A 60948-nucleotide genomic window follows, 5' to 3' on the forward strand; every position below is an offset into this window, starting at 1 on the left:
TTGGGGAGGAGTGGCTGGAGAGCTGCCTGGGAGAAAAGGACCTGGGGGTGCTGGTTGATAGCCCGCTGAATATGACCCAGCAGTGTGCCCAGGTGGCCACGAAAGCCAACAGCCTTCTGGCCTGTATCAGAAATAGTGTGGCCAGCAGGAGTAGGGAAGTGGTTGTACCCCTGTACTCGGCACTGGTGAGGCCGCACCTTGAATACTGTGTTCAGTTTTGGGCCCCTCACTACAAGAAGGATGCTGAGGTGCTTGAGTGTGTCCAAAGAAGCGCAACGAAGCTGGTGAAGGTTCTGGAGCACAAGTCTTATGAGGAGCAGCTGAGGGAACTGGGGTTGTTTAGTCTGGAGAAGAGGAGGCTGAGGGGAGACCTTATTACTCTCTACAACTACCTGAAAGGGGGTTGTGGCGACGTGAGTGTTGGTCTCTTCTCCCAGGTAACTACTGATAGGATGAGAGGAAATGGCCTCAAGTTGCGCCAGGGGAGGTTTAGATTGGATATTAGGAAAAATTTCTTCACTGAGAGAGTGGTCAAGCATTGGAACAGGCTGCCCAGGGAAGTGCTGGAGTCACCATCTCTGGAAGTGTTCAAAAAACATGTGGATGTGGCACTTTGGGACATGGTTTAGGGGCCTGGTAGTGTTGGGTTAACAGTTGGACTTGATGATCTCGAAGGTCCCTTCCAACCTTAATGATTCTGTGATTCTGTGAAAAACTATCTAGTGTTACCAGTGCAGCTCATGCTACCTTTTTTACTTTTATACTATTATGACTGCTCCTCCTTGAATTCTCTGCTATCTGTCATATAAAATCAGAAAAAAGCCATCCCAGCCCTGCGGAGTTTAATGTTTAACCATGAGGCAATAAACAGCCTGAGGGAAGAAACAACACATTTTTAGGCAGCCAATGATAACAGCTGTGGTCTCAGTACACCACCAGCTTCATCAGTGTCAAATGTATTAGTTTTAGCTTCCTCCTAAGCATGGAGAAAGCTTCTCTGTGAGGATGACTAGGAACAGGAGGAACTGTGACCAGGCAAGAAGATACAGATGCTATATGATCATGCAGGGTTGGAATTAGAAAAGCCAAAGACCATCTGGAGTTGAATGTGGTGAGAGATGTGAAGGGCAACAAGAAGGGATTCTAGAAGTACATAAATGAAAGAAAGGCTGGGAAAATGTGGGCTCACCACTAAATGGAGCAGGGACCACGGTGCCAAAGGAAAAGGCCAAGGTACTCAATGCCTTCCTTGCCTCAGCCTTTACTGGTAAGACTAGCATTCAGGAATCCCAGAGTCCTGAGACCGGAAGGAAAGTTTGGAGCAGGGAAGACTTACTCTCAGTGGAGGAGGGTCAGGTTAAGAAACAAACTGGACATGCAGAAGTCATTGGGACCCGACAGCTTGCACTCACAAGTGCTGAAGGGAAGCTAAGAGATACCTTTGGGAGGTATCACTCTTATCACTCTTCATTACCCTTGAAAGGCAGCTGGGAGAGGTTCTGTTGAATGGAAGAGGACAAATATCAACCCTATCTTCAAGAACAGCAAGAAGAAAGAGTCAGGGAAGCACAGGCTGGTCCAGATCTCCTCAGTCCCTGGAAAGTGATGGAACAATAAGCCCTGGAAACCATTTCTAAACACAGGAAGGACAAGAAGGTGATCAGGAGTAGTCAGCATGGACTTACAAAGGGGAAGCCATGTTTAACTAATTTGACAGCCTTCTCCAACAAGTTGACTAGCTTGGTGGATGAGGGGAGAGCAGTGTTTACCTTGACTTAGGTTGGCTTTTGACAGTGTCTTCCATAACATCCTAAAAGAAAAACTCACAAAAAAAGCAGGTTATGTAAGTGGGCGCTAAGGTAGATTAAAAACTGGCCAAACAGCTGGCCTAGAGGATTGTAAACAGTGGCACAAAGTCCAGCTGGAGGTTGGCCACCAGTGATGTACCCCCTGAGGTGTGTACTGGAGCCAATACTGTTTAATAACTTCTTTAATGCTTTGGACAATTAGGTAGAGCGTACCTGCAGCAAGTTTGAAGAAGACACAAGAGTGGGAGAAGTAGCTAGTACACCAGACGTCTATGCTGCCATTCAGAGGGACATCGATAGATTGGAGAAATGGGACAACAAGAATCTCATGAAGTCCAACAGAGGGAAATGTGAAGTTCTGCATGTGGGGAAGAGTAACTCTAGACACCTGAGCAGGTCAAGCGAGGTGATTCTTCCCCTCTACTCAGCACTGATGAGGTTACACCTGGATTACTGTGTCCTGTTCAGGGCTCCTCAATACAAGACAGACATGGACATACTGGAAAGATTCCAATAAGGGGCCACTAAGATGATTAAGTGAGTGGGGCATCTGCCATGTGAGGCAAGGCTGAGTGAAATGGAACTGTTCAGCCTGGAGAAGAAAAGGTTTGGGGGTCTTATCTGTGTATAAAAATACCTCATGAGAGGACTGCAGAAGACAGAGCCAGACTTTTTTCAGTGTTGCTAAGTGACAGGACAAGAGGCAATGGACACAAATTAAAATACATTACATTCCATCTGCATACAAGAACAGGCTTTTTTACTGTGAGGGTGGTCAACACTGGGATGAGTTGCCCAAAGAAGTTGTGGAGTCTCAACTCCTGAAGCTTTTAAAAATCTGACTGGACACAGTCCTCGGCAACCTGCTTTAGCTGACACTGCTTGGGCAGAGAGGCTGGACTGGATGACTCAAGTGGTGTCAGCCAGCCTCAACGCTTCTGTGGACAGCTGTAGTCTAAGGAAGTTGCACAGAATCTGCCAGCTTTGACTATAATTTTGTAGAAAGGTGTTCTCCTAGCACATAACACAATTTTCTCAAAGCAAAAACAAGAAGGGATAAAACCTACTGATGATCAGACTATACTGTGGTCAAGTACTTGCCTGTTACTGCAAGGATAAACTGACCTGTGTACAGCACAGTCTAACTCCTTTCGTTCTCAAGGTTTGCAAAGATGTTCTGGCAGCTCTGGGGTACGTTGCTATAAATCACCATCATTTCAATCTTCTGCTACTTATTAGGGATTATAAACTGGGTACAGCTAATTTTGGGGAGTCCTTTCCTTTGCATACACCCTGTTCCTGAGATCTAATCTTCGATCTCTCAGAGATGTTTTATTCCTGTGTAGTGCAACAAACACAGCTGGCACTGGATTCCACAGTTCTCAGGAGACCAAAGAAATGTGTTGCTCACAGGTTGTCTTGGATGGTTGAGAGAGATGTGAAGGAGCTGAATGAGGCTGCCTGCGGAGCTTGTGAGTGCCATGTTACTGCACCCTGTATTTAATGCCCCTGCAAATGCAAGGGCGGGCAGGGGGGCGGAAGATGGAATTCAGGGGAAAGGGACTTTCCGTATGTATTTAATGGCCACCGGGTGTCACTACTACTCCACAAGGCATGATCGCTTGCACAGTAACGAGGGTCGGTAATTTCAGTCTGGAAATTCAGCTGCGCTCCTGTTGCCAGTGACAAAGATAACAGGGACGGGGCAGTTCAGGGACTCCTGCACATGCTCAAAGCAGGTATCTTTTTTAAAAGGGTTGTGACAGCTTGATGAGGAGTGAAGGAGAGTTAGAAAGGAGTATGGACTTCTGAAGAAAGGGATCTCCTTATGAAAGTGGAATGGGCTAGGGGGATTGCCAGCAAGCACTGGAGTTCAAGGTGGGGTAATTGTTAACGTTAGTTTAGAGAGTGGAGGTTTCAAGCAGGTCATCAGCAGAAAAGCTGACTCTCTTCTGTAGAAAGAAGGGCAGTCCTGGAGAAACACAGTTTAGGGGGCTGTAGCCTTGCTGTTAGTATTACAAAGTGTGGTGTATGTGCTTGCATGATCCATGAGAGCACAAAGTTGTGCAGGCTCTCACCCATACAGATTGCAGCCATGCTGTTGTGCCAGTTGGCCTCTTCATCAGTGGGAAGGAGCCTGGGTCTCCCCAGGTCCAGCTCTAGCCACTGTACCAGCCTGGTTAAGCCATGGACCAAATGGTCCAACTTGCTACCCAGGGTCCTGTCATTTCAGTGACTGCTGCTGAAGGCCTCACAAGATGCTTCCTAGCATTCTCACTTCCCCGTTCCTTGCCCATGAGCTGCCACATTCCTTCAACATATTCCTCCTCAATCGCAAAACATCCTCTCCTTACGCCAAGCGTGATACCAGGGGTGCCCAGGACACCGCTATGTTCTTGACAACCACGGTGTTGCAATAGTCTAGAGATGCCCATCGCTCAGACAAGAGAGTGACACTCTGGCAAATTAAGTGTAAAGGAATGCAGGACTGCATTCCTGCAATCAAATTTTTTAGTTGTATGAAAGCACATCTCAAAACAGCATTCAGTTAGAGAGGATGGAATTTACCCAGGTGGTGAAGGAACTCAAGCCTGAGTGCTACTTCTGGACTCTATAATGTGAGAAGCCCAAGGTGGCTGACACTGGCATGTACAGTGGAAGTTCTTTTCCTGACAACATTATAGCTCCACAGCTGTAAAGAATTTTTTTGAGAACAAAGGCTATGGGAGATCTTGGCATCAGAGGTCACTACTGTAGTAAGTAACAAAGCATAAGAAGGCAGAGGAACTCAAAATGTGAGATTGAAATTCTTGATTGAACACATACAACCCAATTATCACTCCACAGGAACCAGCATCACTAGTTTGGTTCAGTTTTACTAGTTTGGGTCAGCTCAACATTTCACTCCAGCACCTCTCGAGTGTTTTTATGCACAGCAGCCTCTGTCAGTATCTGCTTTCTCTGACTGGAGTGGCTAGCTAAAACATAAGGCCTTGCCAAGTATTTCCATTAGGAGAAGAAAGGACATGGGAAGGAAGATAACTCAGTGATCCCATTTCCAAGGGAGGCACAAAGTATACCTGTCCTAGACCACAACAGGAGAAAAGAAATGGGAGTGTTAACCTAAACACCTCAGCCAGCACTTGAACCATAATCTCTCAGCTGCTTCTTGCCTTTCCCCCCAGGCCAGGACTCTGTCCACAACTCTGCCTTTCCCAGAAATTGCTGCCTGGGCTAGGGGTGGGAATAAGTCCCTGTCTGGGGCGGATGCCCCTTTTGTTCCAGCTTGCTAACTGCATCAGAGGATGTGAGGCTATCAGACAACGGTGGTGACCAGAACTGTCCTGAGGGCCATCATAGCCTTTACATGGTTTACTAAGAGCCACGTTCCAAGTAACATCTAGGCAAGGTAGCCCTCTAGGATGATTGGTGGATGAAGGTCTACTGTCCAGACTCTCTCTTTCCTCCACCTCTTCCACAACAGCAGGCAGCCCAGGGAAGGAAGGGGGTCTCCAGTGGGCTGAGCTGTCTGGTTTCTGTACCCGCATCAGCTTGTTGCACTTGTCTTGCTGCACTTGCCCAGACTCAGTGTAACCTGAACCTTCCTGCTCCTCTTGGCTGAAGAAATGAGGTTGGCTATATTCCTCTTTCTTGCTGCAAGCCAAGTGAGCTATGCCCAGGCTCAGTGTGCCCAGGGAGGCTTCCAGCTTGCAGGAACACAGTGACTCTCATTTTTCCTTGGCTGTCATAATGCAAAACACCTCTCTCAGCATCCCACTTGCTGCTCTGCCCCATCCAGAAGTCTCTTTCTCTATGACTTAACAAGCTCGTCTCCAGACATTTCCTGTGGCTCTGTAATCCCCATGTTGTTCAATGCACTCAAAGTTAGCTAACGCTTGGTGGGAAGAGAACCACGTTTCCCAAGCGCAGAACTAAGACACACAGTACCTCCTGGGCTGACCTGTGCTTTGTCTTCTCTCTTGACAGGTTATAGCTGCGATGGGAAGTTCTGAGCGCATAAGGCTCTTCTGTTTTTCTGCTAAGGGAGGATTTCTCTATGATACAAAAAGGACTGGCGCTTTACCTCCAATAGGAGCCCTCCCTCCCAAAATCGGACATAGGACTTTTCCTTTCTGTTTTCTCTACTTTTTGTACTCTGGCAGGTGTCTCCTGGAGGCACACAGAGTAGAAAAGACTCTGTTCCAGGCAGGGCTGAGAGGTGGAGCTCAGAAAGGGCTACAGAGATCACTTAGTTCCTGCAAGGCAAATGCGGAACTAATTACTGCATGTGCTCCACCCTCCCCTTGGCTCTGTGGCACCATGAGCTGTATGCCTCAGCCTGGCTGCACACAGACCAGACCAGCCACCTGCCCCTGATGCACAAGGTCCACCAGTAGAAAAGGCTGCTGTACTGTGAGGCTGCAGAAATGAGGAGTTGGGTTGTGAAAGTCTTGTACTCCTTGCACTTGCCAGACTTGGTGGTTTCTAAGCAGAAATCTCATCCCATGGGGCTGGCAGCAGGGAAAATCAACCAAAACAGCAAAGTTCAATCCTGAATTTAGCCTTTGCAAAAGTGGCTAAGTTGCCTCCTCTCTCTGGTAAGGAAATATTGGAGAAAGGCCTTTCAGTGCACGTAGGAAGACTAGACTGTGGGACAGTGGAACACATACTCACATCCTGCCTGGTCACCTAACACATCAACCTTCATCTGTCTGCAACTGGTATCACAAATACTGCGAATTTTTAAGAAAATCCCAGGTGCAGTTCGGGGAACAACTCTGCTTTCTTTAAAAAAAAAAAAAAAAAAAGACAAGGTTTCTCACAGCTGGCAATGGAGAGTAAGTTTCTGAGGAATCGGAATCAGGTGGGCTGAATGCCTTTTTGGAGTACTCTTCACAGTTTTTTGAAAGCCTGAGGTGGGAGGAACTATGTGTTTGCCAGCTAGGCAGGAAGTCAGTTTTCCCAAAACAAATCCAAAGTTTCAACTTTATCAAAAACAAAAACTGTCTTGAACCCTAGTAACAAACTGAAAGGGACAAAAGCAGATTTACAGTCAGTCAAACTGTCTCATTTTACTGGAATTACACTTTAAAATTATTTTAAACTCCACTTATAGACATTTAAACAATCTTCTTAAGGAAGGGAGCTGAGAAATGTCTGAAAATGCTCTCTGTTCCACTAGTTTACAATGCAGAGGATTGCTGACTGCGTCCCCCATAGGTCTAGCATTTCTCAGGTCAAAACCACAGTGAACTGATGACTCCCCACAACTTTTGGGGTCTTTTGCACTGAACACAGCTGGCTTCTATGCCTCATCTGCCCCCATGGCAGCAATTTGTTCATGTCCCCATGATGGCAATGTGGCCCAAATGAGCTCCACTCCCTCTAAACCACACCCCCCCATCAGAAAACCAGAGCAGCATTCAGGAGCTAGTGCAGTTCCCCCACGCTTGCCAAATTGAAGTCTGTTAGATCCTTTCCCACCACCACACACCCCATTGCCTTGCATGTGTAGAGAAACATTTATGCTGCCATGTGGGCAGTAATGGCTATCCTGCAAGGCTAAAAAAGACTGACACTCGATTCATAGACTTGCACAGTAAAAAACTGTTTTGTGAGAAATAGCACTGTTGTTTCCTCTCTCCTTGTGTTGGGACATTCAAAAGGGATGCAGGCTTCCACAGGTCTACTTCCGTATGGTTATTGTCTTGTATTGATTAGATTAGGAGTGGGTTTATGGTATCAAAAATGTCTAAAACTTCACCAGGCTATCATAGACCAGTTGAGCCAGTTTAATTACAATCAAAGCAGAGTGCATGTGATACTGCCCTATGCTCTGCACACACCTCATGCTTTTATCATGCTAAGGCATGCACAAACTACTTGAGGCTTCTTCTGCAATATTGAACACAACTGCATGCCATCTCTGGCCTAAAAAACACCCCAAGTTTCAGTCACATTTATCACACAAACCTATCATAGCAAACACAGCTGCCTGCTGACTCAGTAAGAGAAATAAACTTCAACAGTAAGAGAAATAAGCTGCAACAAGAGACGAAGAAGGAAGAAAGTATCACTGAAAACAAGACGAAGAAAGATGAAATCATTACTTAACTTTGACAACTTTTTTCTTTTTACAATGTGGGTTTTTTCATTGCAGAATCCAGTCTACAACAGAAAAGTTTAGCATGCCAAGGAGATCATATGTTTAGAAAGAATCCCACTACTCCACTTAAAAAGAGGAATAGGAAAAAATCCAATGAAAATGTAGATACCTAGTTCTCTTAGGACTTCTTGAAAGACTAAAGGTGGTACCCACTGAGTAGGCTGAAACTGTCAGGTGGCAAGATAACTGTCCATCAAAAGGTGAAACCAACTTCGTCTGTTTTTCTCTCAGGTCTATGTGGATAAACACTGGCATCCTGCCTACAAAGGTTAGATTTTCTCTGGTCCTGTTCCAGATAACAAAACATTTCCCCCTGCAACTTCTGGTTTGATTAAACATATAAGAAATATGATGCTTCCCCTGGAAAAGGAGGAAAATAAACACTTTTTGCCCGTGGAGGACCCGTTCAGTTTCTGTGTCTCAGAAAACTATTTATGTGTAAGAAGGGTGTGCTATCTGTGGTTATTCACTGCCATTCACTAGAGGACACTAACAACACGTTACCCCTTGCACAGCAGAAGGTCTCCTCCCCATGCTGTGATGTTATCTCTAGTGAGTTTAATTTGATCTTCCACCTTTGGACTCTTGTAATCACTCGAAGAAACCTGCAAGCTCTAGCTTCAAAGTGCAGGTGCCAAACACCAGAAATGTCTCTGCTAGGTTCAAGTGTGAAAGGTTCAAGTGAACCTCTCCTAGGTTCCAGGACTCACAGTTGTCAGGATAGCTCTAGAGAGATGACCCCAATGTCTACTTCAGAAACACTACCCAGCGTCTACCAGCGCAACAGACCCAATGTCTTTGCACTATTGCCATCACTGTCTAGCCTGTCTGCTTTCAGCAGAGCAAGGTAACCAATGACAGCCTCATTTCCTACTTGAGTAATTAGTTGGAAATTTCATACTGCATGCTACTGCACAATACTGTGAATGGATTTTGGCAAGGAAGGAAATATCCAATACTGGGAACACAGCATGGAAGGCTGGGAAGAAAGGAACAGCAAGATTCACTTGGGTGTTTCTCTTCTTCTCAAAGGCCTCAGCCTTTCAGGGCTTAAAACTGAAACCTGCCTTAAGTATTTCTTGCAACATGCAACATTTGTTGCAAACATGCTTGTTGCTCTACTTCTAAGTGCTGTATGAGGAAGTGTTTCACTGGACTTTCATTCCTAGGAAGGTAGGTAGATTTTCAGGGTACCCTGCTATACTGACTCAGACCTGCAATAGGAAGAAAAGCTATGAGAAATTCTTGACATTTCATATTCATATAGTCATCCCAACCTGAGATGGAAAACATAATTTTGGAATCCAATTTTTTGGTGGTGGTGGTGGTGGTTGGTTGTTTCTATGGATTCTAAGAACTTTCCTGCAACACTGATCTGCTTAGTCTTATTTCTTCAAATGGACCTGGTCAAATAAAACTGATTCACATGGAAGGTGACAGCTTTTAGGCTCACTTTTTATTTAGATTTGGTTTTCTTAAACTAAATGTTGTTGTAACTATAGCAATTTAGTCGATCTCTTTGACTCCTTAAAAATTTTATTTCCCAGAGAGTGTTACTCTGATGGAAATGTTCTATCTCTGCTCACTGGGCTATCATTAGAAGAAAAGGCACCAGCAAAGGTATCTCTCTTCCTGCCTAGTTAACACACAGTGATACTCAGCTGGAAATGGAAGCCACCAAACATGCTGACCGGATTCAGCAACATAACTGATTTCTTAAGGTGGATGTCATTATAGTGGCTTCAGACACAACCTTAACACAAAATGATGAGAAAGCAAAGTTCAACAGAGAGAGTGATAATGGAAGTCTAGAAATGCAGGACACAGTCCTGGTGCAATCACTAACTTTCTGGGTAAATATTTTAATCTCCATATGGCTTTATGGCCCTCCTGTTAATCCTCTTTTTTTTTACTCTTTTGAAGCAAAGCATTTTATGAAAAGACTGGTTATGCATATTTATAGCATCTAGTACAACAATAACAGAGTTCTGTTGCAGGCTTTCAGAAAAATATACTGTAGCACTGGAGATGTTCGTAAGATCTCCTAAATGATTTGCTGGACTTGGCTGGATAGATGCGTTCCTGGAGAATTCTCAGTTTGATTGCTAATCTGGTTTGGTGAAACCGTACAAAATGCACAATTTATTCTGGGGACAGACCTCTTGGATCACTGTTTATTCCTCTTCAAATTCAAAGACTTTCCTGTTTTTCTTACTGCAGTGTCCAATCCAAACATGTTCTTGTAGACCGCATGCAATCACAACCTGCTGTGACAGAAAGGTTGTTTTGTCCCTTGTTAACAATGTCTGGGTTGTTTGTGCAGGATGGGTTTGCCATTACAGGAGGAAAAACTGTTTCCAGACGTCTCCCGTTGCCTGTTGTTTGACTACAGAAAGACAGGGAGACCGGCAGTCTTTCAGTTGGAGTGTGCTGCTTGTCAGGGAAGCCTTTGCTACACTTTTCCCTTCCCAAAGAGAGCTGTCCAAGACAAGGGTCACCAAGCGAAACAGTCCACAAGATCCAGCAGGGACATTCAACTCTGACAGTAAAGATTTTTCCATCCACATTCCAGGTTCTGTGATAACCGGAGTCTTGGTCTTAACCTACGACAGAGATAACTAAAATTTCCCCCTCATTTGGGGGGGGGGGGATATTTTGGAGGGAAACCCACTTATCTTCCTGGGAAAAGCCCTTTTCCACTCCTTCTAGACTGAAACATGAATGGGGTTGTCACTGAAGAATGTAGGAGGAATGAAGGACAAGAGAAAAAGGTCGAAGAGTCTATCTAGTCCTTCTTTGACACCCCCACTAGCCTCTGTCCACCATGCCTAGGCTATGTCTGCAACAACATAGTACCCAGAGCATGGTAACAGTGCAATTATAGGAATGAGGCTCAGCTTAGAGGAGTGGATTCCTATCTCAGCTGACATGAAAATGTACAAGGGAAAGTAGGCACTATTCTCCAATTCCCCTACACACTAACAGCAGGGTTACCTCAGCTTTCTGTTTAGTGAATGCTGGGAATGTGGCAGGGTTTGACTACAGTCATACAGGAATTTCTGCCCTATATAGAAAAAGAAATGCTTTGTGCAGGGTAACTTGATTTGTGGTTTACACAACCAACATCTGAGGCACATTTCCCACTAAGCAGATAACTCAGGCCATTCCAGGAGCCTGATGTGGAGCATCAAATACGCAGTTGGTACTGTTTGAAGACAGAATATTCTATGAAGACAGAAGACATTAATTATACTGGCAAGCATTGTGTTTTTGCCTAAAGTCCCAGCTCCTGAAGTCACATCATCTGACTTGCTCCTTATTAAACAAAAACTAAGGTTCTGTTCTTCACAATTGCAGAGAAAACTGAAAGGGCACCCAAAAGACTCCAAGACCCAAAGATGACAGTAAAAAGACAAATATATTGCTTTATGATTTTAAGTAAGAATTAGTATTTTTTGAATGCAGAGGACTGAAAATACTTTTCAAAGCAAAGAATATAAAATTACGTTGCAAAGTAACTGAAGTTTTCTGTACTTTGGGGGATTAGAGGTGCCATTTTTGCCCAGTTTCTTCTTAGTAGGAACTGAATGTTAATTTCCATACTGGTTTCTAAGCTGAATTTAGTGATACCCTTTGTACAGAACATGAGAATGAAGTACAGTTTAGATATCCCTTTCAGCATGCTTAAAAAGTCTTTCCTATCCTAAATGACAGGCTACAACCCATTCAAAAGCTTTAAGCAATACAGTATTTTGTGGCACATGCTTTCTAGGGTAATTATCAGTAGTGAATGTTCTTGGTGCATCTGATGTGCATACCAATCCTAACACTGAAGAAGCATAAACTACACTGAAACTCCTGAGTTAAGTTATTCCCTGTCCCATCAGAAGGTAAAAAACTCTAAGACAGGCTTCCTACTGGACTTGGAGAAATGAGAACTTGGAGAATGGTAGTAGTGACATAGTGCTTAAGATTACAACAGTATGCTTGCCACTGCAGGAGCATGGAGTACTTTTTGAAGGAATACCAGGGTGCTTGCTGCATCTTTTCACAGATCCAGCAATGACAGTGGAGCTTGTTACAGATCATACATGACCTTTGGCACTATCTCCCTTGCTGTGATCCACCAGCAGAACTTCTACCCCAGGACCACAACCTCATGGCAGCAATCACAAAGTTAACCTGTTTCACGAGTAAAACTTCCCAGCTGTTGATGCAAAAAAGCATGATGGTTCACACATCTGCTTCCGCTCAACAGTTGCTAGATGTGAAAGGGTAACCAGTGTTTAGCCAAGATTTGACTACAGGAGGAGGAAGGAAAGACCCACGGGAAGATCCTGGCCATGTACTACCAAGCCTTTATCATTTTTCCAAACAGTCTCAGCCACTGGAATTTTCTCTGACCTCCCACTGTGTCACTCTGTAGCTTCATCTCCTGGACAGCAAATCCTATAACTGCATAAATTTGGTTTAATTAATCACACATGGTTCGTTTCAATGTTGAGAGGGAGCTTTTTATATGACATCACCCTCCCTGAATTTACAGAGACTAGAATATAGCTCAACAGACCAGATTTGCCACGTCAGGCAGGATTTTAGCAGCTGTTCGCAGAAGGAGCTTCTAAATGTTTTCTTAAGCTCCAACTGAGAAGTGGAGTGGAACAAAACATTCAAATGACATTTTTTTGCTGAGGAAGGAAAATATTTCAGTGAAACAATTCATTTGCTCAAATGCAAACATATCTAGTCAGCAAGAAAGAAATGTTTTGTTTTCTTCCAAGATGTCAGATATTCATGGTTCCAAAAAAACAAAGTTTCCATTTTCAATCTATAACAAGAATTCATTACTTTAGTTCAGCTGAATCTTAAACAAACAAAAATGAGAGATATGTTTTTTCTTTTAACTGAAACTTTTGATCCCTGAACAAAACTCTTAAGGGCTTTCAGTGGTCAGCAAGACAGAAATTTTTATTTGCTTGGTGAGCTTTCAGTCAACGTAAAATGAAAACATTTTTCAGCTTGGCTGGCATATTAAAGTAAAAATCTTTGTTGATTTGTGAGGATGAGTAGTCATTTTGCTATGAAATACTCAGTTTCTAATAATGTTCATGAATCCCAGGTCCACTATGGCTGGTCATATAAAATCTGCAAGCTAAAAATAATTTGCTCAGGAATTAGGACTCCATTCCGCTAACTCCCAGAAATATTATGGGGACCTCAAAGGAGCTGGAGCGACTACAGTGAGGATCCAAGTATGAACTGAAGAATGTCCAAAGAAAAAAATCTCATCAAATGACAAACCAGCCATATAGGAAAAAATGAAATAGATTGAAAGGTAAAATGCATGCCCTGGAGCTTTAATAACATAGCCACAGCCATCTCTGAATATCTCACAAAGGTGCAATCCAGCTAACATGGTACAACAAGCAACATGCAACATTTCTGTCTTTAGTGCCAACCTGGCACATGCCAGCCTGCGTGTTTGCCAGGCACAGCCAGCATACTGCTGCGTATGGCTCTTTGCTCTGCTTAGCATGAGAGAGCAGCTGTCACACTCCTGCAGTCCTACCCCCAACACAGGCACAAGATGTGAGAGGGGACTGCTGCTTGTAGGCAGCTTGTAGGTGTTTTAGATTTTCTTAATTTCTAGAGAGAAAATTCTTCCTCATCTCTGTTCAAGAATGCAAGACTCTCCTGACACTTCTGAAAGATGTACTGAAAGAGACACAGGTTAAAAGACAACCACAGCACATCTTGATTAAGGTACTGATTGACTAACAACAAACATTCAGGTACAGATCAGCTGGGTCTCTGCTGAAAAGGAAAAGTGAGTCATTTTCTATTGATATCTTTGGGGCAAATAAAACTTAAGTCCCTGGAGACTAAGTAATTAAAATATAAATAAAAGGAAGTTTATAGTGTCAATGTCTAGAAGGTGGAAGGGAATGAAATCACTCCTTCTGACCTGTCTTAAAGAAGTAGCATTCATTTCTCTCCAACACAAAGCTAGTGTATCCTGCTTACATGGTCATGATTAATTACCTAGCCAAATTTGGGTTCAGGAGTGAATTATTTTTCAGTTTGAAATGTAAAGAGACTATCAGAACTTGGGGCAGTGGGGATTGACTATGCGATTGATATGGATTGCCTATGTGAAAGAACAGCCACCTATATAGTGGTGGTGCCAAGTACCAAAGTCCTGCCAGCCCTCCTGCAGGTTTGTTAATACTTTCCCTTCCTCCAGCCAGGGATGAAGGCCAGAATGACTGCAGTCCCAGTTTCCTAACAGCCTCAGAGCTCTCTGCTTCAGGACAAAGCTGAGCATCACACTGTCAGCTTCTCAAATACACTGCAGCCCCTATGGATGGGATTATTGAAGCCTTCCAGTACTTAAAGGGGACTTCTAAGAAAGACGAGGACAGATGTTTTAGCAGGGTATGTTGCAACAGGACAAGGGGTCATGGTTTTAAACTAAGAAGGGGCAGATTTTGCCTAGATATAAGGAAGAAATTTTTCACAATGAGGGTGGTAAAACACTGGAACAGGTTGCCCAGGGAGGTGGTAGATTCCTTATCCCTGGAAACATTCAAGGCCAGGTTGGATGGGGCTCTGAGCAACCTGATGTAGTTGAAGATGTCCCTGCTTATTGCAAGGGGGTTGGACTAGATGACCTTTAAAGGTCTCTTCCAACACACAGATTCTATGATTCTATGATTATATGGAGGAAGGTCTTGGTTGAGCTAGATCCCAGTTGGCTAGTTACTAGAGGGAAGGGGATTTCTGAATCTCAATATATTCCAATGCATATTAAAAAATCCCACTGGTGTCTTTCTACATTTATAGTGCCAAATTGCCTCAACTAAAATTCAGCAAGACCTAGCTGTTTAAAATAGCTTTCAAAAGTAGGCTGAGAAGAATTTAGCTAGGCTAAATTATGTGTTTCAGCACTACGTGTTTCAGCACCTCTGACTTTGTTCATCGTGCATAACTTGCTCAAACAAAACTTTTTTCAGTCTGAAATGTTCTAGTCTACTCTCTCAAAGGTGATTTCTTTTCCTTCTTTGTGAAGTATTTCAGTTTGACTATTTTCAGGTAATTGAAATACAAATAATAAAACATTTTCAAAAACTTTTCAGATACCAGAAAGCCCATACATGAGTAATTGCAAAGCATATGAAGCACTAAAACTTTCCAATAGGTTTAGTGTTAGGAATGCTTGAAACTTGTGCACTCTACACATGCTTTCTTATCCTTTCTAGAAGTATGCATGACATTTATGAAGATGGACACCCTGGGCACTGGGAAAAGTCTCTTTTTAAAGTCTTAGAGGGGGATTTACCTCAGGACTCTCTGTGCTTGGGTCTGTACAGAAGTGAATGTCAGAGAAGCTTGGTGAAGCTTGGTAAGCTTTCACTGCAGAATTTGTGAAGAGGTGTCACTTACTTACACTCTACATCTCTGCCTTCTAAACCCTCCCTCTACACTAGGCTGCTGGCCTCACTTAAAGCAGAAAGGAGTCTGCTAGGGTCCTCACTTGCACTAAAAACACAGTGAGGACAGAACATAAACCAGAATGTCCTCCAGAGCATTCCTGTCTCTCGGTGGCATGGATGGATAAGATCTCCCTCAATTCAGCAGTGCATAGCCACAGAGCTGCTCAGCTGCAGAGCTAGGTTTTCTTCAATTCTGCCTTGGGAACTGGTTTCAAAAGATGTTCAGAAGAGGGGAATGAAAGCATTGGGCTGAACTGCTACAATGAGGGGCTGTACTGTCAGTTTCTGACAGACCTGCACATGAAGGACCCAGAAGGAAGCTTCAGACCAGCACCTTTATCAACACGGGTCTGAACGGCAGGAGTGTGCCAAACAAAGCAGTTCTCACAAATACCACAGGAGGGCTTCGGCAGTCTCACAGGCCTGGGCTTTCATTGGGATACCACATCTTGGTCTTGGAGCAAAAGTGATACAAGTGTATGACATTTTGACTCACAGAGCTGCACTGTTGCCAAAGCACTTTGCTGGTACAGCATTGTCGTGGTTTAACACCAGCCAGCAACCAAGCAGCATGAAGCTGCTCACTCACTTCCCCCAGGTGAGATGACGGAAAGAGAATCAGAAGAGTAAAAGTGAGAAAATTCACAGGTTGAGGTGAAGACAGTTTAATAGGTAAAGCAAAAGCTGAGCACAGAAGCAAAGCAAAACAAGGAATTAATTCACTACTTCCCATCAGCGGGCAAGTGTTCAGCCATCTCTGGGAAAGCAGGACTCCATGTAACGGTTACTTGGGAAGACAAACTCTGAATGTCCCCCACTTCCTTCTTCTTTCCCCCAGCTTTATATACTGAGCATGACATTGTATGGTATGGAATATTGCCCTTTGGCCAGATTGGGTCAGCTGTCCTGGCTGTGTCCCCTCCCAGCTTCCTGTGCATCCCCCACCTTCTCACAGGCAGGCCAGCATAAGAAGCTAAACAGTCCTTGACTGCTTAACAACAACAGAAAAATCAGTATGTTATCAACATTATTTTCATCCCAAATCCAAAACATAGCCCCATACTAGCTTCCATGAAGAAAATTAACTCTGTCCCAGCTGAAATCAGAGAAGCATCCTGTAATTTTGGATGAGCAAAGTGATGAAGTAAGTAGGGACCTCACTTGTTCTTGAGGTGAACTCAAAAAAACTAGCCTCATTATGTATGCAAGCTTTGTCTTTTTATTGTAGAAAAGTGTCAGCTACGCAGCTCTTTGCCAAGAACAGAAAGAGCTGCTCTGTCCCTTGTTCATCTGAAACATAAAGTATGAACTCACCTTCAGGGCTGCTCTCACACAGTATGATCAGTGTTGCTCCCCTTGCATTTAATGCAAGAACAGTGACTTGCAAGAAGATGGCTCTGCCTTTCTGTCTTTAGAGGAAAATTTGCTTAATAAATACTCCTCTGAGTTTGGCACTATTATATGTTCCCTTCTGCATGATGCCCACAAATATGTCTGCTCTATCCATTATATACAGGAAAACTTAATCATCTAAGGATTGTTTTCCCACCCCTGGATTTTCAAAAATCTGTTGGAGGTGTAGATCCAGTGAATTTCACTTCCGACAAATTTCAGATCCTCACTTGAACTCTCAAAACAGAATTAGGCCTTTGGGACTGATCCAAGAGTAAAACAATGTCATGAAAGCAAGACTGTCCTGTCAATTATACTTTGCACCAGGAAAAAGCCTGAAAAACAAAGATCTAAATTTCTCCAGAGGAGAATCCAGTACAATGGTACCTGTTCCACTAGCTTTCTGGTTTAGTCTACCTTATAGTCAGAAAAAGGCAGGATGAGTTTAACTTCCTGAGGATAACTTCCTGACGCAGCTCATGAGTGAGCCCACCAGGGGAGGTGCCTTACTGGACCTGCTGTTTACAAACAGCGAAGGACTGGTGAGAGATGTAGTGGTCAGAGGCCGTCTTGGGCTTAGCGACGACGTCATGATAGAATTCTCAGCTGTGAGCAAAGTAAGGACAGGGGTCAGCAAAACTGCTATCATGGACTTCCGGAGGGCAGACTTTGGCCTGTTCAGGTCACTGGTTGAGAGTGTCCCTTGGGAGACAGTCCTGAAGGACAAAGGGGTCCAGGAAGGCTGGACAGTCTTCAAGAAGGAAATCTTAAAGGCGCAGGAGCAGGCGGTCTCCATGTGCCGTAAGAAGAGCTGGTGGGGAAGGTGACCGGCCTGGCTGAACAGGGAGATTTTGCTGGGACTCAGGGAAAAGAGGAGAGTTTATCATCTCTGGAAGAAGGGGCAGGCAACTCACAAAGAGTACAAGGTTCTTGTTAGGTCAAGCAGGGACAAAATTAGAAAGGCAAACACCCAGCTAGAGCTCAGTCTGGCCACAGTCGTAAAGGATAATAAAAATGTTTTTACAAATATATTAACAACAAAAAGAGAGGCAAGGAGAATCTCCATCCCCTACTGGATATGGCGGGGAACATTGTCTCCAAGGACGAGGACAAGGCTGAGGTACTTAAGGCCTTCTTTGCCTCAGTCTTTAATAGCCAGTCCAGGTATCCACAGGGTATTCAGCCCCCTGAGCTGGAAGATGGGGATGGAGAGCACAATGTACTCCTCATAATCCAGGAGGAAGCAGTCAAGGACATGCTAAACCACCTGGACACCCACAAGTCCATGGGGCCTGATGGGATCTACCCGAGAGTACTCAGAGAGATGGTGGAGGAGATTGCCAAGCCACTCTACATCATTTATCATCAGTCCTGGTTAACAGGGGAGGTCCCAGAAGACTGGAGGCTTGCCAATGTGACGCCCGTCTACAAGAAAGGCCGGAAGGAGGATCCTGGGAACTACAGGCCTGTCAGCCTGACCTCTGTACCGGGGAAGATTATGGAGCAGTTGGTCTTGAGAGTGCTCACAGGGCACCTGCAGGACAACCAAGGGATGAGGCCCAGCCAGCATGGGTTCATGAAAGGCAGGTCCTGCTTGACCAACCTGATCTCCTTCTATGACCAGGTGACCTGCCTAGTGGATGAGGGAAAGACTGTGGACATTGTCTACCTGGACTTTAGTAAAGCCTTTGACAGCGTCCCCCCCAGCATTCTCCTGGAGAAACGGGCAGATTGTGGCTTAGACAGGTTTACTCTTCGCTGGGTAAAGAACTGGCTGGATGGCCGAGCCCAGAGAGTTGTGGTGAATGGCGTTAAATCCGGCTGGCGGCTGGTCACCAGCGGTGTTCCCCAGGGCTCGGTTCTGGGACCGGTCTTGTTCAATATCTTTATTGATGATCTGGATGAGGGAATTGAGTGCTCCCTCAGTAAGTTTGCAGATGACACCAAGTTGGGTGGGAGTGTTGATCTGCTGGAGGGTAGGAGGCCTCTGCAGAGGGATCTGGACAGGCTGGATCGATGGGCAGAGGCCAACTGTCTGAGGTTTAATAAGGCCAAGTGCAGGGTCATGCACTTTGGCCACAACAACCCCATGCAACGCTACAGGCTTGGGGAGGAGTGGCTGGAGAGCTGCCCGGCGGAAAGGGACCTGGGGGTGCTGGTTGACAGCCGGCTGAACGTGAGCCGGCAGTGTGCCCAGGTGGCCAAGAAGGCCAACAGCGTCCTGGCCTGTATCAGAAATAGTGTGGCCAGCAGGAGTAGGGAAGTGATTGTGCCCCTGTACTCGGCACTGGTGAGGCCGCACCTTGAATACTGTGTTCAGTTTTGGGCCCCTCACTACAAGAAGGATGTTGAGGTGCTGGAGTGTGTCCAGAGAAGGGCAATGAAGATGGTGAGGGGTCTGGAGCACAAGTCTTATGAGGAGCGGCTGAGGGAACTGGGGTTGTTTAGTCTGAAGAAGAGGAGGCTGAGAGGAGACCTTATCGCTCTCTACAACTACCTGAAAGGGGGTTGTGGCGACGAGAGTGTTGGTCTCTTCTCCCAAGTAACTAGTGATAGGACAAGAGGAAATGGCCTCAAGTTGCACCAGGGGAGGTTTAGATTGGATATTAGGAAAAATTTCTTCACTGAGAGAGTGGTCAGGCATTGGAACAGGCTGCCCAGGGAGGTGGTGGAGTCGCCATCTCTGGAAGTGTTCAAAAAACGTGTGGATGTGGCTCTTCAGGACATGGTTTAGGGGACATGGTGGCGCTGGATTAATGGTTGGACTTGATGATCTCAAAGGTCCCTTCCAACCTAATGATTCTGTGATTCTGTGATTCTGACTTGGCAGGTGATCTAGGATGGAAAGATTGTGTGCTTGTAGGCAACTGTAGTACAACCCTGAAAATTTTATCTCATTAATGAAGGGGTTTTTTTCCTGCTACTCAGCACACCCCAAATCCCAAATGGATGCCAAGCCTAGCCGTCAGCTTAAAGACACCAGTGTCCAACCTTGATTTCAACTCTTTTATCAGCATCTTCTGGCCCAGACCTTCTTTGCAAAAGCACCAAGTCCCAGGCATTTGGCTCAGAGCCACTAAGACTGTAATCTCCATCACTGAAGTATTAAGAAGCAAGGCCCAGATCTATAAAGGTATTTAGGCTCCCAGACATTTTCTACCTTGAGAGGCCACATGTTTCAAATTGTCCCTTGCCACCATAAAAGCTAAACACACACCTGGTCCTACAAGGATCCAAACCACCAAACAATATCATCAAAACCTGACCAAGAAAAAAAAATAAGTTCATGCTTGGAAAAAAGACTGCAGGAATTTCTTCAATATATCATCTGACACATCAAACAAGCCAACACCTCTAAGTCAAATATCTTCTTCCCCTTCAACAGGATCTACATCCTGCCTCTGCCCTTCCACAGATACAACACTGAATTGAACAGGTTTTCTCTGTGCAGAAGTTACTGCCAAGACACACTCAAGGAATAATTCAGGCATTTAAACATAAGGTGTCTGATATCATTTTAGAGACCTTTAAGGATCCTTCATGGCCTTCAGCTGCCAGCAATGAGCTGTAGGATCTTTTGCATGTCTTCAATACTTTACAACATCTATCACAGAATCATAGAATGGCTGAGGTTGGAAGCAATTTCCGTAGGTCATCTGGTCCAACCCCCCGGCTCAAGCAGGGTCACCTAAAGCTGGCTGCCAGGAGACATCTGGGGTGCCCCATTAGTTACTGTCCTCAAACTTCATGCTTCTGATCATTACCTTCTTGGCCTAGCTGTTCAGCCAGTTTTCGATCACTGTCTGCTCATAAAGCCCATATGTCATCAAATTCTCTGAGTATATTATGGGAGACAGTGTCAAAAGCCTTACTGAAGTCAACGTAGGCAACATCTGCTACTCTCCCCTCATCTACCAAGCCAGTCGTTTCATCATAGAAGGTTATCTGCTTTAATAAACAGGACTTCCTGTTTGTAAATCAATGCTGACTAATTTCAATCACCTTCCTTCCAGAAATTAATAGTTTCCAGGATAGTTTCACCACCTTCTTAGAAGTCAAGATGAGGCTGACTGGCCTGTAGTAACCCGGGTGCTCCTTCTTGCCCTCTTTGAAGACAGGAGCGACATTTGCTTTCCTGCAGTCCTCAGGAACCTCTCCCAGTCACCATGACCATTCAAAGATAATAAAGAGTGGCCTCACGATGACATCTGCCAGCTCCCTCAGCACTCATGGGTGCAATCTCATGAGGGCCCATGTCCTTAGGTATGTCACATTTACTTAAGTATTCCCTAACCTGAATCTCTTCCAACAATAAGAGAAGCAAGTCCTCCTTCCTTCAGACTTTCTCCCAGTCTCCCGTGCATTTAAACAAATTCATTGCTACAGTGCTTGATAAGCAAAGAGCCAAACTGAGGCAAAAATGTTCCTTGCAAGCAATGAGGCAGTCATCGTTTACTGACTACAGATCAGGGGGTGAAGCAGCAGGCCAGCTTTCTGACTGTTGGTAGTGCATTAAAGGCATTTTCAGTCACTTGTGTCCAACTCTGGGCTCCTTGGTTTGTTATTTGGGACCAAAGTGAAAGTGTTTTTATTGTTCCCAAGTGGTGGGAACTGCACAAATCCACTGGCATCAATAATTCAGACCTTTCTGTGCATGCACATCGAAGGATTTCGATAGGAAGATTAAGAGAACGAAGAGGCTGTTTAGATAGGAAGATTAAGAGAACGGGGAGGCTGTTTTGTGTCTATGCCTGTGTCATACTCAGTATGACACTTTCCAGATAGGGTTGGGAGGAGGCTCATTGCTGACTGTGGCATGACCACCATTCTTCATAGAAAAGACCCATGTAAATTTGGATCACTATTGCTTTCTGACAGGAACATGTTCGTTCTCTTGTCTATCTGTTATTACCCAAAAAACTATACACCTCGATCCTTAGCTGACGTCTGCTGCTCAGATATTTTCAGCTGTGGAAGAAAACCTCACATTTCCCCTGCTCTGACCAAAGACACGGAGTGAGCAGTTGTCAGGCTCATAACAGAGCAGCTGGGTAAATCTTCCTAGGGCCAATTTCAAGCCTAGACATATGCTGCCACAGGGGTGAGACACTTTCTGAGCAGGCACATCTCTGAGACTTGGGGCAGGAGCACTCGTGCCTCTCACTTTTCTGTCAGGGAAGTCCTGACAGGGAGCTCTGAGACCATCAGCCAGAGCTCTGTCATGCTGAGATACCTGACCATGGTGCTCACTTCATAAACAGCCTGTGAAGAACCACTGTTTATTGGAAAGTGCTGGATGTTGGCCGGTCCCCCTGCTATACCCCATCATAGCAGTGAGGTAGAAGGCAGGTAAAGGTTACCTTCCACAAGTTTGGGTAAGGGCAGTGGTTGCCTGAGGACCACCCTCTAATAGCAGTGTTCGCTTGAAAACAACAAAGTGCTCTTTTCTGCATGCTTTTTCTCACCAAAAATCACATACAAGCTGGCCTAACAGTGACATGGATCTGTTTCCTGAAAAATTAATTAGACCTCATGATTCCTCCATATGGTCATAGGCCTCTGTAGAGAACTTTGAAATCCACGTGGCTTTCCTTAAGGTAATCACTCAACTTCCTCAAAATATTTGTGGCTCTCATTTGCCTTTTCCAGCACCAGAGCAAGTGTCAATCTGAATCACCAAGGTATATGGGGATCTACAGTCTTCCCAGATAAAAACCTATAAGCAAAATATGACCCTTTTTTTAATACAGGATGGGCCCTTCTTGTTTTCTAGGTAAATATCCCATGCCATCTCCAATGTATCTGATTTCCAGCCTGCTACATACATGCTAAATACATATTTAGCTATACAAACCTAGTGTTCCCAGACTCCTCCTTCACAAGAATGTAGCAGGGACTGTACTTCAATGCTGTCTGAACAGTCAGAAGAAAACCACCATTACAAATACTTCCTTAAACTCCATCTGTGCAGGATCCTGCAGGTCCAGCAGAACTCGAAGCTTTTGAAATTAGAAAAGCAGGAGTAAATATGCTTTCCTCTAGCACTGCATAGCTTGCATACTAAACCATTTCTCTGAGAACCTTATCACATACAGCCACATTATTGGGATTACAACAGAGAACTGACTTAGACAAAACCTGACTCAGGAGTGACATCTGATTTCACTGAGTGTTGGAACCAGCTGTGGACATGTAACTAAATATGATATTTTGCTCCTGGTGGCAGAGAGATGCTGTTATATTTCAGACGCTATTGATTCTACTTTTAATGAGTTGTGGCTAACTAAATGTACTAGCCACACTGTATGCCACTCACTATAGAAACTCAAGTGCTTATAAATATGGTAAACTCAAGTTTACCATGTTAAACTCAACCATGTCAAACTTTACCATGGTAAACTCAAGTTTACCACGTTAACACCCTTGGACTTTTGGATGGAGCTTTGGCCTTTTTTTTAAATATGAGAGAGCTAATATCCATCATCCATTTGAATCTGAACAAGCTACTTATTAAGCCTACAAGCCTAAGGATTTTCCACACAGAGCTTTCCCATTCACCTCCCTCTCAACCCAGAGCCCCCACTGTTGTGGGCTTATGATCCCCTTTCTAATCCTGTCAGACAGTCTGGCCAGGCTCTTATATAGGGGATGAGAAGGGCCAGTGGAAGGCCCCAGTTGGCCTGAGGACTCCACAGGCCCCCACTGCAGTGGTTGGTAGAAACCACTTCTTTTTCTGTCACTCTAGAAGATCAGACCCTTCCTTTCTCCTTTGGTAACTTTACTGCACTAATTGTTATACTGAATTCCTGCGGTGTTTGTGGCAACATTTTTTGTAACTGAGCCCGCATGAACCATGTAAGAATGTCAGCTCTTTTCTGAATGGATTTTGTTCACATGCCATTTTCACAGGAACAGCCTGGAGGCAAATAAGGGGACAAGGAGAAGAGTAGAACAAGAAAGGCTAGTATAGCAAGGTTAATTGTTTAATCACAAATTGCTTGAAAAGTGCCTTCTAGCCCTCCTTGCCCCAAAGCAGAGAGAAGTACATATATCACAGAAGGGGTCAAAGGAGTTAACATTTACTCTCAACTTCCTGCAACACCAGCTCAGGGCTCTGAGTTCCTACACAGGAGCCGAAAAAAACCTCTCCAAAATGCCCAGGTCTGTATTTCAGTTTCCTCCATGCCCAATGCATCCTCACTTGGGCAGGGCAGAGGACTCCAGACTGTATAAACTGCAAAATGGAGATAAAGTGAACCTGCAAGATGTTGTTGAAAGCCCTGGCCAAATTAGCAGGAAGAGGGTGGTACTACCTGCTTTCCAATAGGAAAGGCTGGTGGAGGGGTGTGGAGGACAGGCACGGATGTTTGAAGCCATCAGTGTATATCCTACATATCACTATATTATCCCTCATTTTAATATCCCATACAACTGTACAAAGGCAAAGTCTTTTTTTCTCCCTCCTCATTACCAGACAGCTGCTGTCAGCTATGTGCCAGCTGCCCAACCTGGCTAGCAATGCAAGCAGCACAGTTTGAGTTCATCATGCAGCCTGTTCCTCAGAAGAACACCTGTGTTCACTGGGGCTATCTCTATCCTCAAGCCACTGGTCTGGTCAAATGGGAGGAAGAAAGGGAGGAAATAAAACTTCTCCAAAATTGATAAAATGTTATTAAATGTAATAAAAATTGTTATTAATAATGTAATAATTTTTTAGACTGTTGGTTAAGTGGACATTGGGCAACAACATTTTATGAAGACTTGTTCCCTAAAGGAGAGGCCAGAAGACAAGACCAGATATGGCACCTGAAGGTCTGGCTTTGTGTGAGAAGATAGGCACTCAGGCCCAAATAACTTGTACATCCTTAGGTGAGTCACAAGCCCAGTCAGATTAGGGAGAATGCAACCTTCTGGTATGTTTGTCATTTGTGCAGAGAAGGAGTGGTGGACATACCATAGAAATGAGCTGTTGCTACTCTGAGCCAAGGGATAGTGAAGGAAAATCTTGTCAAAGGCTCACTTTATGCATCCCTCAACCCCCCTGCATGAAGCCTTACATTTACATTGCCATGCTTACACAGGTCTGTCAGCTAGGGAAGCCAAGACAAAGGCACGTAACACTGAGCTGTTCATACTACTTTGGTGCAGAGCCTCAGATACCTTGGGGGTACTTTACTGCACCTCTGAAGCCTGTGGAAAGCATCAGTATAACTCATATGGCACAAGAGACCAGGACAAGAACACCTGGCTGTCCCTATAAGCATTCGAGTGTGCTTATTTGTCTGAAGGCATTTGGTTAGTTTTCAGAGCAGACTCAAGAATGTCTCAGGTCGACATCCCATGCTCTCAGGCTCTTGCTTTTGCAAAGTTTCTGGAAAAGCAAAAGACAGAGACCTTATGCTGGGAGATAAAACTAACCTGGAAGTAGTCCAGCAAACACAGTTCCTGGCAGACTTAAATTTTCCACAGTGCTACATAATACACTACTAAAGGAACAATTGAGTTAAATAAATGAACTTACTTTAGTATCAATCTGGAAGTGGCTTAATCATCAGGAAAGTAGGAAATAAAGGTCCTATGCCAGACAAATGATCAGTGAGATTCGGAGAAGCAGGAGGACAAATATCTGCTAAAGTGGAAAAGTACAGTAAGAAGGGAATTGGGCTTGGGGAAGCCTAAGGGAATTTGGGCTTTTCTTTCTAAGTAGTGTTGCCCTAAGGAAAAAAGAGCTGTAAGCTCCAAATCTAACATCCTTTTTTGTCAGAGAAGTTTTAGAATCCAACTATCTGATACAGGGAAATTTGAATACAGCTTGTTTTCTGAAACCTCCCACAACTGGCAAGCATGTTTAAAAAACATACACCTGCATATATATTTATGTGTATGCATCCACATGTACACATGCATAATGCAGCCCTGGGAGAAGAAAATCTGTAAAGTGAACATTTCGATGCTGAGAAGCAGTAAAAGCTGCAAATACGTGTGTGGAGGATGTGACTTCAGTAGAAGAGTGTAACACTGGTGTACTTGAGGTTAGATTGTAGACAGAAAAAATAAGGTATTTTTCTGAGACAAAGCAAGCAGAGAACTTAACAGCAAAAGAACTCACAGTTAAAATACATTGAAAGAAGAATCATGCAGGTATGTAAGTATGTGGAAAATAGGGGACAAAAATTGCAGCATATGACTCACAGCAAACAGTATTTCCTTTTTCTCTGATTCTACACATACCCAGTCTTTTGAAGTCTTTTGTTCCTGCTTTATTGCTCTTGCTTTTCTTCTGATGCTTTATTTAGCAGCCTATCTTGTAGATATATAACAGAATAAAATGAGCAGCTAGAAACACAGTGTGCTGACAGAATGTAAAAAATTATAAACTGTCATGGCTACAAAGGGATGAATTAAAGCAGGTATCAGCATAGCACATTGATCCCAAGTTAAAAAAAAACCTCTCAGCAATACTCATGGCTACTAACTGTTGAATTGTTTGTGTATGGGCATAAATCTGGACACAGAGGAAGAGCCAATCAATAAAATTTACAGGTGCCATACACTGACCTGCTTACTGGGGTAATTCTGTTACCGATTTGTGTGTTAGGTTGAACATGTGTGTTTCAGGAAAAACAATCAGGAAAGGACACAATGGCTGGAGAAAAGTAATTCATCTGCAAACACTAAGGCCCACATATCAGAAATCAAAAGATAATTAGGAAAGAACTGCAAGTACCCCAAGATGAGCCTGAAAGTCAGGGGTCACACAGGTGCCTACGGCAACTCAGGGCCCTGTGTGAGAAGGGTGACTGCAGGGCTCCCTTTGGACAGGGCAACCACACTTGTCCGAGGACCTGAAAGGGGTCAGAGGTACAGCTACAAACAAGGCACAGCAAGACACAGCCTTGAAATGGTGTATGTAGAGGCAAGAAGAAGCTGGAATCAGACATCTCAAGTTCTGGCTGCTGCTATCTTCCAGACCTGTGCTTGGAAGACTTGTTTCTTTAATGCAGGTGCCATATCTGCTTCCAAAGCCTTGCAACTGCTGCAGGTTCATATTGTTCTGAACGCGTCTGGGTAGTCTTAGCAATGTTAAAAAGACAAGGTGTCATTGATATCACCTGGTAATATCCACAGAGTAGGCTTAGCAGCAGTAAGGCTGCCTGCAACTCCTAATTGCTGGGAGTGCACAGGTGGTACCCAGCAGGAAAATGGCTCCCCGAGGCACAGGAGCACACAAGGAGGCAATACCGCCTAATACGCGGGGCTCCGCGACTACAAATTCCCATTTCCCACGTTGCCCTGCAGAGATACTGGTAAGGCCTTTTGCAGATGCAGTGCTAAAGCCTTGGCCCCTAGCACGCCTGACGACCTCCCGTACGGCTCCGCGCAGGCTCCTCCCAGAACAGAAGCCCAACAACCCTCGTTCCTCTGGCGCCTTCTATTGCCGCGCGCGGCTCCCGCCCGGCGGCGGGCGGAGGCGGCGCTTGCGGCGCTGGGCGGTACGGGCGTATGGCCCCGGGTGCCGCTCCAGCGGCGGTCCCGGCCTGGCAGTGGCCCAGCGGCGTGGGAAGCGGCTCGGCGCCGGTGACCCGCTGGCCGCCATGGGGACCAACGCGCCGCCGCGCCGGGAGCCGCTCGTCTGCGGCCCCCACGTAAGTCAGCGGTTTCTCTCGCCGCCGGCGTGGGTCCCGAGGGGGGAGGTCGCGGTGGTGCGGGCGGGGGACAGCCTGCAGGCATGCCCTCCCGTGCAGGGGCTGCGAGAGCCGCCCTTTCAGGCAGCTGAGCGAGCCAGGGTGGCCGGCGGCGGCCAGGCGGCCCGCGCCCTCTCCGGGGGCGGCAGCGTTCCGCCGATCCCGTGCCTGCCGGCGGTCCGGGCGAGAGCAGCCCTGCGGGGTAGGGCGAGCCGGCACCCGGTGTGTGGTGAACCCTGGGAGGGAGCTTCCCTGTCCGCTCGGCGAGGATGTCACGGCAGGTGCCGTCTCCAGGGCCAACGCGGGACCCGCCTCTGTGCTCTCCGTTTTTCCACCTGGCATATGGGACTTGCGGCCGCGCCGGCTAATGTACTGGGCATTTGGAAGTTGTCGAGAACGGTGCTAAACTGTTGCTCGTTTGTGCCCATTCTTTTCATTATTTAGTTCATAGCAAGCTATGGGGAGCTGGTGACCTTCCCAAAGCTAGCACTCTATTCCTTGACACTGTGACTTCTTTGTCTATTATCTGGGAAATGAGAGATTAGATTTTGGACTCACCCATGTTGGGGTAGTCTGGAGGATGGGCTCGGCAGGGTTTTAGGATTATTAATCAGTTTTATTCTGCTGATGTACCAGTGGCAATGAGGAATGGCCCCACCATGCCTAGTGCTGTGCAGGCATGGTGGGAAGAAAGTCGTGGACCCTCAAAGGATTCACATAGAAGCAGGATATGGACAGGGATTGGGAGAAGAGGCGTGAATGCAGGCATGGTAACAAGGGGCCTTGAGCTCTGTGGGGTAATTTTTTGGGTAGGTGTTCTCAAAAGGCATTCAGCTAACAAATGAAGTGAATGCAACATTGAGGAAAAGGCAGAGGAGAGGCATACAGCTGGGAGAAGGACCGCAAGTCCAGAAAGGTTGGGAAGGTGGCACTGGAGAGAGAGCCAAAGAGCTAGCCAAGAGACCCTGGCATGGTCACAATTCCTTGCCCCTTGGCCAGTGCTCCCACTGCAGGAAGTAATTCTGCTGATGCTGTTGCCCCAGGCTGTTCCCTTTGCCACCTGTAGAGCAGGTTTTGTGGCTGCCTGTCAGCTGTTTTTAAGCTATCAGGGGATATGGCAGTCTGCATGCAGGAAGGGTGTGAAAAAGGCATTGGAGGTGATGTCTACCAAAATACAAAACAAAAGGTGTGTGCCTATTATGGAAAGAAGGACTGTTCATTTGATTCTGATGTCTTACCATGTCAGCAGGAAACACCTCTTTCTCTGAAGTGCTTCTTTACATATCCTCCCTTTCCACTTGCCTCCCAGCCAGCTGACTTTAGATATGGCTCCAGGTCTCCCAGACATCTGGAGGTGTTGAGAAACATCATCAGTGTGCATATTCTCTAATAAAAGCATCCAGCTACAACTCAGATTTAGTCTTTAAAGAAATGGATTTCCAACAAGCACTTAAAATATGTCCATTGTCCTTATTTTTCAGTAAGAAATTAATTGACAACATTTTTTGCCCTCCTGTAGCAGTGTTAACCTATGGTGCTCTAAGTCCAAATGTGACACCACTGTGTCAGTACATCAGACGCTAAAGAGTAAATGAAGTTAGGGACAAAACTGAAAATTACAAAGCTCCCTGTTTGTATTAAGGAAATCAAGGGCACTGATGGAAACTATAGAATGTTTGCATGTCCCCCAAGCCTTTAAATTGGAATGTTAGCACACAACAACTAAATGGACTTCTTGACTTGGGAGCACTCTTTTACCGGAAGATTTCTCACCTCTGCTGCATTGCTCCTTTAGCATACCATACCTAACAAGTCTACCTGCAGCCTGGAGAACTTTAGCTAGGTTGGCAGCCCACACTAGGAAAAATAATTAAGGAAAGGAGACTTCCATCAACACTGTGCTTGCTTAGGGAAAGGGAATTTTTAGGGGTTGTGTAAAGTTGAAATAGGGCAGAGTCAAGGATCCATGTAATCTTTTCCATAAACCAGCATGATTTCATGTCGTATATGCCAATCATAGTGATTTTCCCACTAAGTACTTGCCTTTGAAAATACAAAATGTCATTCTGAAAATCCTGTTCGCATTGGATGCTCTTTCTTACAATTTCATTGTAAAAGTTTGAGATGGCTCCTAGAACTTTGTATGAGAAAATGCAGACATGAAATTATGCTACACAATGTCAGTATTTCAGAAGTGCATTTCAGAGGTACACAAGGAGGTTTCAAAAAGCACAGGAAATTAAGAGGGAGAGCCTCTCACAACATGGAGTCTCACTAGCCAAATGGCAGGGACATTCAGGCTGAGTTTCTAATAAATACTGCCTCAGCAGCCAGGCCAGTCAAAGTGATCTGTAACCACATGATTTTGAGTAACCTCCTACATCCTAGCACATAGACGGCCTTGGGAAAATTGACTGCTAGTCTCTCAATGGTATATGGTCTTTCCCAGAGGGACTCAGCATAGCCTATGGACATGTATGTTGAAGTTAGAACATCTATCAGGAGAGTTCCCCTTCCTGTAAAATCAGGGAACATTTTAGCAGTTGCTTTTATTTCTTTGTAATGCTGGGCTGTCTTTCATTAAAACATCTAGTACTAAATCAGAGCTTTAATAAAAGAACATGGACAACAATTTCAGTTGAGAAAATTAAGACTATCCTGAAAGTTAAGTCAGAATAACAGCTGATTCAGACACTCTTCACATGATTTTTTTTTTCCAGGTAAGTATCAAAAAGAAGGAAGGAAAGAAGTAAATGACCATTTAACTTGTGGGGGGTTTTTGTTTCCTAAATGTCATTCTGCACTCCAGAGATTTGCTATTCATCATTTACAAGGCCCTGGCTTCCTGTCCAAGTAAAGCACATTTACAGAAGGTTTGTTGGTTGAAGGCTTTCTATGCACTCTTTAGAGATAGTACCTCTTTTAAAATTGTGTGCTTGTTTTTACTTTTCCTTGACTTTTGTTTCTTGTTTGGAAAAACAAAACTGTTTCTGGAGATTGCTGGTAATGAAAATATGGGCTATAGATACTCTAAAGAAAAAATGGGGACATTTTATTCTTGACCCAGAGTTAAAAAGGTACTTTTGTGTAATGCCTGATACAGAAAACACAGTGCTTTTGATTTGGCATTACATCTCTGCACACTTCTTCAAATGAAAAATCTGAAATTGTTTCAGGAAATTATAATAGCCATGTAATAGTTTAGGATTTAAGATCCTAAACTCTAAAAGTCACATGATCAAAGACAACATTTGAATAACTTAGTTAATGATACCTAGTGTATTACAAGCTAACAAGACAGGAAGATTTTCCCTTTGCTTAGCAAACAGCTACGCTTCTTTGCCCATTTTATATTCTCTCTCTCAAAATTTCTTTGTCAGTCTTTGAAACCATAAACTGACTATATGCTTTGTACTGTAACCATCTGTACAATAACATTTTATTCTTTCATCACATTTTTTGTCTTAGTGTAGTTAAACCCAAAGTAAAAATACATAAACTACACACAAAACAAATTATTTTAATATGGAAAAAAGTAGAAATACATGTTTACTATTATAATTCTTTAGTCCTGACATTAGATCTCTGCTTAACCAAAATTTTTTTTTGTAATTATGTAGTAGAATTAGTACCCCTTGAAATTAGGAATTACCAGTGAAGACATAATAATTTTAAATATTTGTCATCAGACAATCACATTGAAAACACAGCTGCATGCAGGTAGGATGCCATAGAACCTCAGAAGATATAAGAAAGGTGTAAAAAAGATACTAGTTGAACAAGAAGAGCAAATACGAACCTTTAGACCTGTTTGCAACACAGGAGGTATTTATGAGTACTGACAAGAGGCTGGAGTTTGATGCAGCATTCCTCCTTACTGCCAGCCATTTAACTTTCTTTTCAACACCATATGTCACTTTGAAGTGGAGAAATTAGGCAGTCTTATCACTAGATGATCATTTCTGCCTCCTTCCCTCCTTTTTTCCCAGCTTTGGGAATGTTGGACTTCCTGCTCCAAGCCAGCACAGCTCTTGCACTTTTGTTAGAGCTCACAAGCCTCCACAGACCCACATGCACAGCTGCTCCTCTCTGGACAGACAACAGTCCACCCTTAGTCTTTTTGCACCCACTGAGAGAAGACTGGAGTGAGGGCAAGGGGCTGCATGGTGCAGAGCAGAACAGGATTAGAACCACAGCACTACTGGAACATGGTAATTTTGATGTCTTCCATTTTTAAAATTGTGATAATACAGTAGGAATGAAGCAGAAACGAAGCTTCCTCTGAAAGCTGGGTAAAGAATTAAACTCAGTCTTGTGAACTTGACTCTTTGAAGAAATACAAACAACTTGTTGCTGTGATAAAAGCCCAAAGTGACCAGAACTGAGAAAGCTTAACAGAACTTGCTTTCTGGTCTTTCACATGTGGGAGCCGTTTGCATCCTGATAACTTGGCCGTTTCTTCTGCATGGTTTCCTTGATCAAGTATGCATAACAAATAACTCTCCCACCTGTAGCTGAGGTGGAAACTGGGATCTGGTATTTGGCAAACTTACCCACTGTTCTTACCTAGTGATGACAGCTTCCAATCAAATTGATTCCTCTCTAGCTTTTGTTCAGATACTCTTGAGTATTATAGAGCAGCTCTATTCATTCCTGTTTGAACATACCCCAAGTTGTCTTAAGTAAACAATGTTGTCTACTGATCACGCAGTTTAGATGCACAGCACAGGCATCAGCAACAGTAAGAGGAAGAATTCCACCACAAGAATCACCTTAGTCTAGGCTGCCATCATTATTCAAGACCAACTGGTTTGAAGCCAGCTTGGGTATGTTGAACTGTGTCATATTCCCCAGTGGATGTTTGATGTGTGTCAAGAATCAGCGATAGCAATCATATTTACTCCAGCAGGACTGAACAGGAGTGGAGCTGCAGAAGAAACAGACAAACCATAACCTTAAGAGCTTTTAATCCAAGTAAAGAAAACAGACCCTTTTGAAGGATTAAACAGGTCACACAAGCAGAATGAATCACATGATGACAGCAAAAAGTGGGTGAGTTCCACTATTTTATTTTTAGAGAAAGGGAGTGGGAAAGAGAAGTTTTGTGGATTTTTTTCAGCTGAAATTAAGATAAAGGCTGAAGTTGTTAGAGATTGAACAAACTGAAGAAAACCCCTACAAAGGGTTGCCGGCACTCTTTCCAGTGCTTTGCATGGGTTTCAGATGGGATACTATCTCATGCCCCCACCCCTGACCAAGGAATCCCCTAGAACAGAGGTTGCTTTCATATGGTGCCTCTATCTTATCCTACCACTTTAGCTAGTTACTGGAACTTAACTCAAATTTTATAGGATATAGGCAAATGCAGTTATATCACAATACACCAGATATCAGCATATGCCATCTTTCCCATAAGAAAGAAGGGGCTGTTAATTTATTATAGAACATTGGCAGCTCTAAAGAAAATACTGTGATATTTTTTAGCCAAATCCTAGTTATTTCAATGAGACTCACAACTCTGCTTGTTACCTGGGGTTTTCATGGACCCGATTTGAACATAGAATCATTTAGGTTGGAAAAGACCTTTAAGATCGAGTCCAACTGTTAACCTAACACTGCCAAGTCCACCACTAAACCATATCCCTAAGCACCACGTCTACACATCTCTTGGTGACTCAACCACTTCCCTGGACAGCCTGTTCCAGTGCTTGACAACCCTTCTGGTGAAGAAATTTTTCCTAATATCCAATCTAAACCTCCCCTGGCACAACTTGAGGCCATTTCCTCTTGTCCTATCGCTTGCTACTTGGGGGAAGAGACCAACACCAACCTCGCTACAGCCTCCTTTCAGGTAGTTGTAGAGAGCAATAATGTCTCCCTTGAGCCTCCTTTTCTCCGGGCTAAACAACCCCAATTCCCTCAACTGCTACTCATGACACAGTGCCCTTCACCAGCTTTGTTGTTCTTTTTTGGGCACATATCCTCCACAAGAGAGGGAACAAATTTTCACATAGTTTTGGATTTCCTCTCCCTTGTCTGTGAATTCTGTGCCTAACAATCTTATATATATGCAGGTCCAAAATGCCAAATTTCCCTTTGCATAGTACGTATGTCATTGTCTTATCCTCCATCTCTTCCCTTTCTCTGAAATACTAGATACAAGCTGCAAGCTCATGATGTGACACTGGCCTAGCTAACACACTTGCCTTGGTTGCTTACAGTTACTGTTTAATTGTACATGTCACCTGGTATTTTTAACTGGGAAGTATAAACAGTAAAATGCAAGAAGGTAATAACTTCTTATGCTTTCCCTACTGCTTGTATCTGCTTGTATTGTCCGTGGTAGTATGTGTTACCTTGGTATTTTCCTATAAGGAATATCCATAATCGAGTGCATTCTCAGCAGAATTCTCAGAATTAGTTATTCTCTGCAGTGCCAGAATCTTCAAAAGTTATAAGTTTGTCTGTGTCAAAAGGACCTGCTTTTCTGAAAGCATTATGACCCTTACCTTTAAAATTCAAGTTGCTTTCTAGTTGCTTTTGAAAATCTTAGCCTTGGTTTTCACTTTCTTAGACTCAGCAGCTGGTTTTGATATAAATAAAATGGATACAAATGAAGATTTAAGTAAGGAAGTAACTAAAGCTCTGCCTCATGTAGATGTTGATGTAAAAAGACATATTCTTTTGCTTTCAGGAGGGAAGAATTAACGCAGTGCTTAGCCCCAGTGCAGAAGATCACAGTGCTATCCATGTCCTGGACATAGTCACGCACTGACAAATCCCTTGTCAGGCCATAGTTTAGCACCTTTCACCTCTTTCAGGATGGGTTTCCAAGGGCTCTGATCTTTGAGCCAGCTGCAAACCAAACCAGATGTCTCGGTCCCTCTGTTCAAATCTTAAGCACCATGACCTCTCTAGAAAGAAGTAAGCTACTCATCTCCAGCATTTCCCAACACTTTGTGGATTACTGTCTATTTAGTCCCTGCAGGGCTGTTACCATTTCTGTATAGCTTTTTGATGAGGAGAGGGCTGATAAATTGATGTGAACACTAACACCCTACTCCTCTAATGAGCCCTAGTACTGCCTCAGGGCTTGGCAGGGACAGGAGGCCATCTTCACAGTGTCATTAGAGATTTTGAGCAGCAAAGAGTAAGGCTGAATGGAGCAGGCAGATTATGGGCTGAGGCTTCTCCTCCCATCTCATCTGTCTAGATAGCATTTGTCTCTCTGCTGGAGAGACTTCGGACAGGGCTCATGCAGTAACACAAGATAAATTTCATTATATTTATGTAAAACATGAGGTCTTTGGAGGAGAAATAACCAAAAGGACCATAAACTTCCCCCCTTCTGCAGCTTGTGCTGCAAGGTGCTGAAACGCCATTAGAACATTTTGGGAAAAAGCACATCAAGAGATGCACTGATGCTGTTGTAAGAGTAATTAGCTCTCAGTGCAGTTGCTGCTAGCTGCGTAAGTACTAGTGTAATTCAGAATTTGTAAATACATACATGCTTTAATACACTCATGCTCAAATATGATTCAGGCTCTTCCTCAGCATTTTGTTTCAGTGAAACCAACTGTAGATATACTGGTGAGCTTATAACAAGAAAGCATTTATAGGAGACAATTTAAACTTACTTGTAATGACATTTCCAGAATGCACGTAGGTTTTTAATAAGAGACCACTTTGACCCCAAAACACATCCAGTGTGAGAAAACAAGACACATCTCTTTTTACAGTCCACTGAAACAGGCATGATCAGCAATACTTGACAGCTGGTTTAATAGCTTTCTTGATTGTGTCACGTGCCAATGAAGTCAACAAGATTTAAAGAAATGCAGGCATTCTTGTTTGAATTAACTCCAAAGGCAAATTCTGCAGCACACACACAAATTCTTCATGAGCTACAGGCAGGTACTCTAACCATAGAAGACTACAGTTCCTCATAGCCTGCAAGATCAGGCAACCTCCTTATTCTTCCATGGATGCTATGGGCTCTGTCTGTCCTCTCTTTGCATCTCCTACAGGCAACCTCACAGTGAAGCTGTGAGATCATTCAGGACTTTTAAGGGGATTGCTCTGATGCATATCATATCAGGTTATTCCATATATAAACTGACAGTAAGAGGCTGTCCTGACATAAGGATATGTCTCCTCGTTATGAAAGCAAACTAGCGTATGACGCTACAAACCATCATGGACAGTCACCACCCCCAGCCCTTCGTCAGGCAGGGAGATGCGTAGCTCGACGCTGCTCGCGGCTCCTGCCCCGTCACTCTGCAGACGCCCGCGGCAGGAGGTACGCGGTGCCAGGCCAGGAGAGAAGGCCCTGGCCCCGAACTGCAGGTTACGGGGGGTGGGGCGGTGGCTCGCCGCCGCGGGAAGTCCGCTCCTCAGCGACGCCCAGCCGCCCCTCCCCCAGCCCGCTGCGGAGGCAGACGGAACGGGACCGCCCTGCTGGGGGCGGGGTCTTCGTACCGGCTCGGGCTTTGATGCGCTCAGATCTAGCGCCGCAGCTGCGGTCTCGGCGTGGAGTGAGGTGACCGTGAAGCGGGGCTGCGCCAGCCTGGCCCGGCCTACGCGGGGTGTTTGGGCGCCCAGAGGGCTCGGGGCCGCGCGGGCCGTGCTGCCTGGGGTGGGGGGAAAGGGGTGCACGGCACCAGCTGACGGCCCCAGGGAGGGCCGGGGGCTCTACAGAGCCGCCGGCGGCCGCGCCCCGTCACCGGTGCGTCATCGGGCGGGTACAAGCTGCTCCGGCGGCTCGTGGGTCTGGGGCGGGCGCGCATGCGCCTGGGGTTCTGTTGCGGGGATGGGTGCTGGGCGAAGCGGGCCGCTTGTGTGCTGGCGTGTGCGGCGGGATATGAAATGGGTGGGCCTGAGCCGGGGTACGTGCCCGGGTCTGTTACGGACCTCAGCGGGAATGGCCTTGCCAAGGCATGTGTGCACGTATGTGTCTTGGGGAGATACAGGGTTCTGTAATTCCTGCAAATGGAAAGGTGCGCGTGAGTCTTTTCCGGGGGAATAAAGAGAATGGCCATAGGTGTGGGTGTATACACACGTGCACATCGGGGAGAATTGGAAGCGGTTTACGCAGAAAGGCACGTGTGCACTTTTGCCTGTTGGAGGTGTGCTGAGGGACTGGCCTTTCACACACGGATTTAACAGGCCTATAGAGGAAGTAACCCTGCATACGGATCTGTGCATGCGTATGTATGGTAGAAGCGTTTTCCATGCAGAGGTGTTATGCTAGTGTGTATTGGGGGTGTACAGCAGGAATGGTACTTCGCAGGTGTGCAGTAAAGGAGGTACAGAAGGACAGACTCTGCACTTGGGTAATATCTATAAACTTGAGAGGTGTACAGGGGGTGATCCCACATACACACAAGAAGGGGGGCAGTGAAGAGGTTGATCCTGTTCGTGTGGGGGAAATGGTGGGGAAGGGTTTCTTGCCTTACATAGGGTAGCATGTGCACAGCGTGATAAAAGAAACAAATATGCAGGGTGATAGAATGGTTTCTGCACTTGCAGAGGTGTGTTCAGGAGGGTTGTTGAAAGACTTGATTTTGTATATGGTCACCTGCATAGGGCTGCAGGTACAGGCCCTGGATATGTGTGCATACAGGAGGTGCACAAGCAATGGCTTCATGGCTAAAGAAGGGTGGCATGAATACACATACTAGTACATGATGTGGGAAGAGTTCTGGGCAGAATAACCTACATGCATACCACACAGTGAAGCAAGTGGGAAGATCTGATGACTCCACAAGCACACAGGTATATGCAGAGTGTAGAGACTGTAAAGAGGAGTATTCCCGGCTTTTTGATTTTGAAAATCATTGCTTTAGAAGTGTGAATGTGGGATGTACAGGTGGTACCATTTCTTTGTGAAACACTGATAAAGGAGTCTCTCATGCACTTGAGAATGGTAAACAGAAATTGTAACTACTTGGTTGCTGTAAAATGTGGCCCAGAATTCCTCGGTCTTAAAATGTCCTTGAACCCATAATAGAATAAAAGCTTAAGATGGGTTATGGAAGAGCAGTAGAACAAAACAAGTAGAGATTAATTATTCCAAGTAGTCGTTCATGGAGCACTGTTTTATTCCTTCAACCTTACTGTGACTAGTAATCTTCAGCAGAGAGGAGAAGAGGTAAACCTTGTAACAGGAAGATCCCAGACTAGAGAAGGCTGTGTAGATCATCAACTTAGAATATTATCAAGCATCTAGAAATTAAGGGGCAACTGTTAGTGATTAATTATTTGAAAGAATTTCAGTGAACAGTTCTGAAAAGAGATGATTAGCCTGCAAAACCTGTTAATAAATTCTAAAATCATAGTGGTAACAAAATTATGTAGCTAGGGCACTGGAACAGGTTGCCCAGAGAGGTGGTAGATGCCCCATCCCTGGAAACATTCAAGGTCAAGTTAGATGGGGATCTGAGCAACATGATCTAGTTGAAGATGTCCCTGCTCATTGCAGGGGAGCTGGACTAGATGACCTTTAAAGTTCCCTTCCAACCCAGAGATTCTATGATTCTATGACATTACAGCTCTGCTGAAGGAATAGACTGTTAATGGTGGAAGGGACTTTGCCATTACTTGTTGACAGTGAATGCTATCTGAAAATACAGAATTATTTTTGCATTTATAGGCTCAGAGTAAGTTGGAGTGAAGGTAGAATTCTGTCTGTTTTAAATTGTGATGTAGCAGTACATCACATGTTTCTTCAGAAATCATCATCCAACTTCACTTGAAAAACAATACACTGGTTTAAGGGGTAAATTTCACCATGTAGGTAACATATACTGGATAGTTATCAGTCCTTTTGCTAGGGTAAGTATTTTGATTCTTTGGAAAAACACACTAAAACTAACAGCAAGAGAAAAACTGCATCTGCACCAAGGCCTTTGTGTGGCTTACTTGTAAGCTTACATGTAATTTTTTGAAACTGTTGTGTTAAACGGTTGGTTTAAGGTGGTACTAAAAATAATTCTGCTTTGGGGCTTACTGAAACCTAATGTTAACAGAAGTTGAAATGCACAAACAGCATGAATTGCTTTTGATCCTGGTCAGTTCATATGCCTTTGAAGTATCTCCACATCTACTTCTGAAATTATTTAAAGAGACCATTACTGCAGGCAATAGCAACTGTAATTAAATGTGATCCGTGCAGCCAGAAAGATGTGTGGTCTGGTGATTCAGTTTTGGTAGATCTGTAGTTATGGTAAACCATGAGATTTTGTTTATTTTACAATTTAGTATTTCAGGAGATGTTATTTTCTGAATTTGGATTGAAGAGTTCTAGAATTTTAGACACTGCTTGATGATCAAAAAGGACAGAAAACTATCTTGCTTCTTAAAAGCTTGCTTTGTGTAAATGAAGGTAACTGCTTTGTCAAAGGGGAAGTGATGGTTCTAGCTCAGGCAGGTAACTTGGAGTAAGCAGACTTTGGGTAAGCTCAGTTTGTCACTTCCTTATCCTGTGCCCTTTTACTTTGGCTTGTCAGTTTATATAGTATAGAATACGTATGCAGCAGTGGCTGACTTGAAAAGTCTTGTGAGAGATTTGCTTCTAATTATACTAACATTATTCATGCAGTTTCAAGGACAAGCTTGTAGGGATGTCAGAAATGGCCTTCACATCTTCAGCATGGTTTTATTTGAATTAGTGGCAGTTTTTACATATGCAATGACAGGATGTCCTGCTCAGAACCATCTCCAAAAAGAGGTTGTTTTAGAAATGGGAAAGCAGTGGTTTTGTTAGATCTGATGCGGTTGCAGGTTTCACTCAGCTATACAGGGTAACATGCTCTCTGACCTACCTTTATACAGCATCTGAAATACTGCAAAGTACTCTCTCAACATTTTCAACATGAGCATTTCTTACATACATTTAAAATGTTTCAAGCCCGTTGGATGAAAAGACAAGATTAAAATAGCCATCATGTACACACATAACTGCAGATGTTTTCAGCATGAGGAAATAATTAATTTGCCTGAAGGATTATCTTCTGACCCTTTGAAATTGTAAAACAGTAATTAATTAATATACTACTTTTGAAGTAAGGTTCAAATGTAAATTCAAATGAAGGGGCTCAATGTAAATCAAATAATATCTATTACTTTATGGCTGCATCCATAGAACTGAGCTTAATTTGTCATGATAGTAATCAAATGCTGAAATTTCAGGCTGTGTCTATTCTACTGAAGTTGGTTGGTGTAGCCATAGCTGCTTTGCTTGAGTAAATGAGAAATGCCATTTCTTATGAGAAAGAAATGCCTCATGGCAGCCGTCTTTGCTTTTTGCCACTTTAGTTTTTTTCTGAAAGGAAGTGTAAAATACTCTTGCAGGAATAATGGTTGTTGGAGCTGAACTAGTAAAAACTGTCAGTCATAGTTTTATTTGCAGAGCCATAATGGATTGCAAGTGGAGACTAGAAATTTCTCTTACCTTTGACAATTTCGGGTAGATTCCTGATGACCCTAACATTACTATCATACCAAAACATTGTTTCATTACGTGTGATAAAACCTAAACTAACCTGTGTTAAAAATAGAGAAATCTTTGAAGAGTTGCTGAATTTCCTAAGTTTCATAAGGGTGGGATGTCACAATAGCCTTTTTAAAAAAATTTATGGGAAAAAATTAAATGTAATATAAAAGGAACATGAAATTGGATGTCAGCATTGTCATGCGTGCATACCAGCTGCTCAGAAAGAGCCCTAGCTGTCAAAACCAGCAGAGAGATTGATACTACTCTAGGGAGTCAGAGATGAGCAGTCCTTGTGCATTAATCTGGAAGAAGTTTACTTGCCATTAAAGTGTAGTAAAAGTCTCACATAACGATAGATTTCTTACCAAAAGGATAATACTTACTTAAAAAAAATGTTTTTTGGAAGGAGAACAACAGAAAGCTTACAAATAGGTAGTCTGATACACTCTGCTATCAACTTAGCAGTTTCTGTTTGCAGGCAGAGGAAATTTTGGGGGGGATTTATTGCTGTATCCTTTTTAATAGGCTTTTCTTTTTCTCTAAAATATTTTTTCAGTTGCTAAATGAAAAAAAACCAAACAAACAAAACCCAATTAAAAACAGCAAGGCTAAACAGTGAACAGAGGATGGGTAAACATTAAAAATTATTGCATAGTTTAATCAGCTGCTAAAGAAGCTGTAAAAATGGATTAGAGAAAGCATCTTGTTGCAGTAACTGTCGATGTTGCTTGTAAAAATACTGAGTTTCTGTGGCATTTCAATTGTCAGAAACCCTTTTTTTTTTAATAGCCTCTAAATTGCCTGATGATCATCATCATCATCATCCTTATTTGTCTACTTTTCTCCGAAAGTTGTTGTCTTACTGTAATCTAATATTGTATTATTGAGTGTCTTGATGTACTTTGGCCTGCAAAACAGTATACAAGCGTTTAGAAGTCAATGTTTAACACATATGTAAACTGAATCAGGCAAAAAATTTCTCTTTTTGTTCAGAGTCTGTCAATGGATGTATCTTTTAGCAGTTATATTCCAAAACCACAGAATGGAACAGATTTTTTGTTTCTTTCATTTAATAAGGCATCAATAATTTTTCCACTTATACAGAAGTTTCCATCTGAACAGGTGAAAGTCATTTTGCTGTCTAATTACAGTTGAACTTCATAATACTTACGTTTTACTTTTGTTTATATAGAATTTGAATATATTACTTATAGAAATAGAGGTATTAAAATTAATTGAGTTTTAACAAAAAAAGACCCTGTCCTTTTCTAAAATCTTCTAATGGTAGGTACTGTAAGTTATCAGTTGTCTGTTACCAATGGATGAATTAGTATGTGTCCACAATTCTGGGCTGCACTTTTTCATGCTGTTTATGAAGTGTACCATTTATTTGCTATAAAAATTACTATTAATGCTTCTTCCCCCCCCCCCATTTTTTCAGGAAGTGTATTTCAAGAATCTTTCAAAACAGAAACAAAAGGAAGTCATGGAGAAGAATGGAAACAACCACAAACTTCGTGTTTGTGTTGCTACTTGCAACCGTGCTGATTATTCAAAATTAGCTCCCATTATGTTTGGTATTAAGGCAGAACCACAGTTCTTTGAGCTTGATGTCGTAGTGCTTGGTTCCCATCTGATTGATGATTATGGGTAAGGTGAATTTTTTTTATCTCTGACAGTTTGTTTCTGGAGTATTAGCAATAACAACATGAATGTTAGGTAACAAAATCCTTGTCATCATAAACATACACAACAAAATCTTAAATGTATTTTTTTCAGATTTTTTCTGAAAAAAAATAATTTTGCAGCTCCTTCTGAGATTGGTTGAAAAAAACCCAGAAATATGCAATATTGGAATTTTTGAAAGTTTTGTATAAATGCTGTATTTGAGATCTTCAACGGGAGCACAGACTATATGAAGTGAGAAACTCAATTCATTCCAATTTACCCAAGAATCTGGTGATTATCAAATGAAAATGTGCTACAGTTTTTAATTTTCACAGAGAAAAGATAATTGTCAGTCATTTTAAGTTGCAGCTCTTCTGCTTTACATAGTTATTAGAGAGAGTACTTCTGTATTCCATATCCCAGAGGAATACTGTTAGGTCTTACTTCCAGGACTGTGGAGGAAGGAGAGTCGTCTTGTGTTTGGCAAGAGAGATTAGGGTCCCCTTCATAACACTGTATAAGTATGCAGTCATATCACCTGCCTGGGAGGACAGAATGTCTCAGTCCAAATACCCCTTATTGAAAGACTTGCCACATCTCAGGTGAATATTCTCCTGTTGTCTGGGGAAAAGGAGGAAGGAGCAGCATGCATATTCTTGCTGATGTTGCAATTGTTGGTTGGTTGGTTTTACTCAGGCTGCATTTACCAGATTGGGCCCAGAAAGTGTGATAGATAGGAAGACGCTTACTTCGCAAGTCACAATCAGACTTTAGTATAAGGCAACAGCATATCAGCATTGTTGAACTTTTAGAAATGTTATGCATATCTCCAAGCAAAAACACTTTTTGGAATTCTCAGTGAGAAATTTTAGCACTTGTGTGTGAGTTTAAGTTGTACTCTCAAACTACTAAGGAAGTTCCGCTGCCCCCCATTCTCAGTAAAGTGCTCTGTTCCTTGCTTTGTACTGGACGTCATTTCAATCTAGTAACATGTCAAGGTGAATTCAACACCACAAAACTAACCTGATTTAAAAAAAAAAAAATCCCAATCAAACTTCTTGCCAGGTTAGCGTATTGAATTACATGCTGTCAGATTGGGATAAGGTAATCCCATTTCATTCACTGAAGAGGAGAAGCATGGCCCTGATTTTTCTATAGCCCTGAACCCTTTGCTCTCTGCAGGACTTGTGCAAAGCAATATGAAATACTACTTTTCAAGTTCCAAGGTGTTTAACACCTGTGTGTCTGATGTAAATGATTTGTAATGCACGAAGTAATAGAGATTGTGATCTGACAAATGTTACTGCTATTAGCTGCCTTGGGTAAGTATTCTTAAACCCTGGTACTGCTTGGGGTTTTTTTTTCAGAACCTAGCCCTGCACCCCTTAATCTGGGGGATCATAGAAAATTAGTGGATCCTCAAAACATATGTGTTCTAGTGATTTGAGTAGGGTAATCAACAGCAGAATTCCGATGATAGTGATCCTGTGAAATGCTTCTTACTGAAACATTTGGAGGATAGTAAAAGAAACAAAACAGCAAAAATTCACAGTCTTTTTTGTTCCCCAGATTTTGACCTTTCAGAAGCAGAATAATGTAGAGGAAAAGATAAAGTTTGAGATAAATGCATATAGTAGGGGAAAAAGGCAGGTCTGTGAAGGGCAATTGTAAATGGAGATGGAAATTTAATGCAGTTTATGGTATAAAAGTCTGAGCTGCTTCACTCAGTCACATAAAAAGGATTTGCATTTAAAAAAAAACCAAACAAAAACCAAACTACCTGACAAGTTACTTGTAGGAATATATCCTGTGTGTTACAGCACTGAGCAGAATGGAATAGATAGATAGGATTTTCTTTAGTTACACAGAATGGAGATTGCATCTGTACTTGAGCTGGAGCACTTTACAGTCTTTGCTATCTTTGCTCAGCTTGCAGATAGTGAGATACTCATTTGCAGAATGTGAGTCATGAAAATTAAATCTGATTTAAATGAGTTTAAAAGTGTAATCCTTTGAATAAGACAGTGAATGTGTCAGATGGGTTGAAGATAAAATTGGAAAACTTCTGTGTTTTTTTCTCTTATTTATTCCAGCCAGACTGTGCAGATGACTTAGGTCAGGTTTAGTGAATGTGGAAGACAGGTAATCTTATACAGATGCGTGATCGTTCGTATTTCAAATACGTACCTGTAAACAATAAAACAATAGCAATTCTCAGTATTGAAGGAATGTTTTAATTTTCTTATTATGGAACAAAGCTAGTAGTATGTGTGGAAAACCTTTTTTCTTTAGTGCAAAAGTCTATTTCCTTTGAACTTATGGCCTCTTTGTGCAGTGATTTCTTAAGTCTACGAGTATGTTAGTTTTGGTACAGCTTAAATACAGAATCTGAAAAATGGATGCTCGCTGTAGGATTTTTTCTTCAGCATACAGGCTTCAGCTTTGCATCGTATCTGTTGTATTTACACATTTGTCCAGCAACGTTGATATATTGGTGAGGAGTCAACATACCTTTCCTGAAGCGAAATCATGCCATATTTGTTTTCTGAAAGGCTCTGCAAACACATGAGCAGTTTGATTTCTTAGGATTTCCAGAACACATTCAGCAAAGCTCATCATTAAAGGTGTCTAGAAAAAGTTGATGCTTGGAATACAAGGGAAAATCTTCATATGGATGAGAACATTCTGTTAAAATCTTTAAAAAATAGTTTCCTCAATGAAGGAGATGTGATATGCAGGCCTTTGTTCAAACACAGTACAACTATTCTAATATGCAGTTACTTTGTCAAGCTATGTTCCTATAAAACCAAGTTGTGTTTACTCTAATCCCTTTTGTCTTACCTTCAGTAATACCTATCGTATGATCGAACAAGATGACTTCGATATTCATACAAGATTGCACACCATTGTGAGAGGGGAGGATGAGGCAGCTATGGTGGAGTCAGTGGGCCTTGCATTAGTCAAGTTACCAGATGTCCTGAACCGCCTGAAACCTGACATAATGATAGTTCACGGGGACAGGTTTGATGCTTTGGCCCTGGCCACATCTGCAGCCCTGATGAATATTCGCATTCTTCACATTGAAGGTGGGGAAGTCAGTGGGACCATTGATGACTCTATAAGACACGCTATAACCAAACTGGCCCATTACCACGTGTGCTGCACGAGGAGTGCAGAGCAGCATTTGATAGCCATGTGTGAAGACCATGACCACATCCTTTTAGCGGGCTGTCCCTCATATGACAAGCTTTTGTCTGCCAAAAATAAGGACTACATGAGTATCATCCGCATATGGCTAGGTGAGCAGTCCACTTTTTATGTTTTTCATATGACTTTCAACTCTAGACAAACTCAGTACCTAAGTTACCAGTCTGTGGGATTTGTTGACCAGTGGCTCTGAGAAAAGTAGAGGAAAGAAAGATACAAACTTCTTGCTAATAAGTTTAAGTTAGCTTAATTGGAGATGATTACCAAGTATCAACCTGCTTCTCAAAAAACTAGTATATTTGGTAATAGTATCTAGTATTTCTTTCTTTCTACATTTTCTTTTGTTCTGTGTTCTGCCATTTATAGTTGGAAAGCCAGAAATCTGTCCTTTTAACACATCTGGTCCATTTGACAAATCAAAAAAATAACTCCTTAAATGGGTAATTTCTCTGAACTGAACAATTTAAAAACAGAACAGTCTTATTTGAACAGTTATTGTGGTGTAAAGGATGTATTTAAATAGAATCAAAGCTGTTCAGGGCTAATCTAAAAAAAAAAAAAGAAAGAGAATTTATATTATGAACATTCGTTTGAGGAATGCTGTGCAATAGGGCAACATGCAGCAAAGGCTTATGGTGTTTCATATTCATTTACATACAAGTAATTCCTGTAAACAATGTGGTTTTGTGTTTGCTTTTTATCTTTGACAAAACAAATTCCTATAAGGCACATTAACCTCTGTAAGCTGGAATCTTCTTAGATCAGTAGGTGAATATTTTGCAGATAAACTTTTTAATCAAATGTACTAAAACAGGTATGACTGACTTTTTTAAAGCAATGGGAATAAAGTCTTTGCTTGAGGATGACCAATTGAACAGGGTGAACACCTAAGCAGCTTCAGGGGTTTCATGTTATTCCAGATTTACACTGGTGTGAGACAGACTCTTGACCCTGCAAAGCTTTAGAATGTAGGTGTGCAAATTAACAGTTCTTTGGGGTTTAGGTAGTGGTCTCTAAAGTTATGAGACTTGCTTAGAGAGGCAAATAACAAGCTAGATCCTCCTGTTACTCCCTTGAGTTTTATTGTAGCATTGAAATTTATGTGTTAGATATCCGTTTCAGTGCCTTGACTGTTCGGGCTTTCACGTGAGTAGTTTCAAAAGTATGTCCTCCCTTCCTTTTACTATTCTACGCCAGTAAAAAAAACTTTTCTTGGGCTCCATTTGGACAGGTGAAGATGTCAAAACCAGAGATTATATAGTTGCTCTGCAACACCCTGTAACCACCGATATTAAACATTCCATAAAGATGTTTGAGCTGACACTAGATGCACTCATCTCCTTCAACAAGAGAACACTTGTTCTATTCCCTAATGTGGATGCAGGTGAGTAAAATACCTTCATGACAGAGGAATACATAACAGATTGTCTTTAAAGCATATGTTGGTTCTTATGGACCGCTTTTACCCCAGAACCTCCAGCCAGGTGGAAATAGCTGGATGATCTCAGCATCAGGTGTCCATCCGCTGCAGGTCCATATGCACGTTGCTGGAGGACATTTCAGCTTCTTAGTGTGGGGAGGAAGGTGAAGGGAAACCATGTGACATGTAGAAGCAGTATTAGAGCCTCTTAAATTAAATAAAAACTACAAAAAGATTTTTGCAGTGGATTTTGGGATCAAACTTGGGCTTACATGCCCAGCTCTGCAACTGCCACTGTGAGGAAAAGAAAAAAAAACAGAAACAACTCAGAGCTGGCAACTCAATGAACAGCTGTTTAGTTCCTTTGCATGTTTGGACTTTCAGTTTAATAACAGAACTTGAATCATTTATTCTACCTCTTGTTTTTCTGTAGGAAGCAAAGAGATGGTTCGGGTTATGAGGAAGAAGGGCATTGAACATCATCCCAATTTTCGGGCAGTAAAGCATGTCCCATTTGACCAGTTCATTCAGCTAGTTGCTCACGCTGGTTGTATGATTGGTAACAGCAGTTGTGGTGTCAGAGAGGTAGGAGCATTTGGTACACCCGTCATCAACTTGGGGACACGTCAGACAGGAAGAGAAACAGGTATATGTTTGCTTAACTACTTTAACTTCCTCATGGTTCTGAGGTTTTTTTCTTCCACGGGATAAAGTCAAATGAATGCTTGACAGAGGCCATCTTGCAGTATCAGTGCAGCATAGTTTTTTAACCCATTTTAAAGCTTTGCTGGCTGTTGCCCAGGGAGGTGGTGGAGTCACCATCACTGGAAGTGTTAAAAAAAATGTGTAGACGTGGCACTTCAGGATATGATTTAGTGGGCGTGGTGGTGTTGGGTTGATGGTTGGACTTGATGATCTTAAAGGTCTTTTCCAACCTTAATGATTCTGTGATTCTGTGATTCCTGCATCATGTTAGTGCTGCTTGTGTGTTTTACGTAAGATAATGAGGCTTTTATGTATAGGCAAGTTAACATATATCTCCATTTGCAGTGGATTCCATTTAGCAGAATAGGCAAGTAATTGTTTTCTGTTACAGCTAGTTTGATGCTTGACATGTATTAACATTTCACTTCAAAAAATACGAACTCTTCACCACTTCAGGAAGTAACTGTATTGTGGTATTTCACAGATATTATGCAGATATGACACAAATAGCCATTTCTCTCATTTTCATTCGAGTATTTTTAATCTAATAGAATCCTGTTGAAGGCTAATACTCTACTCTCTAGTGCTTTGTAATGCGTGACTGTATCACAAGAATCACCATTCTTTTATTGGGAGGAAGGGGAGGCACATAACTGATGAAGAGCAGTGTTGATCTGGCTGAGTCTTTCCTGCTTAGGGGAAACAAAAACAATTATTTCTTCATTTCTAAAGCAGTTCTTATCCTCTAATGTAATTTGAGGAGCTGACCTATTCTATTATGTTAACTTTTGTCATTGAGGTGAAAATGTTCTTCATGTTCGTGATGCTGATACGCAGGATAAGATTCTGCACGCTCTACAGCTGCAGTTTGGTAAACAGTATCCATGGTAAGTACATTCATCTTGCTTCATTGGAAGGGATGTTAAAGCAGTAGAGTAAAAGGCATTTAGTCCTGAGGTGGTTCATCATATTTGATTGGAGTGCTTTTAATGTACTAATCTGAGGTTACAAATTATTCTTCATTTCACATACCTCATTCAGAATCATAGTGCAGTATCTGGTATGCAGATCAGTATTTGTAGAGCAAAATGTTGCTAGTTATGTTTTTATATAACTAGTAATTTAACATCCAACACAAAATCAAGAGGACAAAATTATATGTTAGCTTAGACTAGCATGATTAAGAGAGCTTGTTCCATAAGAGCAGCATGGAGAACATCCTGTCTGCCTACCTCTGACTCATGCCTGAAGGACACACTACTTTATAGTTGGATTGACCTCAGGCATGATATATAGAGAGTCCTGAGTGCAAGCTTCCAGGGGAGCTGCAGGATTACAGCAAGATGCTCTTCATTATTCTTCAGATGTACAGTACTGACCCTCAGTTCCTTAACATACAAGTTCTTACAAACTTGAAGAGATAATATTTGTCTCATTAAGGACAAGTATCAAAAGTATATTTCTTAACCTCAATGGAGTAATAAAACCATGTATGATGATATTTTGAAACCAGACTCTCATGTTGAAAACTGACATGAATGTACAGTTTATTATTATGTAGCTGTCATCTGTGTGATGAGTACCTCTTGTCCAGACTTGTAGCACATATTTAAACTTTCCATAATTTTAGAGCTTTATTATGTTTGGGGATTGTGGTTTTTTTTTTTTTTTTGCATCATTGCCTTTCCAGTTTTCTACGTTCAATGTTTCGTATTCCAAAATGGAGCTAATGCCAAACTTGCACAATCTGTTGTGTGATCTTCAAGCTACTGACATTACCTACCATATCTCATGACAGACTCGAGTAGTGTGAGCTGCAGTATTGTTATAGTAGCTGTATCATAATTTTGAAATGACACAGTGTTACAGCATTCTCTCATATAAAGAACTGTATAGATTGCAGTGATATTTCCAATTAAATTGTGGGGGGTTTTTTCATATTATAGCTCAAAAATATATGGAGATGGTAATGCTGTTCCAAGGATTTTGAAGTTCCTTAAATCTATTGACCTCAACGAGCCATTGCAAAAGAAATTCTGTTTTCCTCCTGTCAAAGATAACATCTCTCAAGATATTGACCATATTCTAGAGACACAGAGTGCTCTAGCTGTGGATCTAGGCGGAACAAATCTCCGAGTAGCAATTGTCAGTATGAAGGTAAATATTCTGTTTTGCTTTTACATATTTTGGAAACTTCGTTAGGCTTTGTGATTCTGTTCCTACAGTGAGGAGGATACGAGCTTATGATGCAAAAGAACTCTAAAACAAAGCAGTCCTACTGGCTTTTGCTGTTGAGGGGTAAAGTCTATTTTCTGTCATTTGTTGCACCTGTCATACAGTCTTGATACAACTTCCCTGCTGGTTTGCTCTTCTAAGCCTGCTGTTAAACTAGCAAAGTCCATCTGCTGGTGCATGGTCCTAGCTGCTCCCTCTTTGTGGGAAGTCATACAGACCTTGAAGAATAGTACAACTTTCAGATGTATTAGTTCCCTGTAGAAGGTGACTCTGTTCACCTTGCAACTTTTTATGTGTCAAGCAAAAAAAAGGGAAAGGGTCCAAGAGCAGTCTTTTTACTTCCCTGCTGCCGTACACAGCCATGTTATGGACACACATTTTGAGCAACAACCAGCAGCTAGCAAAGCAATTTACTGAGGGAGGATGGTAGGTTCATGGTGGGTGGGTTCAGGATACAGAATTTTGCATCTCTTCTACCAAGAGAAGAACAGCCAGTAATCAAAAATTCTCAGTATCTTCCTGCATAGAAGCATAATCAGTAAGACAGTACTGAGCCTCAGCTGGAACAGTGTTCACTGTAATGCATTACACCACAGAAATGTAGACCCATTGGAGAGAGAATCAGGAGGAAAACCAATAATTATTACAGACATGGAAAACAGGGAAAAGCTGAAGAAACTAGAATCATTTAGTCTAGAGAAGGAAAGGAAACTGACTGAAACAAAAAAGCCTTCAGATATGTAACCCTTTTCCATGAAGAGAAAAGTTAGATTCACTTGTGCATGAACAAGTAGTAAAGTATTAAAACAGTGGAAGGGAAAATTATTTTAAAGTTTTTGTTATTATCCAGCTTAACTGTCAATGCAAGAGAAGGCTGGAATAGGTAGTCTGGAAGGGTATGGTGTCTTCATTGCCAAAGTAGTAGGAACTAGTTGAAAAAGGTCTCTTAAGCTGAATTATAGTTTATTGATCTTGCATTGGAAAAGGGTGGTGAATTTGAGTTGTATGATGATCTAAAATTCCTGTCAGGGTTTTTGGTTTGTTTGTTTGTTTTTTAATTGTATTGACTGCGTCCTTCGATGTACGAAAAGAGGTGCTTGATGTTTTAATACCATCATCAGAATGAGTAGAATTTGACATATACACTAGAATTCTTAGAGACTTTGAAGAGTGAGTGAATTTTGAGTCTGAAGTGCCTCTCTTCCTGTAAAAGTAACCCATTTGAAATAAGCTTGAAGTTACAGCCTTTACAAGGCTGTATGGAGACATGTTCAGGTTTAGGGATACTGTGTGATTTCATGGTCTTGATGCTTAGAAGTCTTTCAACCCACGTCTCTGGTAATGGCACAGTAGGAAGCTTTCCTTTGCCTGTGTCATAGCACTAATATGCATTGCTTGCAGAGCTCTACCAGTCATAGACAACATACTACAAATGTTTGAAAACTAACTTAGAAAGATTAAAGTTCATGATTGGCAAACATAACAAAAACTAAAATCTTAAAAACAGCAAGTGAGGCTACCAAAATGCCATCAATATCAGTCTGGTGCCAGATCACTTGCAAAGGCGTCTTTCAGTGAAACAAGTAAATACCACCATGACTATCAGCTGATTATCCACATCAATGAAAAAAACACAAAATTTCTATTTAAACATGTGAGCTTCAAGCTTATGGGATAAAAACTACTTGGTGATGGTGTAAAAATATTTGAAATAATTCTTATGTAGGTTGATGAATGAAAGGATAGTTAGGGCTGAAGAATTTTAACTCACTTAGATACCTATCTTGCTGTTTGTAGGGGAAAAAAAACATTAAAATCCTGAACTCTGCAGCACTTTAAAGATGTGAATAAAACTCATGTTGAGAAGTCTTTGGCTTTTATTCTCAATAGTACTGGACAATTACTCCTACCATTACACTGCATACTTCCAGATAACTAGATCAGTTAGACATACTTACCAGGAAAGAAAAGTTGCCTGCAGAAAGATGAAGGGCTATGTAAATTGACCCGATAATGGTCCAGAATTTTTTCATTCATTTAAAAGGAGATGTCTGGCAGATCTTTAATGTTTTAAACACAAGTTTTAAAAGTACAGTATTTTTAGAAGTAAAATTGACACCACATTTTCTGCCAACAAAGCCTGGAAAAAAAGAATTTTAAAAAAACTGTCCATTTTGCAGATTATAGCTTGAGGTGGCATTTATGAAAGTTGAAATGTAAGCAACTCGGAGTAAAAAGGATCAGATTTTCATAATGAAATTTACACAACAGATGTAAGCATTTAACAGGAAATGGCAGAGTTGAAGGTGTAGCTTTCTTTTCATGAAGAAAATAACTGAGTTTTCAAAAGCTCTTTTTCAAAGCTTTTGTATCTTCTAATAATGTTTGCTGCAGCCTTGTCTTCCAAAATAAGTTCCCCTCCAAACCAAAAGTGAAGAGGAAATTAAACATAAAAATCCTCAAACCCTATAGTTCATGTGATGCTGAGATGATGTGATCTAATACTCAAACCATTGATGTCTTGGAATTTTCTAAGTTATTTTGGTAACAGTGACTCAGCCATCTGGCATACAGACACTCCTTTTTGCTTGGTTGTATTAATACAATGCTGTTCACTTATTGTAGAGTACTGGGGATATAATAGGGAGCTTAACATTGCCAAGCAGCATACCTTCCACAGTTTCTTGGTCTAATCCTCCAATATTAACATTACATTAAGATTAGCTCCTTAGTACCTGCAGATTCAGGCATGCATATTGAATGCTTTCATTACCACTGCATGACTCCTAGAGTTGAAAATAATCCTTTTGTCCTGGACCCTCCCTCCCCCATGCAACATACATCACAGTAGATGGTACTCCAGCAATATTTCAAGTGATTAAGAAGTGTAATTGCTTAGAAGAAAAGTTATTTATGAAAGGATAGTAAATTTTGCATTGTAATTTCTAGCATTGCTCTCTGGCTGACTCTTTTCCTGCTGGTAAAATAGTGTTGTCTGTGACATCAATCAAAACCTTAATGCAGTCAAATTGGAAACTCTTCTTAAAGCACTACAAGTTTTCTGTCCTTTTTAGCAATTGCTACTCTCTTTCTTTTTTTTAACACTTAAGTATTGAGCTTAAGTGCATTGCTGTATCATGGTTTACTCCTAACAACAGTTCTAGTAGCTCCTGTTATTCCTCACACAATTTTACATTCCTTACACAACTTACTATCTCCTTACACAATCCATGTGTTCCTTAAAATATGTATTTATTTCAGACAGGGGAGGTTGATTAGAGAAGCAGAAAGTAATGCCTGATCTTGCAAACTTGTCCCCCAGAGTTGTCAGGAATCTGGTACAGAACAGCCTGTAGGACCAAGATCTAAGGCATGCATATGTTACGTTTTTAAAAAAAGAGAGAAGGTATGACTCTCCATTTTCAAGTTGACCTGTAGTTTAAATTGAAGAGAAATTTTATCATGAAATAAATTTCTGGGGGGCATGTTTTGTTGTTTTTAATTTCTAGGGTGAAATAGTTAAAAAGTATACCCAGCTCAACCCTAAAACTTATGAAGACAGACTAGAATTAATCCTAAAGATGTGTGTAGAGGCTGCATCGGAGGCAGTAAATGTGAACTGCAGAATTTTGGGAGTAGGTAAGTTAACAAATACTAACTTTGTCTTTTCATCCAAGTTTTTCAACATGAAATCACTACTGATGAATTTAAACCACCTTTCTAAAATGGATCTTGTGTATTTTAAGCTCTTACATTACATTCCTAACACAAAAACTTTTTTAAATGTCTGTGAAAATGAGAAACTGATATAAAGGCTGAATTTGCCCCACTCTAACCGTCATGAAAGCAATCTGCTAAGTTATATCTAAACTATATCTGAAATGTCTGGTGTATAGATTTTGTGGATTTTGAAGCTTCCTGAAGTCTCCGAATTGTGAGTCAGATGCTTAGTGTATATTGAAACAGCTCTTGAAGCAACTGCAGCCGAGTCAAGTTTCCTCCACTGTTTGTAAGCCTTTCTTTATGGCCAGGGTCAGTATTCTCAGTTACACTAAGGCAGACTAAAAAGGCTAAAACATTAGATTAAATTTGCAGCTAACAGAAACAAAAGCTACCTTTTTGTTGATTTTTGGTTTACTTACACTGTAGTAGAGTTCCAAGTTAAACTGTGTTCATACCAGACAGGACTGACTTAGTTTAATGATGACTGGGAGCTTTGGTCTTAGATATCTATTACCGTTATTTATGAAGGTGGCCATTAATGTGTCCTGGATTTTTGAGGAGGACATAAAATCCTCATCTGAGGTGAGAAATGCTCCAAAAGAAAAGTAGTTTGCTCCAGACCAAAACTTACTTGAATCACACTGTACAAAGAAAAGTTAGTGTGAACTTCTTTTGAAAGTATTTTTCAAAACAGTGATAAGTATGCAAACCCATAAGAAGACATATGTCAGACCTTCAAATCAAATCTTGCAGACTATCTTACACATGACTTAACCACCTAGATTATTTTATTGTGTCCAAATGCTAAATCTTGAAAGCCTCATAGTTCTTATAGAAAAGATGGTAAATTCTGCAGTAGTCACTATTCCAAGTAACTAGGAACAGTTTATAGTCAGCTATGTTTATTAGGATAATGAAACAATAAACTGGTTTACAGAGGTTTATATATGGGAGAAAAACTTTCCTTTTTACAAGAATTTTCCTTTTACATTCATTTTACAAGAATTGCATTCCTATTTTATTCTTCAGCCCCCTCCCTTCTGTGACTGATTGCTTACTGTTCAGTAACTGAGAAATGAGGGGATAAGTTGTGCTACAGAATGAGAAATTTGTTACCTGGTTATTTTTATTAGCTGCTCTTTGCCTAATTCAGACTCATAGTTTGAATCAGAATAATAGCTGAAATTGAAAGTTCTCTTTAGAGAATGACATATAATTCCTATGGGAGTAATTAATGTATTAGATTCTAGTCATTTCTTACGGCCAATAATTATAAGATGGAGAGTTCCTGTAACTTTGGAGAAATTTTTGCGAGACTATGCAGAAGGGCTGGGCTTAATCCTGGACTTCTTATCAGTAACGCTGGCCTTCTTCCAGCTATCGTAGGTAAGGGTAAAAGTAATAACCATTGGAAATGAATAAGCAGAAAGAGCTACTAACAGAAGGCAATGAAAAAAAGTGTTTTCCTCCTTTTAGTCAAATAAACTACTGTCAGCACTCAAAATATTAGCTACATAAGCATAACTTTGATTAAGAAGTCCCACTAATACAAAACAGGTTTGTAAAGCAAATTAAAACTAGGAGTCTGGGGGAGGGGGAAATCATAATTTTCAACATCTTTTTGTCTTGATAATCAAATAAATCTAGATTGCAACAACTCTGCAGTTAGTTTCAATTTTGTTATTTTTGTTGAGTTTTTTGACTCAAAATAAAGCATTTATATTAAAAACACCTAAAGACTATCCGGCTCAAAGAACACTATCAGCTGTTACTGGAAATTTTTTTTTTAATTTTTATAAAACACAAATTTTAAACCAAAGGAGACCCAGATTTATACACAAATGTTGCATAGAGGTACTTGTGAGAGCTATCTAGCTACTGCTATTAGGCAGTATTTAAATTATCTTTCTGGAGCTGACAGTAGAGAAAAGAGGATGAAGAGAGAGCTTCTGCTAATTCCTATAGTCATTTACATCAATTGCAGAATTATGGCATTTAGAAAAAGTAGACATGTTTTACTAAGCTATTGCTGAGTTAGCAACTAAGTATTAAATAAACGTTTTGTTGTAATAAACTTTTGGTTCTTAAAATCCTAGGGAGACTTTCACAGACTGACATTGGGAATGTCGTTTCTGTCAGGTAATTGCTGACAGATTTGTTCTTTACAAAGTGAGATTTTGGAGTGGTCTCACAGTTTTAATGTTCAATTCAGCTGCTTGTCTTGTAGCTTTTGTGGCTGTTTTCTATTACAATTTTAATCCTGGGACTCTTTTCTGCTGAACATCTTTAGATAAGTGACACAATTATATAATCTCAGTACAAGAATTATACATAAAATGTTCAAATGTTGTTGTCTAGAGCTAAATACCTCCATAACAGAGTGGCCTAATTTTCAAAGGTCCTGACAAAGCCCATCAACTTTGGAAGCCTTTCCAGGTAGAGAAAACTGTTTGCTAATAGTGCCTATTACTAGTCATTACTCTCTTCAGTAGACAAATCTCTGAACACAGTCTTGATTTTTCTGAAAAACAGAGTATTTTTAAGTAGAAATTACCACTCAAAAGTCCAGTGATTATTTTTACTAATTGTAAATCTTGAGAGATACAGCAATTTTCAGGATGATTACACTGTTACAGGTTGTGAACCATTTTATTTTGTGCAGTTTGCTATTGTAGGGCTTTCATACATGACTAAAAAGAAACACAAGTATTAAATGATTTCCTGCAATCTTGCCTGAAGTAGGAACATTAACTCTGACTAACACTAACCATTGCCCATCTAGTTAGTCTTAGACACTGGATGCATTGTGATTATAGCAATGGAGTTCTATGAATTACCTTTACATGTCACAAATTGCACTGCCAGTAATACTCAGAAACTTTTACTTTCACACTCTGCTTCAAAGAGTCTACTTCTATTATTAGAAATAAAAATACTTGTCATCGCAAAGAGAAGAATAGATCTTTTACTTAAAGTATTACACAGACTTAGTTTTGATTTTTCTCTCCTTTATTTCTGGGACTTAGGTATTTCCACAGGTGGACGGGTAAACCCCCGAGAAGGTATTGTGCTTCACTCTACAAAACTCATTCAGGAGTGGAGTTCAGTGGATCTCAGAACTCCAATATCTGATGCTCTGCACCTGCCAGTCTGGGTGGACAATGATGGAAACTGTGCTGCTCTAGCAGAGAGGAAATTTGGTCATGGAAAAGGAATAGAAAATTTTGTAACACTCATTACTGGTACAGGTGGGTATATTATAGTGAATAAAACCCAAAGTCAAAATACTAGCACCATCACAAAGAGGCTCAGGTCATCTTAAAAGCATAACACAACCAGTGTGCCTGTAATATATTAGGTTCTTAAACCAAAAATCCTTTTGCTACTGTATTTATCTGTTTCTATTAGGGTAGCTTTTAATTTATCCGAGCAAATTAAACCTTTTGCGTAGTATAAAATTCTTGATTAAAAAAGTTCTGCTGATACAGCTATGCAGGCAAACCATTTTTTCAAAATAAAGAAAACCTGAGCCACTTTAGCTGGAACAATTTTGCTTTTTTCAACTTTATACCTTAATTCTTTTCTAGCTGCAGAAAGACAGGTCAGATCAGGATATGTATCTAGAAAATAAGCAACTGAATATGACAGATGATGCTTATTATATCTCAAATGCAAATCTGGGGTAACTTTTCTCATTTGTTAAGTACATAGTCCTTTAGAATGGTGGCAATAATAACTAGCTGATGAATCCCCACCCAGGGTTTGGGAAGGGGCAGCAAAGGATTGCAGACTTCAGTGTCCTGACTCTTGAGCACACAAGTTTAGCTGTCTAAATACACCATTAAAACATCTCTGAAATTCAAAATTTTAAGGCCCCTTGAAAGGTTAGTTTTGTGCATAAAGAGCATAACTCACAAGCTTAAAAGATCTGTCATAGTAGTTCAGTACCACACATAGGCTTTTTAAGAAAGGAGAAGCATGTGGAAAGCAGGTTGAGGGAGGTGATTCTGCCCCTCTGCTCTGGTGAGACCCCACCTGGAGAACTGTGTCCAGCTCTGGAGCTCGCAGCACAGAAAAGACATTGGCCTGTTGGAGAGGGTCCAGAGGAGGGCCACAAAAATGCTCAGAGGAACAGAATACCTCTCCTGTGAGGACAGGCTGAGAGAGTAGGGATTTTTCAGCCTGCAGAAGAGAAGACTCTGGGGAGACCTTATTGCAGCCTTCCAGGACTTAAAGGGGACTTATAAGAAAGACAGGAGCAGACTTTTTAGCAGGGCCTGTAGTGATAAGACAAGGGGTATCCTCTTTTAGACAAGAACTAAGAGGATAGATTTAGACTAGATATAAGGAGGAAATTTTTCACAATGAGGGTGGTGAGACGCTGGCAGAGGTTGCCCAGATTGTTGTTAGATGCCCCATCCCTGGAAACATTCCAGGTCAGGTTGGACGGGGCTCTGAGCAACATGATCTAGTTGAAGATGTCCCTGCTTACTGCAGGCGGGGTTGGACTAAAGCACCTTTGAAGGTCCCTTCCAACTCAAACTATTCTATGATTCTATGATTATATACCATTTTCGTACATATATGAATAGGAGGGAGCTATGAGCTTGCTTATTAGGTGTGTAGAACAGAGAAGAGTTTTTGATTGCCAGTATAGAATGCACATATTTTACCTTGTCTGTATTAGAATAAGCAAATGTCAGTGTCCTGCAGAATTGGGGCCTTTAAAAACTGTTGGGGTTTTTTTAATCATAGAAGTTTTTGTATTTTTGCAGGAATTGGAGGTGGAATCATTCATCAACACGAACTGATCCATGGCAGTTCTTTCTGCGCTGCTGAGCTTGGGCATATTGTTGTATCTTTAGATGGACCAGAGTGCCTGTGTGGTAGTCAAGGATGCATAGAAGCATATGCCTCTGGAATAGCATTACAGAGAGAAGCTAAGAAACTGCATGATGGTATCTATATACTTTATTTTTTAAAATATGGCTACTAAATTGCAGTATAGGAAGACATTTACAAAGATTACATCAAGAAAAATAGACCTGCTCTCTTTTTCTAGGGGTAGACAAGAATAGGTGTACAGGCAACCAGATAGGATTCCTGTGTATGGCCAGCCCAGGAGCCACCACAACCTGTGTAGTATAATTCAACTCTTTCTCAGTGATGGCAATACCCAGGCAAGCCACATTTGGAACCACTGGTCTCAGAATTACCAGAAGCATGTACTGGAGCTTAGTCTCTCCTTTTTAAGCATGCTGTAAGGTAATCTGACAGGCATTCTGTGTGGATTTGTTTCACAGTGATTGTCTTTCAGCAATAGCTTCTCAGTCTTAGATAAGGTTGAGAACATATATATTTTATTTTACTGACTTTTGGGGCTGACAAGACTAGTGAATTACCATACTATAGTTTTTGTTTGATTGTCTTCAAAAAATTGTTTGATGCCCTGCTTCTACAAGTAACCTTGAATAACATGGCTATGACCGCTTTGGCTAAACTCAGGGTTGGACAGATTGCTCAGGATTCAGGCTTCAGTATGCAAGTAAAAGAGATGTAAAGATCTTAACTGCCTGTTTGTCACACTCCATTTCTTGACTTACCACATCACCACATTTTTCTCCTGGCTTTCTCTCCTCCTCTTCAAACAGAGGATCTGCTTTTAGTAGAAGGAATGTCAATGAAGAAAGAGGATGTTGTTAGTGCTGCGCATCTCATTCAAGCAGCTAAACTTGGGAACACAAAAGCAGACAGCATTCTCAGAACAGGTGAGAACATAGCCCAAAGGGTGGAACCCTCCCATGATTATACATAAATTGGGTATACAGAAATTGTAATGCACTGTAATTACTACAGTGTTACTACAAACACAACTCTACATGTTGAGGACTGCTATATATAAAAATTACTAATGGTAATGAAATGTTAAATGTAAATATTGGTGAAAATGTGAGAAAAAGTGTGTATTAAAACTCTCTGAAATGAGAAGATTAAAAGTTTCTGTAAAAGATCAGTTTTTAAAAAGTGAGATCTCAACATTCTCATATGGGAAAATTTGGGGACACTTCATTGTAGGCAAGTGAATGACTACTCTGAGAAAGCAAAGGCCATTTATATATTGGTTTACATGGGATATTTTACTGTTTTACTAGCTTTAAACACAGTCTTCTTCATACATACTGACGGCACTAAGATGGTAGGGTAATGCTTTCCTATTTTCTTTTAGCTTACAAGTGTGGTAATGCATTGCTTTGTCCTTCACATTAGTATTGTAATGCATTATTGTACAATAAACTTGCCTTTTTTTTCTTTTACTTTTGAAAGAAAAATTAATGGCAAACTCACATTGTGTGATAACACGAACTCAAAACTCTCTGCCATATGGACACTTTCCTGATAGTGTCTATGGCTGCTAACAGACCTATTTCAACTATTGATGCCTGTACTGCTTTGAGTAGTATACTTAATTTCTTTTTACTTTATCTTTTCAGCTGGGACAGCATTAGGCCTTGGAGTTGTGAACATTCTGCACACCATGAACCCCTCCCTTGTGATCCTCTCTGGAGTTCTAGCTAGCCACTATGTAAATGCTGTCAAAGATGTGATAAATCGACAGGCTTTGTCCTCTGTTAAAACTGTGGATGTGGTGGTCTCAAATTTAGCAGATCCTGCTCTTCTTGGAGCTGCTAGCCTGGTACTGGATTATACTACACGCAGAATATATTAGGTACCTGGAAGAATTATAGAAATGGACTATTCAAATTCCTGTTGGGTGGAGGGAATACTCTGTCCAAAATTTTTCTTTCATGAGAGCAGCTACTGAATCAGAGTAGTGTTCTAAATAGTTAGTGACTACTTCAGCATTTCCTATCTGAGGTATTATCTTTTTGTATTTTTCCTAAATTTCATCTGACTTACAGGAACTAATGTGCAATTCTGTTGTTTTTAATCACCTCTGTTGGTAAGCCCATATGTTGCTTTAAGTGTAGCTGAATTATTTATAAGCATATCTTGATGGTGGGGAATATGTGTATGGTGGGTCAAATTATAGCTAATACTTGGGGATCCATATCTTATTTCCTATATATGTGAAATGAGAAGTCTACAATACGACCCGCTTTTCAGTCTCCAGACTCCCACCCACAAAGTAAATATGATGTAGTCACCAATAGCAGGTAATAATTTCAGTGGGTGGAAGTGAGGGAAGTTGCCTCGACAATCAAAAAGGTTGCATCTAGAAGCTGGGTTCATGAAGGACTTGGTGGAGGCAGTTATTTATTAAGTCATCTTTAGAGGGCAGAGCCCCATTTTAGAAGCTTTGTATATGAAGGAAAAAGATCATGGTCTGGTGAGTTTACAGCTTGCAAACTGACAAGTGTAGCTATGAGCATCTTTGTCTTCTAGCTATGGCCAACAGTAAATTATTTTAATTTTATTGTTTGGGATTTTCTCAAGGGACTTAGTCTATGATTTTGTCTGCCAAATTAGCAGAGAGAAGACTGTTTATTCTTTGGTAGCCAGTTAGCTGAAATTCAGTTATGTTGTGCATCTGATCATAAAAGACTACCTTTGAAGAAAACTCTTCCACTGCAGAGTGACGCAGTGCATCTCCTCTGCAGTACTGGTGGCTGTAGGTACAGTGTTCTTGTCCTGCATTCACCATCAGCTCGCAGGATGGAAGGTCAAATCATCCTCGCCTTCAAGACAGTCAGAAGCCTGGGAGCAAAGTATGTCAAATACCAGTGAAGGCTTGCCTAGGTAAACCATCATTTGTTTCCTCAGTTAGTCCTTGATACATAGCTCTGTCTTTCTCCAACTGCTTTTCAGCATACTCTCAAGATACCGTAGTAATAACTATTTCACACAAAGAGAAACTGAACAACAGACCCATCTAACTGATCAGCTATTGCAGAAAGAAGATACCTGTGGAGGAACAGTCACAAGACCATCCTC

General features: G+C 41.8%; 1 protein-coding gene across 3 annotated transcripts; it reads left to right on the forward strand.

The window, feature by feature from the left end:
• Positions 1–27213: 27213 nt before the first annotated feature.
• Positions 27214–59722, forward strand: GNE (glucosamine (UDP-N-acetyl)-2-epimerase/N-acetylmannosamine kinase; the record flags this gene model as incomplete). Of its 3 annotated transcripts, XM_082013373.1 has the most annotated exons (12): positions 27214–27505; positions 41479–41687; positions 44553–45004; positions 46144–46296; positions 46766–46978; positions 47837–47924; positions 48984–49194; positions 52782–52911; positions 56022–56243; positions 57771–57953; positions 58647–58763; positions 59487–59722. In XM_082013373.1, the coding sequence occupies 12 exons, from the start codon at positions 27455–27457 to the stop codon at positions 59720–59722; spliced, it is 2265 nt and encodes a 754-aa protein (XP_081869499.1). The 3 variants fall into 3 exon arrangements, with proteins under 3 accessions (XP_081869499.1, XP_081869501.1, XP_081869500.1); XM_082013375.1 differs by lacking the exons at positions 27214–27505; positions 56022–56243 and having other exon boundaries at positions 41524–41687; XM_082013374.1 differs by lacking the exons at positions 27214–27505; positions 46144–46296 and having other exon boundaries at positions 41524–41687.
• Between the last annotated feature and the right edge of the window lie 1226 nt (positions 59723–60948).

The sequence above is a fragment of the Phaethon aethereus genome, assembly GCF_964289735.1.
Source record: "Phaethon aethereus genome assembly, chromosome: Z".
NCBI classification, from domain to species: Eukaryota; Metazoa; Chordata; class Aves; order Phaethontiformes; family Phaethontidae; genus Phaethon; species Phaethon aethereus.